This window comes from Capsicum annuum, chromosome 3, assembly GCF_002878395.1.
Source record: "Capsicum annuum cultivar UCD-10X-F1 chromosome 3, UCD10Xv1.1, whole genome shotgun sequence".
Lineage (NCBI taxonomy): Eukaryota > Viridiplantae > Streptophyta > Magnoliopsida > Solanales > Solanaceae > Capsicum > Capsicum annuum.
In genome coordinates this window covers 29,029,949-29,102,037 of record NC_061113.1, presented here as the reverse complement: position 1 = coordinate 29,102,037, position 72,089 = coordinate 29,029,949, and the positions used below count along the sequence as shown (strand labels likewise).

General features: G+C 34.4%; 1 protein-coding gene across 1 annotated transcript; it reads right to left on the bottom strand.

The window, feature by feature from the left end:
• Nucleotides 1–25,388: 25,388 nt before the first annotated feature.
• Nucleotides 25,389–31,877, bottom strand: LOC107864024 (ABC transporter C family member 8). Its single transcript, XM_016710275.2, has 12 exons — nt 31,571–31,877; nt 29,168–31,104; nt 28,763–29,083; nt 28,591–28,677; nt 27,883–28,497; nt 27,608–27,772; nt 27,227–27,521; nt 26,904–27,118; nt 26,419–26,724; nt 26,262–26,325; nt 25,929–26,168; nt 25,389–25,843 (listed from the first exon to the last, which is right to left on the bottom strand). Exons 1-12 carry the CDS (start codon nt 31,596–31,598, stop codon nt 25,704–25,706), a joined length of 4,413 nt encoding a protein of 1,470 aa, XP_016565761.1. The 5' UTR covers nt 31,599–31,877; the 3' UTR covers nt 25,389–25,703.
• Nucleotides 31,878–72,089: the final 40,212 nt, after the last annotated feature.

Below are 72,089 nucleotides of genomic sequence, written 5' to 3'. Positions count from 1 at the left end.
TATTTGTACTTGTTACTGTTTAAGATATGTATTATGTATTTTTTGATTACCTATATGTATATGTATATAGTTGTCTTTTTTGTCATAGAGATTTGTGTCCTATATGTGTATATATACATATGGGTCAGATATGTATTTCTACAAATACATATGTAGATATATATGTATTTTTTGTACTGTAAATATATATATAGATATGTATGTTTATAAATTTTATATATTTTTTAATATGTATATGAGATATAGATATTTTTGTTTTGGTTGTATAGGTTTCGCGTGATAATATATTCATAGCAAGAAACACCAATGAGGCATGCTAGGAAAATCAGGATAATAGGTGACATAGAAGTCCTTGAAATTTGATAACTTTATTTATTCTGACAAAACACCAATGAGGTACCAATGAGTCATGTTAGGAGAATTAAGATAACTTTATTTATATTTTTTCAATCAAAGTTGCAAAAATTAAAAAGGTAATTGTGAAATATTTTAATAGATGAAATATAATTGTGATTGAAGAATCACATCACAACAAATATTTAAATATATCATTTACAATATTTCCTACATAAACACCTATTGTGACCCTTAAACCCACAAGCACTACATGAATTGATGGTTTTCTTTTCGAACACATCCCTTCCTATTTTTTAATACAAATACAAAATATATAGTTTTAAAAATATAAAAATGTATCAATGAAAATAAAATAAAAATAAAAATACAAACAAAAAAAGATCACAAAATAAAAATATAATATGCAGTCAATAATAAAATACAAATCTAAAACAATCCTTTCAAATACGAGTGTGAATTATATAAAATATAAATGATAGTGTGAACTATAAAATACAAATACAAATGTCAAGTGCAAACTATAAAATACAAGTGCAAATTATAAAATACATACAAATATAAGTGTGAATTATAAAATATGAATACAATTATATCAAAGAATATAAAATATAAATAATGGTGCAAATACAAATACAATAAATAATTATGGTATTTTCATTATCAACCATAACTTATGTTCGACGTAGCCATATTTTTTAAAAATTCAAAAAAAAATATAAAATAGAATTCAAAGAAAATAAGAAAGAATGGATCAAACGTGTAAGGCTACTTCAAGTCTTTCCTAGACTGTTTTGAATTCGTTGCCGGATATGGTGCAGGATTTGGCTAGTACTATGTGGATTAGGATGACAAAGAGTTAGCAAGATATCCAAAGCTTTCTGCACATTGGTACTCTAATTTCTTGAAGGGAAGAGGCTTCAAACATGGTGCAATTCTTCAGACTGAGGATAAACTACTTTATTCTTCCCAATAAATACTTTTTGTTTGTGAGTGTTGGGTTATACTGTTTTCTCAATCTCAGTGAGGGATTTTGCAAATTCTCTATTGCAACTTTTGCTAATTAGATTTATCATCTAGAATATTTATTTCCATCCTTATACGAGTACGCATGTGATTATTAACCACAATTTATTTGCGCTATCATAAACATATATATATAAATGAATTATTTAAGTGATCATTTTATATAAATTTGTTCATATAGAAAAAGATGAAACATGAAAAATACTTGAAACTGACATTCATTTTTAAAAAATGTGTTTAAACTCTAAACTAATGAAATCTCTTTTCCCAAAAGTAAAACTTGAAAATATTATATATAAAATAATAACATCGGCCTAAACAAGCTTCCAAAATTATTGTAAATCACACAAAATAGATTCTTTTTCTTCATTATTCACTCGTCGTCTCCAAACTAATCTACCTAAATAAATAAAAATATGCAAGAATCCTAAATTGCAATTCTATTATCTTCTTTCTAGATCTTAGGAAAGTGAAAATTATCTGAAGTATATAAATCAAAAATAGAATTAATTTAGTATGATAATGAGTAATACTTTTAAAACTCGAAAATAGAATGTACCACATCATCGTTTTCAATATTATATCATGCTCATCTCTACAAGTAGGTATATAACTCGGACTATTTCGTAAAAATCCCACATTTCAAGCATGAGAATTCAAATAATAAAAAGAAAAAATTCCAACAAGTCCTCATCCGTGATACTGTTTCACATAATTTTAGGTTTATAGAGAACTTATTATGAAAATAAAAGAATTATATCAATTGAGGCTTGGAAATCCTGCAACCATGAATACATCCACTTGTACTGAGCTTTAGATAATACTGCAAGTTTAGGCGACTATATCTATCTTTCACATTATTCCACTATTTTAGTGGACTTTTCACGATTAATATTTAATTTTAAAATCCTTCAAGAAAATTTTGAAGAAGAAAAATTATGATGTTCACCTACTTTGATTTGATGTTCCATTTCTTTGTATAATAGTATTCCCAAGATCTGTAGCATTGAGATAAATTCTGCATCAATGATTCATGTAAATAACTTCAAACATTAATTTGAAAATTAGATATGATGGAAGATAGTGTCACAATTCAAACTCCGCCTTGAGTTACATTCACACTAACCCTCCGATGAAAAAACTATCTAACCGGAATAATCAACACTAACACTTAACAATTTTAATACGAGCAAAATCAATTTCCATTTAAAACATAGAATATCTCTAAAAATTAATCAAACGCAGAAACTAAAATATCAAATCTAAAAGGCTTCTAGAAATCAGAGGTCATCATGCCAAAACATCTAACTAACAATCCATGTGTAACGCTCCGAATTAGGTATCCGGAACACTACACGGTGCTTATGACCCCGAAGAATCACAAGCTAACCCATGACTGATATCAGTAACTGAGCGCCGAATAATATATTGTAAATATGCGGAATATAAGCTGTAAGGTCATAAGGTTCAAAACTGAACTAATACTAAATATAATACAATGTCTGTAATGGGTATAAGAATATCCAAAACTGAAATAAACTGTCTAAACACATGCCGTAGTCTGAAAGCCTCTAAACTGTCTGAAAACTGTGGAGTTGATGGGACATGTCCCCAACTAACTTTGAACTACTGAAATAATAAAGTAATAAAATAATCATGCTATCCTCGAATGATGAGGACTTACTGCTAGTCTGGCTGCTGAATGTCTGATCTACTAAGGATGCTCGAGAGCTCGTGCTTCTAAACCTATGGTATAAAACACCATAGTACAAATGTATCAGTACGTTAAATGTACTGGTATGCAAGTGAGGTAGGCTAAATGCAAGGTTCATATGCATGAACAATAATAACTGACTGTATAACATGAACATGAAAATATATGCATGAATAAGTAACTGTAACTGAGATCATGATAATGCTGACTCATGAATTCTGATAACGTGGATTTACTGATATCTGAGTACTGATACTGAAATACTGAATGACTGAGTCTACTGAATACTGAGGAACTAATGTCATATTACTAATAAAGGAATAACTATTTCTGATAGTTCTGATTATGAAGAACTAGTCTGATTGACTGTATCTGACCGTCCTGAAACTGATACTGATAACATGGGTTTCGTATAATTAATATACTGTTAACTGAGTTCATGATAACATGATTATTGAGTCTGAATACTGATAACATGAGTAACTGTATCTGATAGTCCTGATACTGATGGAATTAGCTGGGTTTCACACTGTACTGATTTGACTGTATCTGACAATCCTGAATTTCTGTAGAACTGAACTGAGTTCTATTAATGAAACTGGATCTGAAACTGAGACTGTGGGAGGTAATCATCTAAGTGACATGCCCCAAAATTAAACTGGTGGGGTTCAACCTGTAACTCCAGCTGGAAGGGTGTCAGTACCGTGCCATGGGTAAAGACAAACTGTAAGTATTCCCTCTCTGACAGGGAGCTCTTCCGTCAATCCCTCCTAGTAGGAAACTCAAATGAGATGTATAAATCCCTAAACGTGTAGGGTGCATCTCAACCTACGCTGGCTACACAGTTTTGGAACACAAGGATTGTTTCTAAGGATCACATACTCCGCTGAATAACAAGTAAGTTCCCATCCTTGGGTTCACTCGGTGCTGAATCCTATTCTCAACTGAATAGATACTGAACTGAAATGATACTAATGGTATTGTTTAGCGGAGCTAAACTGAGTTCACTGAGTTTCGTTGACTAACGGAATGCTACTAATATCTGAGGACTGACGGAGAGTACTAAAGTTACTAAGATTTCTGGGAATACTGAGGTTACCGAGATTACTGAGTACTGATGTTACTGAGACCACTGAGGTCACTGAGATTACTGAGTAGGACTAGACTGATACTAAATTTACTGAGTTTTCCTGAGTCATAAGTCTGACTGAATTCTAAGGATCATGGCTTGACTGAGAGTATCGTGAAAACATGACACTGGCTCTAGGCACATAGCTAAATTATCGGGTACAGGTACCCCAAGGACTCGATAGCATGAAACTAATAGGACATGATACTTCTTGAACACATGACTAATATCAATAATTTATAATACATTAATTTGGGGATTTCATGAAGCACATGGTTATCATAGTCTTGTACATGAATGGAATTGCATATAAACATGTCATACTTTCATCAACCTAATCTCATGGACATTCCCTCAACCATTCATAATACACACAATATCATAGAAGTCATTCTTAGTCATAGGGTAAAACATAAACTTATCACTTGGGTCACAATTAAGCTATAATGCATAATTTCTATTCTCTTAGGCATTTTATCAAATACCTAGGATGCATGACTTAGGGCATAGGAATGACCATCAAATTAATACAACAAAAATCCATATTTCAACTCAATTTCATATTTTTCAGACCACATACTAGCATAGGTTCATGAACAACACATAAAGATTCCAACTTGGGAATTATACAACCATAATCACATGAACATAATCAACCCACAACAAAATATTCACAATACAAGATTTAAAACTTGATTCTTGGGCTTCATGGATGAAAGGAATCCATGAATGAACATTGTGCATACCTTAGTTCTTGATTCTACGAAGATTGATGGAGAGATTCTTAAATTTGAATCTTGGATTCGAATCCCCAATTAAAACCCTAGCTTATTCTTGAGAGAAACAATATATTTTGGGTGAATTACGGATTAATCACGTGTTATTAGGTATATATAGGCATGAGAAATTGACTCTTTTTAACCCTTGGACACGTATTTTAATTTTGTGAAAATTTCCCGATCTAGACCTCTGGCGTGACGCAATGCTATCGCGTTGTCACTGGAATTTGACAACTCTTTATTTGAGACTTTGTGCGACGCACCATAATCGCGGAGGCTCACTGGATTTGAGGATTGCCATTTTGGCTGGCTTCGCGATGCGTTGATGGCTTAGGTGGCACACTGTCTAACTAAATTGGCTCTAAATCTTCACCTGGGTTCGGATTTGGGAAAATTTGGTATCGATGGAAAGATTATTCAATTTACCACATGATTAAAAGTGAAAATCTTGAAAATACCATATGTATAAAAGTGGATTCATCTTTGAAATAATTTTTTAATAATTTTGGGATGATTTTAAGCTAGGTAAAAGTATGGGGTATTACAATATCTCCCATTTGGGAACATTCTTCCTCGAATGAGACTAATTTGGATGGGAGAAATGATAAGCTGAAGTACATACTGAACATGAACAGCTAAAACATGACTACTTGACTAACATTACTGAGATTCATACTGAGCATGCATATCTGATGCATGATTTTATGACTCAGCTGATACATGAATGCATGATTGAGAGTACTGATAAACTGATCACGCATATCTAATACGCGATACATGACTGAACTGACTCATGAACATGCGAATGAACATGTAAGGGTAACAATACCAAGTTTGAAATAAAAATTGAGTATGGAACTGAATACCATATTTGTAACTGAAACCTAAACATGAAACTGGATAAGCTTAAGAAAAGCTATTACCTTGGGCTGATTCTAAGCTTAATTACTAAATATGCATAAGCGGAAACATGATAATGTAACTTGTTCTGGAACGTGATACATGAGCTGAATATCGGGATTTGAACTAAATACCTTGAATATGTGGCATACGATCGAGATTGGAGCTAGAGGGTCAACCTATGGGTATCCACTACTCCAAACTGGATTTATTACAAGAAGAGAGAAGCATGTTTATGTCATGAAAGTTTCAGGGAATTATAGTGTATCTCCCCATTGGGACACTAGGTCCCTAGAAGAATACTGACTTGACTGCGATACTGAGGAAAACTAGGATGATGCACAAGGCACCAACGAACTGAATTGTGACTAAATATCTGGGATATGAAACTAAGGCATGATACATCAACCAAGTTTAAAACGCAACTACCTAATTGGTCCATCTTAAAATGATCACATTCATGAGATTCCAAATAGTGCGATTATGTGGAAAGATAGGGAAGCTACACCATCTGAACTTGTCCATTCTGACTGCTAAACTAAAGTACTGGCTTTGCAGACTAACTCATACTGAAAAATTATACTTGATCAGAGCATTTCTATGAGACTCTTTCTATAGAGTTCTAATGACTGTAGAGAGAAAGAAAATCTTGGCCTGGTCTGAGTAGGACATCTGAATGAGAGATCGTTACATGGCTAGGGTTCTTGTATTAGGAAGCCTATGAAACATCATCTAAGATAAAGTGATCAAACGTTATGCACTTTAACTGAGACTGCTAAAAAGGTTAATATAGTGTTGAGCACGAATGCATAAATATACTAATTTATCTAATTAACTAAATGACTTATAGATGAACGCTGGCATATAAAACTGAACTGTACTTAGTCTAAATGATTAGCCTGAGGCTATAGAGTATTATGCATAGGAGGTAAGGACTGACTGAGTGGCATGAGGTGATTGGGCATAGATTTATGAAAACTGTATTACTTGAAATTTTGAGACCAAGCATATGACATGATTCAAAAACATTCCGTAACTGAGGTACTAAAATATTAATGACTGAGTAACTGATAGCTATATGCTATGGTCGAGTAATCCTGAAAGTGAACTGAGTTTCTGATCTGGTTGAACTAGGACTGGGATTGAGATTGTAGCTAAGACGGTAATTGAGACTGTAACCATAACTAAGATTGTAACTGGGAATGAATGTTGTATTTATAATAACTGAGGTTTTGACTGGTATGGGAGCACTGAATTCTGATGGCTAAATAACTAATTGCTAAAATTCATGGTTCTGTAGGACTATTTGATTCCTTTACTGGATACTGACTACTAAATGACACTGTAACTGAGGCCTGTGGAATGAAACATTAACACTACAGATTAACCAAGGTATCTAAACTGAGAGTATACATGACATATCTAAGTTTGACTGAACCCTAAGAGTGAAGTCATGAATAATGTGGGCTAAGCATACTGTAAAGAATGACATAAGTGCATGAGTCATGAGCGGCATAACCTGAGTCTGATATTTCTATACTCATGGAACTTTATTCATAACACATAGTAAGCCGAAACTCCTCATACTAGGAACTTAAATCACACACTATTTTTATGGAAAGCGCAAGAATATAAGCTAGGTGCATGGAATTGTGACATGAAACATGCATAAGTATCAGGAGGGTTGAAGTACAAAACTTTTCATTGCGGTAGGAATAGGTCAGTAATCACCTTCTCTTATTGATTTCCTACACGTACTGGTATTACTATTAGAACATGAAGGCCTAGATTTCTGAGTTATCATAAACAAATAGTTACTTTATGCCTGTCGAGTTATGTTAGACCGACTCACTAGGGTAGAGTCTGGAAAAGGTCCTATGAACATTTGGCCCAACCTTAAAGTTGATTGCTATGCAAGGAGTTACAAAAGGAAAAAAGCTCTTAAATCTGAAAAAGCGAGAATATGTAAATGAAGGATCTGTAACATACCAGTGGCTGTATCAGGAGGACTTTCCTAATCCCATCGAGAATGAAGTGCATAAGTCTATTTGGGCATTGCCCACTGATAGCGCTGGAATTGGCACCCTACTGATGGGCGATCGAACTGAGCTGAAGGACGACCGTGTTGACTTTGAGGACTGGGTTTAGGACAGGCTCAGACCTTATGACCTGACTCACCACATTCGAAACATACATTACTGCTGACTATACACACACTCTTATGTTACTTACCATACTCTTTGCAAAATGGATGAGTAAATATCCTACTCTCACTACCCTAGGCCTTAGAGCCTGGTGCCTCATCTCTATGGTTATTTCTGAACTTTGGTGTTGGTTCTCTAGCTGAAGATAGAACTGGGGATGGAAAATTTTGTATATGCTAAGAACGGTTAGCACCCTGTAACCCTAGCTGAGAAAAACTATAACTACCAGTTTTAGCCCTCTTATTTTCCATCTCCTTCTTCTTAAGTTTCTGCTCTTCAATCTACTAAGCATGGATCATAAGCCTTGATATGTTCATCTGCTGAATCAACACCACAGTGCTGTACTTCTTAAACACTCTATTTGATATCCCAGATATGAAGTTACTTATTTTAGATCTATTGTCTGCTACTACATTGGGAGCATAACTGGTTAGCTGAGTAAACTTAAGGGAATACACTTTTACGCTTATGCTACCTTGTCAGAGATTGATAAACTCTAATACTTTGGCTTATTTCTACTCTAGGGAAAAAAATCTATCTAAGAACGTTGTAGCAAACTCTTCCCACTCTATGGGATCTACATCTATACCTCTGTCTACCTTTCACTGCTTGAACCACATATGGGCTACATATTGTAGCTAATAAGCAGATAACTCTGCACTCTCACTGGAAGTCACTACCATGACATCTATGACTTTTTGAACCTGATCGAGGAATTCTTATAGATCTTCTTTCAACTTAGAACTTGAGAATAAGGGAGGATTCATTCGAGTGAAGTCCCAAATCTTGGATACAGCTGAATTGGCCACTAGGTTGGTTGGAACAGCAGCTAGCCATTCATTTTGAGCTACAACTGAATTGGATAGAGTAGTGAATGCAATCTTGAATTCTGCATGAGAGACATGCTCATCTAGAGGATCTTCTTGAATGGGCTGAGGTGTTGTCTGATTTCTCGTTCTTCTTTCGTTAGTCCCTTTGGGAAGCATGTTCTGTAAACAAAAGAGAGAATGGATTAGACCGAGAGAAAATTTTGAGCTTATACTCACTGGCACGACATGAATACTGAAAGAAGGGACACTATTCCTAAAATATCTCATAGCCTCTTGCACATAAGTGTGGTGCACAATACACCCATGTACAAGACTCTACTAGATGCATCTTTTCAGACTTCCTAGGATACTGTTGAACCTTATGCTCTAATACCAAGTTTTTAACGCCTTGAATCAAGTACTCGAAATGCTACACGATGCTCATAACTCTGAAGGACCACAAGCTAACCCATGTCTGATATCTGTAACTGAGCACTGAATAATACATTATAAATATGCGAAATATAAGTTATAAGGCCATAAAGTTCAAAATTGAACTAATACTGAATATAATACAATGTCGTAATGGGGTATAAAAATACCTAAAGCTGAAATAAACTGTCTGAACATATACTATAGTCTGAAAGTCTTTAAACTATCTAAAAATTGTGGAGTTGATGGGACATGTCCCCAACTAACTCTAAAATATTAAAATAATAAAGTAATAAAATTATCATGCTATCCTCGAATGATGAGGACTCACTGCTAGTCTGGCTACTGAATATCTGATCTACTAAGGATGCTTGGTAACTCGTGATTCTAAACCTATGGTATAAAACACCATAGCGCAAATACGTTAGTACGTTGAATGTGCTGGTATGCAAGTGAGGTAGGCTAAATGCAAGGGTTCATATGTATGAACAATAATAACTGACTGTAAAACATGAACATGAGAATACATGCATGAATATGTAATTGTAACTGAGATTGTAATAACGTTGACTCCTAAATTCTGATAATGTAGATTTACTGATTTTGAGTACTAACACTGGGATATTGAATGACTGAGTCTACTGAATACTAAGGAACTAATGTCATATTACTAATAACGGAATGACTATTTCTGACAGTTCTGATTATGAAGAACTGGTCTGATTGACTGTATCTGAAAGTCCTGAAACTGAATACTGATAACATGGGTTTTATCTAATTAATACATGATTAACTTAGTTCATGATAACATGATTAATGAGTCTACATAATGATAACATGAGTGACTGTATCTGACAATCCAGATACTGATGAAACTAGCTGGGTTCCGCACTGTACCAATTTAACTATATCTGACAGTCCTAGATTTTTACAGAACTGAACTGAGTTCTATTAATGAAATTGGATCTAAAACTAAGACTGTAAGAGGTAATCATCTAACCAACATGCTGTGAAATTGAACTGGTGCGGTACAACCTATAACTCTAGCTGGAAGGGTGTCAGTACTGTGCCACAAGTAAAGACAAGTTGTGAGTATACCCTCTCTGACAGGGATCTATTATGTCAACCCCTCCTAGTAGGAAACTCAAATGAGATTTATAAATCCCTAAACGCATAGGGTGCATCTCAACCAACGCTGGCTACGTAGTTTTGGAACATAAGGATTGCTTCTAAGGATCACACCCTCCACTGAATAATAGGTGAGTCCCCATCCTTGGGTTCACTCGGTGCTGAATCCTACTCCCAACTGAATAGACACTGAACTGATTAACTAAACTGAACTGATACTAATGGTATTGTTTAGTAGAGCTAAACTGAGTTCAGTGAGTTCCGTTGACTAACGGAATGCTACTAATATCTGAGGACTGACGGATAGTACTAAAGTTACTGAGATTTCTGGGAATACTGAGGTTACCGAGATTACTGAGTACTGATGTTACTGAGACCACTGAGGTCACTGAGATTACTGAGTAGGACTAGACTGATACTAAATTTACTGAGTTTTCCTGAGTCATAAGTCTGACTGAATTCTAAGGATCATGGCTTGACTGAGAGTATCATGAAAATATGACACTGGCTCTAGGCACACAGCTAAATTTTTAGGTACAAGTACCCCCAGGATTCGATAGCAGGAAACTGACAGTACATAACACTTCTTGAACGCATGACCAGTATCAACAATTCATAATACATTAATTTGGGGATTTCATGAAGCACATGGTTATCATTGTCTTGTACATAAATGGAATTGCATATAAACATATCATACTTTCATCAACCTAATCTCATGGACATTCTCTCAACCATTCATAATTCACACAATATCATGAAAGTCATTCTTAGTCATAGGGTAAAGCATACACTTATCACTTTGGTCACAATTAAGCTATAATGCATAATTTCTATTCTCTTAGGTGTTTTATCAAATGCCTAGGATGCATAACTTAGGGCGTAGGCATGACCATCAAATTAATACAACAAAACTCCATATTTCAACTCAATTTCACATGTCTCAGACCACATACTAGAATAGGTTCATGAACAACACATAAAGATTCCAACTTGGGAATCATACAACCATAATCACATGAACATAATCAACCCACAACAAAATATTCACAATACAAGATTTAAAACTTGATTCTTGGGCTTCATGGATGAAAGGAATCCATGAATGAACATTGTGCATACCTTAGTTCTTGATTCTACGAATATTGACGGAGAGATTCTTGAATTTGAGTCTTGGATTCGAATCCCCAATTGAAAATCCTAGCTTCTTCTTGAGTGAAACTTGAGAGAAACAATATATTTTGGGTGAATTATGATTGAATCATGTGTTATTAGGTATATATAGGGGTGACAAATTGACCCTTTTAACCCTTGGATGCGTATTTTAATTCTGTGAAAATTTCTGACCTGGACCCTTGGCGCAACGCGGCACTATCGCACCATGTAACTAGAATTTGACAACTCTGAATTTGAGCCTTGGTGTGATGCGCCATAATCATGAAGGCTCATTGGATTTTGACGATTGCCATTTTGGCTAGCTCCGGGATGCGTTGATGGCTTAGGCGGCACACTGTCTTACTAAAATGGCTCTAACTCTTCGCTCGGGTGTCGGATTTGGGCGAATTTGGTATTGATGAAAAGTTTATTCAATTTACCACATGATAAAAAGTGAAAATCTTGAAAATACCATATATATAAAAGTGGATTCATCTTTAAAACAAGTCTTTAACATTTCTGGGATGATTTTAAGCTAGGTAGAAGTACAGGGTATTACACCATGGATATAATCTAGAAAACTAATAAGAAAATTAAAAGCCTCTATGTCTAAAATAAATGAACAATATCAAAATATAGAAGAGATCCATGATTGCTCGAAAGATGATTCCCACCCTTGGATCAGAGGTCCCGTCACAATCTATAGATGAGATATCATTATAATCATCAGAATGTGCTCTGCACTCAATAAAATAAAGGAAACATAGTAGTATTACTCAAAATTGATATAATCATAGGTCAACTCAATTTAACCAATGTGAAGAAACCATGTCAACTAATAAGTAATCATTCAACCAGTCCTATCACAATTTCCATGATAACCAATCAAGTCAAATAATTAAGATATCATATTTAAGCAAATGGTATCAATTCAATCCAACTATATGAATCCCAACAACTCAATTTATCACTTTCTCATAAAAAATTAGCATGGTTCAACAACAAATAATAGCCCAATTGAAGTACAGTATCAACAACCCAGGCTCCAATTATAATGCCAAGTAAACTGGACCTCTCAAGGATCCAAATGTACTAAACAACAATAATAACATAATTCACTCATGGAACTGTCAAACTCTCTAAATTATCATGTACACATATGCTATGAGCCTTATATATGTCCACTAGTCATGACCTGCAGGGAACGAGTTCAGTCCTTACCTAATAAGTCAGACAACTAGTGCCTGCCACCCTTATCACTGATTAAGACATTTCATCAAACACTTGACATTCATAAACTTGTACATGAATGGGGATTATATATTATTATACTAGTATGGCACTTTTCCTTCACATAGGCATTTAATCAAACACATAGGGAGCATGTTGTGGTTATACAATCATCAACATATCTAATAATCATGGATACATTAATCAACTTGTAAATTGAAGGGGGTTTATCATGGTTATTATGCAAATCTTCATATACTAGGGTCAATTATTGGAATATGTATTTTAAAACATGAATCAAAACCCCCATAACATCATGAACACAAATTTTAATTCAATTTAAATCATGAACATTCATCAATATACAAATCTTGGAATTTGAAAAGAGATTCTTAAGCTTTATGGGTGAAAGGGACCCATGAATCAACACATGACATACCTTGATTGTGAGTTTCTTAAAGTTCCTGGACTTGAAGAATTCGAATTTCTTGGTTTCTTGAATAAGGATTTGGATCTTGTTCTTGGGGATTATATTTTAGAGGAAATCCTAATTTGATGTTGTGAATGAATAAAGAACTTATGAGCCTTGGTCTGATATAATTAAGGGTTAAAACGTGTTGAAAAAGACCCAAATACCCTATAAAAATGACTTAAAATTCACTGAACGGGACCTACAATGGCTTGTCCGACCGTCCGTCGCTGGCTCGATGGTCCATCATTTCGATCGTCATACGTGGACCAAAAAAAAGACTTACTGCCTTATAGCAACGGCTTGGGCTATGGTTCATCGCAAGTTCGACGGTCCGTCAACCTGTCCGTCACACCTTATCCAAAAGTTTGAATCACTGCCTTGGCTATGAAGGTCTAGGCGACGGTCCGTCGCTAGATCGACGGTCCGTCAACCTGGCTATCGCACCTGGGTGATTCTAATAGCTCTGAGTAAAACGTCCATAACTTTTTACTCCGATACCGAATTCGGATGAAATTGGTATTGTTTGAAAGCTAATTCAATTTCCCACATGATTAAAAGTGAAAATCTTAAAAATTCCACATGTACAAAAATGGATTCATATTTTAAAGTAAGTTTCTAACATTCTTGGGATGATTTCAAGCTAGGTAGAAGTACAGGGTATTACAATATCTCCCCTTTGAGAACATTCATCCCCAAATGAGATTGAGTGAGAGGGGAGAAAATAAACTAACATACATACTGAATATGAATGACTGAAACATGATCTCATGACTGGCATGACTGGTAACTGAATATATCATACCAAACATGCATATCTAATGCATGTGTAACTGATTCATGAATGCATGACTAGTGTCATGATGATCTGAGTTTTTCTCAAAATAAGAATGCATATCTGATGCATAATTACATGACTAAGTTGATATATGAATGCATGACTGAATATGCAAGAGTACTTAGTACTAATTTTGTAATACAGATCTAAGAATGAACTGAATACCAAGTTTGTAATGGTAATTTGAACATAAAACTAAGTAAGTTCAAGAAAACTATTACATAAACTAAAAAGTACTAATGAACCCATAATTATGCTAGAAATATGCATGAACGGGAACCTAAGAACATGACTAAAACTAAAACATGATATATAAACTGAATTTTATGAACAAAACTGAGCCCCTAAATACATGGCTATCGATTGAGATTGGAACTTGGGAGTAAACTTATAAGTACGCGCTACTCCAATCTAGATCCATTTCGAGAAAAGAGAGTGGGATGTTTAAGTCATGAAAGTTTAGGGGATTATAGCGTATCTCCCCCTTGGGACACTAGGTCCCTCTAGGAATACTGACTTAGCTGAGCTACTGAGGGAAACTGAGACGATGAAAAAGACACCTAGGAACTAATTCTTAACTGATTATCTGAGATTTAAAACTGAGGCCTAATACATGAACTGAGCTGACCTTGCATCTACATGATTGGTTTATCTTAGAATAGTTTCATTCATGAGATTTTAGCTAGAGAGAATAAATGGAAAGATAGGAAACCAAATTGTACGAACTTGTCTGTCTGAGACTAACACATGCTGAAAACCTATAGTAAACTGGAGCCTTTCCTTAACACTCTTTCTATAGAGCTGTAATGGCTTTAGGGAATAAGGAAATCTTGGCGTGGTCTGAACAAGACAACTGAATAGAAAAAATCATTACCTGGCTAAAATTTGGTAAGATAGGTTAAGACCTACGAACACTATTTAAGATGAAATGACTAAGATTCTTGCACTGCAATTGAGACTACTGAAAAGATTCACATGGGTATTGAGCACGAATGCACAAACATACTGACTTATCTAATTAACTGAATAACTGATAGCTGAATACTGGGCATGTGAGAATGGTCTTTAATTAGTCCAAATAACTGGACTGAGGATGTAAAATATTATGCATAGGAGGTAATGATTAACTGGATAACATAAGGTAACTGAGCATAAATGAGCAAAACTGTATCACCTTGAGAATACGAGGCTAGGCGTCTAGTATGATTTGGATATATTTTGTAGACTGACATACTAAAATACTACTAACTGAGTAACTGATAGCTATACCATTGGTCAAGCAAGTCTGGAACTGAACTGAGTTTCTGATCTGATTACTGAACTGAAGCTGGCAGTATAACTAAGACTATAGTAGAGACTGTGACTAAGGCTGTAATTGAGACTCATACAGGTACCGAATGCTAGTAATTAAGGCTGATATTGATACTAAAGTACTGAATTCTAATGGCTAAGGAACTTATAATAGATAGCCATGGTCCTGTAGGAATATCTGATTCCTTTATAGAATATCTTCCTTAAGGAAAAGAGGAAGAGCAAGAACAACTTTGAATTTCAAGAGCTCACCCCAAGTTTGTGATCTATGGCAGCTCTGCATGATACACACGTCAGCAATGAGAACTCTTACTATAATTTATAGTGTGCAGAAGTATAGTATGTACCAAACATAAGGTACTCAGTATGAATCAATCGACAGACCTCCAAAGATAATGCAAGTATAAATAATATGTCAAGCAAGACTATAAATTATAGATAACTAAATCAAAACAAAATGCAATAAGGATAAAAGAGAGGTAAAGGTAAACTACTATGTTCAAGTAGTAACTAGGGATAAAAGATTTATATATTAAGCGGCTGAAAAATATACTGTAGCAGTAGTAGCACAAAGAAAGAGATAAATAATAGTAATATAAATAAAAGGAAATATATACATATATATATTTATGTAATAGTATTATGAAGAAAAGTCATATATAATAAGAATAGATAAACCTAAGAATGCTAAATTGAGGGAGCTGGTCTAACAACCTAAATATCACAAGGAACACGATATCAAGAAGGGAGTTAACTCTAGCATAATTAGTTCTCTAATCAAAATGTGGATAATCATAAAGTAATCTAACAATACTAAATCTTACCATAATAAGGAGTAAATGAACTAGGAAGCTTACCTACAACCTCGGGTACCAATCCATAACCAACCTTTCATAAAACATATAATAATAATAATCAACAATCATGTGATAGTGAGATCAGACAACTAATAACCTAACTGAGCCCCTATAAACCCAAAAGGTACAATCAATCACTCAAAAAATAAAATCATAACCTATACATATTCATCCCCCCATAAGATTGATAGGTACATGCACCAAACAATCATACTGGTGATACTAATGTATTTGAATAAATGAAAGTCATGAAACTAACAAGATGATGCAAGATAAACCAAGTACCATATACAATACAAATATATACACCTCCCTCAACTCAGTAGCTCTTAAAGGCAAAACCTACGATGACCATCCTTCTCTGTTATTATGGTTCTTCAAACAAAGGGGTCTATAAGGGACTCAGGATATTTATATACACTGTCTAATCTCAAACTAGGACTTCCATAATCCATAACCAATCCACTTTATCCAGTATCAGAGGTAAATATGTGTAAAAAAATGCTCGAAATCGATCCAATACTAAAATAAGTAAAAATACATAAATTCTAGTATCTGAGATTAAATTTAGGACTAAGGTGGTAAAATAGTATAGAAAAGGGCGGAATCTCCCTCGACTAAAGTGAATGAGTAGTGGTAAAAAGAGTGGACCAAGGATGGACCAAAATCAACCTTGGTCTAAGTTTCTAAAAAAGCATGTTTAATTTAAAATCTTATAAGTCAGTAATAAAGGTGGTGCGACTACCATTTAAAGAAAAAAATTTGAAGTCAACATATGGGAATGAATCTCTCTTTGGAAAATAGAAGTAAAATCAAGGTCTAGATTTGAATCACACCACTAAATAAGAATAAATACATCTAATTGTATGCATGTCCTCACTAGTATCCTAATATACAACCATAAGCATCTAGGTGTCCATAAAATAAAACCATGTCCTTTCAATAGATAGAGTACAAACCTAGTGTCTAACTAGTTTAATAACCATGACGTTGAGCCTAATAATATAAAAATTAACAAGATATCAACATCAGGATTCGAGAAATTACAGTAAATAAAGGCATAAAGCTACTTGAAGAATCTAATCAATTAAATCATCTAATTCACTAAGTAAAATGTTAACTCTTATACTAAAGGTGCATTCATGTCAATCTATGGTTAAACAAGTCGATAATCACAGTAATAGGATCTTACAACCATAACGGGTATGCTAAGATAGGGATTGGGGTAACATTTTTATTCTAAATCCCCTACAAAGTTCAAGTCATGATACAACTAGGCATAAAACTATCCTATAATCCCCTACTTAATATGTGATCTATACAATACACAATCTAATAGAGAAGTGTAGACTGTAGCCTACCTTGTATCCGAACCGCATTCTCAATCATCCATAAATTGCCTATCTTTTTCCCACAGTCTCAAAAATGGCATTGCGCTATCAAAATCATAATATACAATTAATACGAATAAACGATACCCATATTACATTAATAAATTTTAGGCCAAAAGTTGAATCTAAAATGGCCCATCGGACCCACGTATGAAATCCCAAAGTTGGACTCATCATTAGGTCCCTCATGACTCAAGGAACAAGTATCAAAAATTTGGGCATAATTCAATCTCGATAACCCACTCAAATCAGCCCCTACATAATGGAAAAATAAGAGATTTAATAGAGAAATCAAAAGGAGATATGTTTGGAATTTATGAGATTCAGACAAGATAAAGGCAATCTTGATGTTCCCGTAATATCCCTTACCTTAAAAAATGTTTCACAACTAATTTTGGAGCTCAAAGGGTATCCAAGAAGGGTTGGAATTGGAGAAATAAAGTCTGAGGTCAAGGAAGAAGAAAGCCTAAAAAGACTTAGCTCTATTGCCTACGCGCCCATTTTAGTCACCATGGTGCCATTGCCTAGCAGGCAAATGGTGTTGCCCAAGATCCCATGATGTTTCCATCAAAGACATGACTAAGGAGACGCCCTTAGTCCCCAAAGAGACCTCACCTAGGCGCTAAGGTGGTCACTAGGATGATGCACAAGAAAATCAGCAATGCCAAATTTTTGTTTGGGTGCTCCAGGTCCATTAAGAACCTCGTGAACACAAATCAATTATGCTACCCCATTGAAAACAACATTCTGGACTCAATAAAATCAAATAAAGTTCCATCAAAGGCCATTTCAACAAAATGTTAGCCCCAAACCTAATGTGCCATTTTAGCCAACTATTGATCAATGGCCCAAAATGAGTTTGGAAGCCTCAAGACCCAGACAAAGGGTCCCCCCATCCTTAAATCCATATTTCGAAGCTAATAGTGCTGCCAAAAATTTTCATCCAAGGCTATTTAGTAGAATTTTTTGTCCAAGACCAATTTTCCAACTTCAAATGCTCCAAAGCATGGAAATGGGCTAAAAATCTGAATTAACTGTCCAGAAATCGAACCAACAGTCCCGACAAGTTATAAATGATCTTTAGCCGCTATAAAAAGACTTAAAACACGAAATATAAGTAGATTGGAGAAAATAAACTAGAGATTCATTATAAAAAAGAATGTGTTAGAAGATGGATAGAGTTAGACTCTATAACACGATAAAGATCATAAAATAAGGAATAGTACCTAATAACGTCTCATAGCCTCTTCCCCATAAGTATGTGCACTTCATACTCATAAATAAAACTCTACCTGATGCGGCTTGTTAGAAACCCTAGGACACCTTAAACCATAGGCTTTGTTACCAATTTTTTTACACCCTAAGACTACACCCTGGATGTAACACAGTGCTTAAGACTATGAGTAGCCCAAAGCTAACCTATGGCATCTAGCACATGACTAAACCATATTTTAATATCATAAAAGATTGTGCAGAAGCTAAATATATAAATCAACATGATTAGGAATATCAAAATTAAAATCTATTAATACCAACTGAACACAATCTTAACATGGAGATAAGCTAAAATATCTGGTAAGCCTAGACAAGCCTCTAAAAAATTGAGGAGCCATTGGGACAAACCCACAGCTAACTAAGAGTCATGAACTAGTAAACATAAGTGTAAACTATAGAGAAGGCATAGAAAAACATAGTCCTCTGAACATGAGGACTAACCAACTAGAGTAGTGATGTCAGGCTAAAAACCATGTTATTTCACTATCATTTGCCTCATATTTGTTCTTTTTTAGTGTCATCTTGAGCTTAAATAATGTGAATTACACTTGCTTTCATGTTTTGTATAGATAGGAGTTTCGTGAGGTATTTGGATCTTAAATGAAAAGACAAAGAGAACAAAGGAACCAAGGGAGGATCAACATTGCAATGCGTCACAAAATGAGCAAAAAGGGACAAAGAAAAAGGTACATTTGCCAGCAGTGCCATAGAATTTTGAAGGGTATAGGATAGCTCATGACACCCCCAAAGGGGTAGTTAAAGAAATAATACCCCTTAAGAATTTTAGTTGTTCTTCGCACTACAACTCTGCTTTTGGGTTGTGGTGCAAGTTGGGACTTCTCCTAACCTATTTGGGATTGGATTTTGATATTCTAAGGGTTCCTAAAATCTATATAAAGCCCCCCTCCCCCATATTTTTCATTAGATAGAATTGATTTAGAGAAGGGTAAACATCAAGAACAAGTCTAGCATTATTTTCGATTTATACCTTGTAAATTTATGAAATCTATTCTTCTTAAGAGATTCGTGAGTAGTTAAACCTCTTGATTTCTAGGGTTTTAGTTGAACATGAATGTTGTGTCTTGAATATCATATTATCTTTTTTGATTTTCATATAATGAGTTATTTATTTCTTCTTGGTTTTAATTATTTGTTCTATTTAGCATGAGTGACACAATTACTGAGAGGCTCTGTGGATAGTGGTGGGGTTTCCTGGTTTCTATTCTTGCAACCATTAGCTCTACACAGGGGCATTTTTTGTAGCGTGATAAACATGAGTCATAAGAAGGATGAATTTTATAGCACGATAAAGATCATGAATTAAGGGATAGTTCCTAATAACTTCTTATTGGGTCTTCATCATAAGTGTGGCATGTTTTAGAACAAGACTCTATTTGAAGTAGCTTGTAAGACACCTAAGACACCTTAAACCTTAGGATTTAATACCAAGTTTATCATGCTCTGAGACTACACCCTGGACTTAACAATGCTTAAGACTACGAGTAGCCCAAAGCTAACCCATGACATCTCGCATAGGACTAAAACCATATTTTAAAATCATAAAGGCATGAGCTAGAGCTGAATGTATTAGGAAATATAATTAAGAATATCATATTTGAAATTTTTTAATACCATCTGAACATATTCTAAACATGGTGATAAATTAAAATGTCTTCTTAGTTTAGACAAGCCTCTAAAAATATCAGAAGCCATTAGGAAACCTCCCCTCTCCCCCAGATGACTCAGAGTAATGAAATATTGAACTAAACATGAGTTTGAACTATTGAGAAGGCATGGAGAAACATAGTTCTCGAATATGAGGATTCACTTACTGAATTGGAGTAGGCACTGGTGATCGCAACTAATCATGAAGCTGATGAAAAGTACCAAAACTTACATTATGATAGGATGCAACACAAGAAGTATGTGATCAATACTATGGAATGTACTAAGTATATAAGTAATACATGAAAACATGTAAAAATAAGGTACATCATGAGGGGGTAAAGAGTATGCACGAAAAGTATTCAATGAATCACTAGCATTCATTTATAAGGCTGAAATCATAAAACATGAAAGTAAAATCTAAGAAATCATGACTAAACAAATTTAGTGAGCCATGTACACTTGAGTTAGTAAAACTACTTTAATGTGGAATTTTCTCTTAATTGACATAAACGATGTGAGCAACATAGAGTCCAACATATATCTCATTAGAAGGCCACAATATACCTTCTTGGGTTATAACTCCATGATTGATGTTTTCACTAAACTGGGCCCATTTGAGGCACATATAAGAACTACAGTGGCATGCAATTTTGGGACTTGGGTGCTTCAGAACCCGTTTCCATTCAGTACTCAATACTACTCCCAAACCAATATTATTTCCTCATACTATAGAAAATTCATCATGAAAGTAAGCATAAAACTAGTTTTAAAGTAAACTGATGATTTTAGTCCTGGCATGTTGAAAGGTAGTCATACTTCTTCTACATTTTTCATGAAAACATGTAGAATGGTTCAAGTCATGCTAAAATTATGTAATTCTTACTAAATCATGAGATTTTATGTCAAGCCTAGCAACTCATAAATCATGGATTTGAATCATGTGGAAGGAATTCTAAGTAAAACATAAAATTCACAATTTCTTGTAAGGATAGAGATTATAAGCCATGAGGAAGCATAATATTTCAAAAATAATGAAATTTAGATATAACCCAAATAATTACATTCATAAACCGTTAAGAACTTGAAGCTTTAGATCAAAGGGATGAAAGGAAAATCCTTATTGAACATCCGCATACTTGAAATTTAAGGATTTCTTGAAGTAGAACCTTGAATTGGAGCTCTAGAGTAAAATTTAGGAAAACCCTTGCTTTTGGAGTCGTTGAAATCTGGGAGGAGATTGAAGGATCAATTTTTTTTAATAAGTGTTGAGGGAAATAGGTTTTACCTCTGTTATAGGGGTATTTGCATCCAAAAATAAAAAATTACTCTTACAAAAATGGAAGAAAAAGAGAAATTTTATTGCTGGGGGACCACGGGCGTGTCACGCAACCAACACACCAATATAGGCAGTGTGGCACTGAGCCAACACACCATAATGGTAATGTGGCACATTGCCAATGAGCCCTTAACTGTTTTGGAGCCTTGGCTCGTGCCATGGCTCCGTGGCACAGTCCCATCGTGCCCCCTCCCTAACGTGACAAGAAAGTGATTTTTTAATGTCAAAACTCGTATAATAGGCCCCAAAACACTTCCTAATCGATTCGTAGATTTTCTAACCATCAAACAACCTCAATAAACGTCTTGAAATTCGTGAAAGCTACAACAATCATGCTAGAATGTGTAGGGTTTAATAATAATATTGTATATGAGTATATTATACACCTCTTATAATTTTGCATAGTGATGTATATTGGGTAGATATATACAATTGTATGATATATACATAACTATACATAATTATACATATACTATTGTATAAACAACGATATATAAATTTGTATACTGTTGTACACCAAAATGGATTTCATCTTCTTCCTCAAATCCAAGCACCAAATTCATCCAAAAACACTTCAAAACTCAACAATCATCCAAATTTTAGATTTAGACTTCTCAATACGTAATCGGTCTTTTGTAACCATACCCACTCGAAATAGAGATTATTTACAAAAAAATTGGAACCTTGAATTGCAGAAAAACTCGAAATAGTGCTAAATTTTTTCATCAATTGTTGATGTATATGAAGTTTTCAAGGTGCATGGTACATAATTCACGTTGAATAACAATGTGTATGGAGCTTTTTTGGAAGAGAATTGAATGTAAAAATCGTGAATAAAAAGCTGAGAAATTGAATTGAGTAAGCATAGTTCCCTATATAACAGAAAAAAAAAAAAAGTTACTTTACACCTATGGACAAATCTAGGTTTTGGGCTGTAAAATGTAATGTATGTTTGGGCTAAGAAATTGTAAATTTTATTTGCTATGCATTTTTTTTTTAATTTTCCCTATATTAAACATTAATTATACATACCAAGAAAATATAATTTTAATTTTATATTCTAAATAGAAAACTCAAATTTATTCATAATATTAATTATATTCTCAGTACTTGCAAAGAATATACTAATATTTCGTCTAGACTAATACTTATTAATTTGAATAATTAAATTCTTTAATTTAATCATCAAATAATGAAATAACAAATCCATTAATAGAGATCGGGACACTCGTTAGTGTGGGACCTCACAGGTTCAAAATTAAGCCAAAAGTAAATTGATTATTTCAATATACTAACCAAGTTGACATCTAGCAACACTCCTTAACGATTGGATAACATGAAGTATACAATTTACTCTCTAGAACCTGTAAAAGAATAATATAATAATACTTTTTCATGTCCTTATAGCTCTGAATTACCTTAGCATATGGCCTAACTGTCAAATCTCAATAGGTGATCAACTATGTGTGTATGTCAAATTATAATCGACTATTGGATAACCCAAAAAAACTCTTTTCTTCTTTTATTTAATTGTTCTGACCAAAGTCTTGATTACTCGTTTATAATACATGATAACATAGAGCTTAAACTCACTATGAAGAGTTCAGATTACATCTTTCATCAATCATTAATTTTACAAGAATTTAGTTATACTCAATATCCTTTCAATCATTCTCGTATGGACATGAGTGTCTGGTATTAAAGTGCAACAAATAACTTGTTGATTACTATGATGATCTCTATTCAAAAGAAATACATACATCATATTCTTCAAGATAATATCTTAGTGACAATTTATGGTAATTCTAATCATTAAGAATTATCCAGTGAGTCTATTCCATGATCATATGTCTGTGTGTGTGTGATTTAGTTAACGAGATCAAGTATTTTTAATCTTATAAAGACCACCACATAAATATCTATCTAACTGGATCACTAATGTCCTAATTAATAATCCTACGATCAAGAACAATTTTAAATCAAGTTATAAGAAGGGAAAAAATAGTGCTTCCACCTCAAACTATACATAAAAAGTTTAGGTCACACCTAAACTATACCAATGACCTATTACACACCTAAATTATAAAAAAAGTGAAACTTTTTACACCCTAGATCTGACGTGAAAAAACCATAATTATTGAAATAAAAAATAACGTGTCTAAGTTAAAAAATGACCAAAAAAAATATTCCCCACCCAGCCCCAGCATATCCATCTTCTCCTTTTTCTCCAAATTAAAAAATTCTCAAACTGAAAATTTCGATTCCAATTCCAAGTTGCTAATGAGTTTCGAACGATTAACAATGGCTGAAATTTCTCCTCCTTCTTGTTCCCCAATTCAATTCAACCATCGAATTTAATTATCGACCTCAAATCTAAGTGTTTGATCACTCAAACACTTAACCCTCAAATAAAACTCAACTGAACAATACTCACATTGTCCATCACCATCACAAGCATCACAATCACGTGAAAACCTCATACTCATAACACGTCCACTCGTTAATGGTATTAAACCTAAAGGATGTGAAAACTTGTCATTTTAGACAGAAGAATTCACTTTGATTTCTACGAGGTCGATTGCTATGGTTGGGACTTCGGCTATCATTATACGACAAAGTGCGTTAGCTATGCTGGAATTTGTGTCTCGGAGCTCGAATTTCATGAAGTCGGGTTTAACTTTGCAGATTTTGATACGGGGGAAACGATGGTAAGAGACACTGCCCATTGTTGTTGTTGTTTGAGGATTGAGGTTGGTGTTGGTGTTTTGACGGTTTTAGTTTTGGGGGAAATTATAGTACTATTGAGGTAGTGAGGTTTTGTATAATATGGGTAGTGTGTAGAGTTTAGGTGTGCGCGGCAGTGTATCAAGCAATCGCCGCCGGAGCTGCATCGCCGGCGATGAAATTGACGCAATTTCAGTGCCGCACCTTGTCTTCTAAACAAGGTAAATATCAACTTAGAAAAAAAAAAAAAAGATAAAACTTTTCTGCACATATAATTGGATTCCACTGTGCAGAAAAGTGTATCTATAATTGGACAATGAAGAGAGAGAGAAAAAATTGAGCTCATAAAAATGGAGGTTTTGGACAACAAAGGATTTTGAGAATTCTTCTTTTACATATACAAGGAGAAAAAACTTACCAGCATTAATTATTCATATATTTAATTAAATAATAATTAAAGAAAAAAGGTGAAAAGACGATTTTGTCTATTACGAAGTGTTTTAATGAAGGATAAAAAATTCGATTCACTTTTTGAAAGGCGTTCACACTTTTAATATATTATTATTATATTATTATTATTATAGATATAGATTATAGATAGATAATATTTATAAAAATATGTTCAAATCATCAAATATGAGATTGGATCTAGGCATATATCACTGTATCCAAAACATTTTCATCACATCAACTCCAAGGAGACCAGATAAACTGCAGGCATGTCCAATCTTGCCAATAAACTCAAAGAGAAACACAAACATTCTCAACTAGCTAATGCCAGCATTAACCAGGATTGTTGTGAAGTGGTAAGTACTATTTATCCTTAATCAAAGATCTCGGGTTTGAACCTTACTAGGTACAGACTCGCCTTTATTAGGGAATGCTTAGCCCCCATGTCGAACTTTAATCCATATTTAGTCGGACCCTAATGCGGGTATCGACACTGGATGAAAAACCATACCCAAAAAAAGTAGCTAATGGTAGGTATCCAGTTTCTGAAGAGAACTCTGAAGAGAACTCCTTCTACTGCTGGACCAATATTCTGCCACAAGTTTAGCAAAAGAAGAATTGGTTTGCATGAGTCTTGAGGGCTGATCATACTCCACAAGCTCGCCTACAACAATAATTACCAAATTTGCATTAGACATCTTTGTTACAGAAAGTGATGCTCCAAGTTTGCTACAAACAAATAAACATACCAAAAGAAAGGACCATGACCATGTCACTGTCTATGACAGTAGGAACTCTGTGGGCAACAGTTATTACTGTACAGTTGAAGAATTCTTCTCTTATAATTCTCTGCAGAATGGCATCAGTGGCCGAGTCGATAGAGGCAGTTGCTTCATCCAATACTAGGATTCTGTTCCTTCTCAGGAGGACCCTGCCTAAACAGAAGAGTTGCCGTTGCCCCATACTCCAGTTTTCGCCTTCATCACTGACTGTTGAACGCGAATTCAAATATAATGAGTACAGGATAGGTCACACAAGTCAAAAAGATAATAATTGTTACGTTTGTTGGAAGTTAAACTTACCTGAGGAGTCTAGCAGGTTTGGCAGTATACTAATTGTATCCTTAAGTTGGCATTTTTCTAGAGCCTATAAACCATAAATATTGTTCAAATCAATATATAAGAATTGGCCAGTCTTGTGAAGTGTTGGTAAATTGTATCGATGAGTTACAGACTTTACCTTCCATATCTCGTCATCAGAATAGAGACCTAAAGGATCCAAATTTGTTCGAACACTCCCCTTGAAAAGTGTTGGTTCCTGAGGGATGATGCTGAGTTTTGACCTTAAATCTTTGAGTCCTATAGAACAAATGTTAATGTCATCTATGATAACTTGCCCACTGTAAGGTTCCACCAGGCGAAACAGGGTGCTTATAAGTGTCGTTTTGCCACTTCCTGTCCTTCCCACAACTCCTACTCTAGTCCCCTCGAGGACGGAGCAAGTTATCCCTTTGAGAACTAATGGAGCATTTGGACGATATTTAATCTGCAATCGAACAAGAAATATAGAGGTTAGACACAATATGACAATATTTACAAAGTGTAATGAAATATTCAGGAATTGCATCCTAAGCACAGAGGCATCAGATGAAAACTCTTGCTTAAGGGGTTAATAATTGGATATATGTTAAATATATGTAAGATTACAAGTTGCAATTACCCCACCTTAAGATCCAAGAAATCTATTCTACCCTTGGTAGGCCATGTCGATGGTGGCCTATTATCTTCCACAATTGCTGGAGGCTCAGGAGGTATATGCATGAACTGTTTGATCCTTTCAGCTGAAATAACATAGTTAGCTAAGTTGCTATACCATCGGCTTAAGAAAACTTGAGTACTGGTAAGTGCCAATGCATAAGAAAGAGAGAGTCCGACAAGCCCTGTACGAAAACAAGAAAGAAGCTATTAGCAACTAGAACTTGGAGAAAACTCAGAACACCTCCACAGAAAGATGTTAATATCAACTGGCGCGAATAACAGATAACTACCTGTAGAGATATGGCCCTTTGGGATTGAAACTAGGAGAAAAGCAGCAATGAATAGAGTGATGTTTTGAAGTGCTTCGGTTCTCAAAACTAACCACTCCATTGCTCCATTGGAGAAAAGAAAGACTTTTGCATCTGCATCGACTAGTGTAAGGTAGTTTTTAAAGAACCTGTCTACCACGCCAAATGCTCTTATTGTGGCAACTCCAAGTGATGTCTCAGTAGCATAATTCATAACAGGAGCCTTTGTTGTCCCATTGATTCTCATTAGCTCCTGGGCAGAGGGTTGATAATGTTCCTTCAGATACAGAAGAAGTATTAGTACACATTAACAACATATCTTATCTTTACGATTAGAAGTATCTAGAGGAAATGAAACATCACCTGAACAAATTTTGAGCCTACTGTAGCAATGATGCCCACAAGGAGAACCTGCCATGTCACTGAGGCCATAATTCCAATTGTTGCAAGCAATTCCATTCCAGCAGCCATCACAAATGCATAAGAGAATGGGATGTCGTAATCTAATACACTCAAATCTGATGAAGCCTGAGGATTCGGTTAGTAGACAACAATCAGTGAATGTCACATTCTATAAGTTGTTCAAAGGAAACGACAATGTTTTCTGTTGTTACAAGTGCAAAAGAACGAAATGTTACCCGGGTCAAAATCCGTCCAACTGGGGTAGAGTCGAAGAACTGCATGGGTGCATTGAAAATAGAATTTGTGAAACCAGAAAAGAAGGCTTTAGATGCTTTTAATCCCAGGAGAGCTGCAAATATAGATCTGAGGTACACAAAAAGTGTGCTAAGTAATGACACTGAAGTATAAATACCAATAACCATGATATGGCTAATTTTTGAACTTTTAATTGCAACTGCCAGCCAATAACTTGCAGCAGCCTGTAAAGCAACAAAGGCAGCCTGAGCAAGTATGTTGCAACAAAGGAAGAGTGGTCCTTCAGAAATTACAACATAGTCTAGGAAGATCTTCCATACAGCACTTTCAGTTTCTTTTTCTTCCTCTTGTGTCAATTGTATTCCTGGCTTTGATGTAACTTCTTTTTGGCTGTCTTCTCGTACAATATAAGGCTTGTCAGTCTCTTCTAGCTCATTCCCCTGTCCTGAATAAGGTTCATGTTCAACTTTATAGGTCAGAGGATCAAGTCCAGCTACAGCATCTCTATGAGCATTCACAAGTTGTTCAAAGGCCATCCCAGTAATCAATAGCTCATTATAACTTCCTGATTGGGTAATTTGTCCACCTTGCATTACCTGGTAAAACAATTAGCAGATATCTATAAATAATTGACGTCCGATAAGTGAATTAGATCCGGAAAAAGATTCTAACTAGTCCACATTAGTTACCAGAATTTGGTCAACCTCAGAGAGGAACTCCACTTGATGAGTAACAAGAATAACTGTTTTATTCTTCAGAGCAGTCATAACACAATCCTGCAATTATGTCCGAACAATAAAATGCTGTTGTTTCTTTGGTCAGTAAATGTTCATATGCATGATAGCAAGTTGTCACAGTTACATTAAAAAGAGTTGCTGCTGTGTGTGCATCTACGGCGCTAAAAGGATCATCAAGAACATAGATATCAGCATCACTATATACAGCTCGAGCAAGTTGAATCCTCTGCTTCTGTCCCCCACTCATATTCAGCCCTCGCTGACCTATCTCTGTGAGGTCACCATAGTCAAAACTATCAATATCTTTGTCTAGAGCAGATACCTTTACTGCTTCATGATACTTGTTTTCGTCCATTGACCTCCCAAACAGTATATTATCACGGACTGTTCCACTCTGGATCCAAGCCGTTTGAGCGACATAAGCGATGGATCCATATACATGTACCTAGAAACAATTGAAAGGAGAGTTGAAGTCAATTATAGGAGATACGTACAAAAATCATGATATGAAGACTGCTTTTTGACTCACTGTTCCTGCAGTTTTTGGTATTTCTCCAAGTATGGCATATAGAAAAGATGATTTCCCAGCCCCAACTGGCCCACAAACTGCAATCTTTTGTCCTCTTCTTGCTTGAAAATTTAAATTACTAAGCAATGCATTAGGTGACTGGGGATCCCAGGTGAAATGACCACCTACTATACAAACACTATGATCTGAGTCCCCCAGAGGGAATGTCACTACATCTGGTTTGATTTCATCTTCAAGTAGGAAACTGTTTATCCTATCAAAAGAAACTTTGACTTGAATCACGGCTGACAGCGCTTCTGGTAGCATTCTAACAGGTTCTGACATGGACCTTAACGCTGCCAACACAGTGAAAATCGTAGCAGCGTTAAATGGGGCACTTCTGAAAAAGACAAGTCCTAAGAAGATTCCACATGAGACGACTGTTGGGGACATCCAATACAATAAAGTGCTATAAACTTTCTTAAACTGAGTTTCAGCCAACCACTTGAATTCATCCTCCCTATGTGAGTCAATTGAGTTCTTGAAGTTTTCTTCCCAGGACTGTAACTTGATTATCTTCATACTATTGAGAATCTCAGACATGAACCTGAGTCGTTTATCTTGGGCAATCATAAATTCAGTCTGACATTTCTGAAGTATCTTTGCAAATGGCACATTCAGCAACCCACAGATAATTAGGGGTACTAACCCTGGAATTGCCCCCAGCCCTACAACTCCAAAAAGTACACCAACAGCTAAACATATTTGCAGGCCAGAGCTCCATCCTGTGTGAAACCACATCAGAGACTCTCCCATCCGATAAGCATCCACAGCAATGTAGTTCACTATCTCTCCAGTTGAGTGCCTACGCCTTCCTAGACTTGATAGCTTGAGCTGTTTTTGATAAACTGCCACCATTAGAGCCGATCTTATTCTCATACCAACCCTTCTCGAGTAGAAATAGAAGTGTCGAGAAGAAATAGAATCAACAAGCTTGTCAACAACCAAACATCCCATTAAGAGAACACCTTCAACAAAGGTTCTTGTCTCGCTACTTGAATAAGCCACGAATGCATATAGCATTAATGGAGAAATTACAACAGCCATAATCCTGAGAAATACTAATGCTCCTGCAAGAACCATTTGTTTCCAGTAAACTCTTGCAATGGCCTTAATGAGTAAGCCCTCTGAATTGTTACGATGGTCCTCTCTTTGGAGAGATTTCCATTCAGGGGACAGTTGTTCGTAGGCTAAGACTGCTTCATCTTCAGATCCTAGACAAGGAATGTCTTCAAGAGCTAATGTTTTTGAGTTTCCTAGGCCAAGCAAACCATTAATCCAAGAAAATGACAATTTGCCAAAAAGACTGGCTTGTCCTATACTAATTTGTTTGTCATCGCGTCGATCAGCTAGTAGAGGTTCCAACAAACTCTGGTTGGAAGAGGATTGAGAAATGATGTGATGAAAGATACTTAAGGCATAAAAGAAAATCAAGAAAGTGACTAGCCATGTCACCAGGTCCAGTAAAGGGATGCTGTGTGTTTTCATGGAAACTTCAATATTGAGAGTGGAACTCAATAAAAAGAAAATGACCCACCAAGAACAAATCAGGATTTGGATCCATTTGGATACTTGAATAAGCAATGATACAGTTAAAGTGATCCAAATTAACCCGCAAACAGAGCACTGTAACCAACTTAGATGACTAACACCGCCATCTTTACTATTAATAAATTTCCATAAACCGAGACCAAAATACACAATGCTTACAAGAGCACAACAAACAGAAATTCCTATAGCCATCCAATTCCTCCTGTAACCACTAACAAGTCTGATTTTTTTCACAAGTAAGACCAGAAGGAAAAGACAAACTAACGAGAGATTCGAGGTGTCTACTATTGCTCTGTGGATGCACAATGAGCCCCAACTGAATTCTCCACACATCCACATGATTTTTCCTGCAGTATCATTGTATTCAAATTTATGATAAGTCACCATATTATGAATCTCTTGTAACTCAAGAAGATAAAGAAAGCATTAATACGAAAGGAACTTGCAGGAAAATGGGCAGATCCAACATTTAAACTGAACTGCTCGTACTTATAAAATTATGGTTCTGAATAAAAACAATCTTTTGCATCGAAAATATTGGTTCAGTTGAATCCATATATTATAAGCTCCATTTGCGACTGGTGGAGAAGGCGTTAACACATTCAGAGAGACGGATTTCTACTGATGGTCAAGAAAGTAACAAGATTCTACAGCACGAACATTTACCATCGTAACAGAAACTCGACTTATGTTTCAGTTCTGGTAAACAAGAAACCAGCTAACCATTTTCTTCATTCAAGAATCAAAAGAGGTACAATGAAAAAGAAATATTAAAAATCAAAGATAATAATCTAAGAATGTAACAATGTATACCAAGCTGAACAGCATGTGCAGAAGCCATTGTTGGATAGATAGACGCCTCCAATCAAAAGATGCAGCTTATTAACATGTACACCTACTGCTTCCTATATATAGAGTTGGACAACTTTTAAAAGATTACATATTGTTTGATAACTAAAAGATTACATATTTAAATTAGGATTTCTATTACATGTGATAGCACCACACAGTTTTCTTCCTATTTTAATAGGTACTTTTGTTCATTTTTGTCTCAGTACTATCAAGAACAAACTAAGCAAGCAACCAATTAAATTTGGCATTTTTTTGGTCTCAGTACTAACAAGTAAGTAAGAACAAATTAAGCAAGCAACCAATTAAATTTGGCATTTTTTGCAAGCTAGAGACGACAACAATAATATACTCAGTGTTATCTCACAAGTGGGGTTTGGGGAGAATATAGTGTATGCAGACTTTATGTACGATAATTATTTATCTCAAAATAATTTATTATGTATTTATAAAATAAAATAAAAAAAGAGAGAGAAATTGCATCCATACTTTGGGTTTGACATTTGGCCATATACTTGGCACAAACATGTTTAAGGTGGCTTATTTGCATGACACTATTTGGACAAGTGTTCATACACTTGTCAACTTTTTTGAGCATTTTAGTTTCTATAAATAGGCAACAACCTTTGCCATTATGGTGCACCAATCTTTTCACTTTAGCTTTAACTTCTTTGCCCATTTTCTTAGTTCTTTCCTTCCATCCTATTTTATTAGATGTTTTATTAAAAGGGTTCTTTTAATTATATCACCATCTATATTAACTTGTTGGTATTTGCATTAATAATTTTGCTGATTCCTATATTCTCTAATTAATTAATTAATTAATTAGGAAAGTGCTTGTTTAATCCTGAAGAAACATTTCACTCTATCGAAATAGTTTTTTAGGACAGTGCCTAGCATGACTCAAGTATAATTTATAAATTACTTAAATTAATATCGTTATTATTATTATTATTATATCGTTACTATTATTGTTATACTGTTGTTGTTGTTGTTGTTGTTGTTGTTGTTATTGTTATTGTTATTGTTATTATTATTGTGTTAACAGTTTAAATATTATTGTTATTATTATACTGGATGTTGTTGTTGTTGTTGTTGTTGTTGTTGTTGTTATTGTTATTATTATTGTGTTAACAGTTTAAATATTATTGTTATTATTATACTGGATTTTCCCAATAATCTAAGAAATTATGGAAGATAATTCTACTCCTGATACTTCTGTTCCGGTTGTTCTACCATATGCAAAACCGTTTCCTGATGTTTCAAATATTGAAATATTTTCTACTGAAAACTTTAAAAGATGGCAAGAACGACTATTTTCACTACTTTATGTTCATGGTGTTGCATATGCTTTGTCACAAACTCAACCTGACGCAAACGTTAACAATAAAATTTTAGAGTTATGGCAATACGCTAATAAGGTGTGTCGCCATACTATTTTACAGACAATTTCTAATGAACTATTTTATGTGTATTGCAGTTTCAAAGAAGCAAAAATCATCTGGGAAGCTTTAATTAAGAAATTTATGGCTGAAGATGCTACTAAACAAAAGTTTGTGGTTGGAAAATTTTACAATTGGCAAATGAGTGATGGGAAAGAAATAAAAATTCAAATAAATGAATATCAAAAATTGTTAGAAGATTTGAAGACTAAGGACATCGTTTTACCAAAAAAATTTGTTGCTGGAGTATTGATTGAAAAATTACCCGAATCATGGAATGACTATAAAAATAACCTAAAACATAAGCAGACAAATTTTACTATTGAAAAAATTATAACTCATATTCTAATTGAAGACACCAACAGAAAGGAGTCATTCAAAGCTAAGCAGGCTGCGCTCAAAGCAAATTTAGTACAGGGTCAACACAAAAACAGAAGGTATGCTAATAAGTCTAAAGGTTACAAGCCTAATAATCTCAATCTTAAGAAAATAAAAGGCACTTGTTTTACTTGTGGAAAACCAGGTCATTATGATGCTCAATGTAGGCACAGAATGAGAAATAACAAAGAAATGAGAAATCCTCCCAAAGCTAATTTAGCTGAAGGAGATGAAATTTTTACAGTTGTTATCTCTCAAGTAAATATGGTAGCACATATAAAATAATAGGCGGTAGACTCTAGGGCTACTTGACACATTTGTGCTAATCGAGAAGCATTTGCCTCCTATACATCAATAGGGGATAATAGTGAAGTGGTCTACCTTAGTGACTCACGAACTGCTAAAGTCTCAGTCAAGGATAAAGTGCTCCTAAAACTCACTTCGAGAAAAACTTTAGCCCTTATGGATGTGCAACATGTTCCTACAATGCGAGCAAACCTGATTTATGTGGCTTTACTAGATAAAGCTGGCATGAAAGTGTCTATAGAATTAAATAAGATTATTTTGACAAAAAATAATGTATTTGTGGGAAAAGGCTATTGTAACCATGGACCTTATGTACTTAATATTATCAATATTAATGCATCAGCTTCTGCTGATATGATTGAGTCTATTTCTTTATGGCATGCTAGATTAGTGCATGTTAATATTAAATATATAAAGAATATGCAATCACTTGGTTTAATATCTGGTTTAGATTCAAGTAATTTCGATAAATGTGAAATATGTGCTGAAGCTAAAATAACAAAAAATTCATGCTTTTCAGTTAATAGAAAAACTGATCAGTTATCTTTAATTCATACTGATTTGGGTGATTTAAAACAAACTGACTAGAGGTGGTAAAAGATATTATATGACTTTATTGATGATTTTTCTAGATTTGCTTGTATTTGCTTAGAAATAAAGATGATGCATTAGATGCTTTTGTGTCTTATAAATCAGAAGTTGAAAACTAGCTTAGTAGAAAAATCAAGAGAATTAGATCTAATAGAGGTGGAGAATATGTGTCATTAAATGCTTTTTGTGAAAAAGAAGGTATTATTCATGAAGTAACTCCGCCTTATTCTCCTGAGTCTAGTGGTGTAGCTAAAAGAAAAAATAGGACATTGAATGAAATGATGAATTCTATGTTAATTAGCTCTAATGCACCTAACAATTTGTGGGGTAAAGCTATTTTATCTACATGTCATTTAAAAAATAGAATTCCTCATAAAAGAACTGGCAAAACCCCTTATGAATTGTGGAAAGGTTATAAACCTAATTTAAAATATTTAAAAGTGTGGGGTTATCTTGCTAAAGTTCTTCTTCCTGAACCTAAAAAGAGGAAAATAGGTTCTAAATCTGCAGATTGCATGCTTTTGGATATGCTGAACATAGTGCTGCATATAGATTTCTTGTATTGAAAAGTGATGTACTTAATAGTAATACTATAATTGAGATAAAAAATGTTGAATTCTTTGAACATATTTTTCCATTATGTGATAAAATCTCTCATGCATCTGTTGAAAGAGAAAATGAATCAACCTCTAATATTGAGAAACTGAGAAGGAGTAAAAGGCCTAGAATATTTTTCTTATGGAAATGATTTCTAAACTTTTCTTGTTAATAATGAACCATCAACTTATTTTAAAGTTGTATCTTCTTCTGATGCTAAATTTTGGAAAGAGACAGTAAAAAATGAACTTGATTCAATTATGAAAAATAATACATGGGTTTTAACTGATTTACCTCCTGGTGCAAAATCGATTGGTTGTAAATGGATTTTCAAAAAGAAACTTAATCCAGATGGATCGATTGATAAATATAAAGCCCGGTTAGTAGCTAAAAGATTTTCTCAAAAACAAAATATTGATTATTTTGATACATTTGCACCAGTAACAAGAATTGCTTCTATTCGAGTATTACTTGCTTTGGCATCAATTCATAAGCTTTTTATCCATCAAATGGATGTAAAAACAGCTTTCTTAAATGGTAATTTAGAAGAAGAAATTTATATGGTTCAACCTGAAGGATGTGTAATTTCTGGACAAGAAAATAAAGTTTGTAAATTAATTAAATCTATTTATGGCCTTAAACAAACTCATAAACAGTGGCATGAGAAATTTGATCAAGTTTTAATAAAAGATGAATTTTCTTCTGTTGAAGTGGATAAATGTGTTTATACTAAGTAGTAGACAATGATTATGTGATAATTTGCTTATATGTTGATGAAATGATTATATTTGGTACATGTTTAAATATTGTGGAACGTACTAAATTATTTTTATCTACTAACTTTGATATGAGCGATCTGGGTGAAGTGAATATGATATTGGGAATTAAAGTTATAAGGAGTGAAGATGGAATAATGTTGTCACAATAAAATTATATGGAAAGACTTCTTAAGAAGTTTGAATGTTGGGAGATAACTCCTGTAGCCACTCCTTATGATGCTAATTTTAAATTAAAAAGGAATAATGGTGACCCAGTAGCTTTGTCTAAATATGCACAGATAATTGGGAGTCTGATGCATTTGATGAATTTTACTAGGCCTGATATAGCCTATGCTGTGAATAGACTGAGTAGATATACTCATAATCCCAATAATGAGCATTGGTCTGCATTAATGAGACTGACAAAATATTTGAGAGGAACCATGAATCAAGGTATCTTGTATAGTGAATTTCCTTCAACTTTAGAAGGGTATTGTGATGCAAATTGGATCTCTGATTCAGATGAGACAAAATACACTAGTGGTTATATGTTCACCCTTGGTGGTGGTGCAGTATCATAGAAATCAGCTAAGCAAACGATCATTGCTAGATCAACTATGGAATCAGAGTTTGTAGCTTTTGAATTAGCTGGTACTGAGGCTGAATGGATAAGAAATTTTTTAGAAAATATCCCTTTTAAAAAGGATGATCTGTCGCCTCATATCCCTTTAAAAAGGATGATCTGGTGCCTTCTGTATATATACACTATGATTGTCAAGCCGTAATTGCTGTTGCAAAGAATAAGTCTTACAATTGTAAGAGTAGACATATGAAATTAAGGCATGATGTTATTAAGCAATTACTGAGAGATGGAATAATTTCCATAAATTATGTGAAGTCAGAATTGAATTCGGATGATTCACTGATTAAACCTATGGGAAGAAAATTAATTCTTCAAACATCAAAAGATATAGGGTTAAGGCCAATATGATTGTCAATAAAGATGGTAAACCAACCTATGTAATTGGAGATCCCATAAAGTAGTTTCATATGGATAATAACAAATCGATATTTACTCTGCGCACGTATTGAGAGAGTTTGGACTGCTGCTAAAATGGAGGGATGAGTAATAAACTCTTAATGAATTCATAGTCCTTATGGATGGTGTATTTAAAGTAGTGTACATTTGATGAATTCACCTATATGAGAAGTGGAATGAGGACATTCCTATGAGACTTTTGACCTTAGTTTCTAGAGCTCTCATGAATACCAGGAACTCGAATGGCCTATTGGCGCAAAACCGCATTTAACAATAAAATTACGGTCAATATGTGATTAATAAAATCTCTGACTTACAACCAGAATTATTCGATTCATAGAAATATTATATTTCACTGATAATTCTGTAAGTTAAATTTTATTGGTCTAAGTTTGGTTCATACTCAAGAAGACACCAAACCTACTGTATTTTGTCCATGCAAATCCAACAAGTTAAAAAGTTTTTTTTGCTATAAATTATTTTGAAATAATGTGGGGATTGAAGGATAATTATTTATCTCAAAATAATTTATTATGTATTTATAAAATAAAATAAAAAAGAGACAGAAATTGCATCCATGCTTTGGGTTTGACATTTGGCCATATACTTGGCACAAACATGTTTAAGGTGGCTTATTTGCATGACACTATTTGGACAAGTGTTCATACACTTGTCAACTTTTTTGAGCATTTTAGTTTCTATAAGTAGGCAACAACCTTTGTCATTATGGTGCACCAATCTTTTCACTTTAGCTTTAACTTCTTTGCCCATTTTCTTAGTTCTTTCCTTCCATCCTATTTTATTATATGTTTTATTAAAAGGGTTCTTTTAATTATATCACCATCTATATTAACTTGTTGGTATTTGCATTAATAATTTTGCTAATTCCTATATTCTCTAATTAATTAATTAATTAATTAGGAAAGTGCTTGTTTAATCCTGAAGAAACATTTCACTCTATCGAAATAGTTTTTTAGGACAGTGCCTAGCACGACTCAAGTATAATTTATAAATTACTTAAATTAATATCGTTATTATTATTAAGGAAAAGGCTCAAAAATACCCCTCCCTCTAACGGAATTTGAAAAAGGATCAAAAATACCCCTGAACTATCTGAAATAGCTAAAAAATACCCCTTTGTTAAATATTTGGCTCAAAATACCCCTTCGCTTAACGAAATTCCACCAAGCATGACATCTAGATAAAAAAAAAACTGCATGACTATGCCACATTACCATCCACATGTAAAATATTAGTATTTTTTAATTATATGACATTCCTTTCTTCTTTATTTTTATTTTTATTTAAAAACATCAGTGAAACAGATAAAACTTACACGGCTTTTTAGTTTTTAATCAAAATAGAAAAATGGTGGTTACATAATATTTATTTTTAAAAAAATGTATTAAATGTAACATCGCTATTATCAAATTCCTTTGATCATCTAAAAAATAAGTTTTTTCCTGTTAATAGGTTCAAAAGTGTGAAACCCAACAAAAGAGTCTTATTAAACTAATAAACCCATTAATTATTAGGCCAGTGTAAAAGTTAAAATTAAGATTTACTCGTAAAAGTAACACATATCAAACTAAACTTCAAATTAGTTACTCAAAAGATGTTTTGGGCTTTTACTCAAAATGTTTATGTTAAAGTGATTTCATAAATACCTCCTCTAATCTAAAATTAATGAATCTTTGAATGTGGCACACATCTTCAAAAATTTAATGAATGACATAATTAAAGAATAATTTATCAACATTAAGTATCATTTTACTTCTTTTCAAACTTGTTCTAAAAATAATAAGATTATTCATCAAAATTGAATTTAGAAAAATGAATTCATTTGGAATGATTAAACAAGTGTTAAAAGGAATTCATTTATGTTGAAAAAGAATTTGCATGTAGTAAATTCAACTCAATTATTAGTACATCAATATTTGCTAGCTTAAAAGTTAAAATTCTAGCTCCTCCTCCGAGTCAACATCAGATCAAGATCAAGCTGTCCCTCATCCCAACGACAATAACAAGATGAAATTTAGAACTTTTAAAACACTAATGAAAAGGTGAAACCTAGAACTTTTAAAACACTAATGAAGTAATTAGGAAAAGATTGGTTTTTTGGTTTTTCTGTTTCACTGCTTTGCAAAAAAATAAAAATAAAAATAAAAATAAAAATAAAAATAAAAATAAAGAAGAAAGAAATGTCATATAATTAAAAAATACTAACACTTTACATCTGGATGGTAATGTGGCATAGTCACGTGGTTTTTTTTATCTAGGTGGCATGTTTGGTGGAATTTCGTTAAAGGGAGGGGTATTTTTGAGCCAAATATTTAACAGAGGGATATTTTTGAGCCATTTCAGATAGTTCAAGGGTATTTTTGATCCTTTTTTGAATTTCGTTAGAGGGAAGGGTATTTTTGAGTCAAATATTTAACGGAGAGGTATTTTTGAGCCAAAAATCTAATGAAGGACATTTTTTAGCTATTTCAGATAGTTCAGGGGTATTTTTGAGCCTTTTTCATTATTAGTATTATATCGTTATTATTATATCGTTACTATTATTATTATATTGTTGTTGTTATTATTATTATTATTATTTCATTATTATTATTATTATACTGTTATTATTATTATTATTATTATTATTGTGTTAACAGTTTAAATATTATTGTTATTATTATACTGTATTTTTCCAACACTTTACCCATACCTCATATAGATAAAAAGGCTATCTGACCTCGACTCAAACAAAGCATTTTAAAGCAGTATACTAAAAAAAGACTACATAATTGAAAGTGGTATCAACAATGAAAGAAAGCGAAATGGACAGCAGTAGACAACATACAAAATAAAGAATGGTAATGAGTAATGACAATGCAATGATGCAATAACCAAAAGTAAAAAAAAACACAAGTGATAACTCTAATCTAAGAATAAAAGGTTGCGAGAATAGTCTTAACACTACTGGTAACTAAGTAGGTACAAGTATGACTCACAAGCCTATACTGTAGGGAAGTGAGAGAAAGTTTAACATAACTATGAACTATTAACTAATCTTCTACCTAATTTGTGACTTTCGGGCCAGAAAAAGGATAGGCCAAAACACCCTTTAATTATCAAACTAATTAAGAAGAACAAGTGGATTCCATAATATTAATTTAGTTAAAAGGAGTCAAATTCTTCGAATAATAGTTTGCAAACACTATTCAATTGTCTAAAAACTGCACACTGTTAGATTTTAAATAATATGTTATGGATGCCCATGTGAATGCATCAAGGCATTCTTGTAAAACAAAATACACAAAGGCAATCTTGTAAGATAAGTTTTTCACTATATTGTCTTGGTGACAAAGTTTGTTATCTTGTAAGATAAGTTTTCCACTATATTGGCTTGGTGGAGAAGTTCTGCAAGTTAGCTATATATAGCCTTCCATTGTACATTGTAAGAGATAAGAAGAGTAATAAGAAAAGAACCACTACTATCTTCATTTTCTCTCTATTAGTATTTCACCATTAAGTTTAATAGTTTACTTTAATTATTCAACAAGTAATCAGCACGAGTCTGCAAAAATTTTTCAACAATAATTAAAAGTTAGTATTTAGTTTTCTTAAATAATGTCTAATATTTCCAAACGTGAATTTAGTGCCCTAGATATATCGGACAAACTTATATGTCATGGGCACTAGATGCCGAAATACATTTAAATGCAATGGGTCTGGCAGACACCATAAAAAATGATAATAGGGCATCAAATCAAGATAAGGCCAAGGCCATGATATTTCTTCGTCATCATCTTGATGAAGGTTTAAAAATAGAATACCTCACGATTAAAGATCCCCTCATATTATGAAACAATTTAAAAGAAAGATACGACAACTGAATATGGTCATTCTTCCACAAGCTCGTCATGAATAGACCTATCTAAGGATGCAAGATTTTAAAAATATAACTGATTATAATTTTATGATGTTTGCTTTAATTATTCACAGACCACGACATGTTAGAGAAAACATTCTCTACTTTTCCCGCCTCGAGTATGCTCCTGCAACAGCAGTACCGAGAAATGGGTTTTAAAAAATATTCTAAATTGATTTCTCATCTTCTTGTTGCTGAACAACATAATGGCCTTTTAATGAGAAATCATAAAAGTCGAACTGCTGGTACTGCTACATTTCCAGAAGTGAATACTGTAAATTTTTGCCCAATTAGGCGTGAAAGAAGCCCTGACCCCAATCGTGGTCGTGGTCGAGGTCGAGGTCGAGGTCGAGGTCGTAGTCATGGTCATGGAAGGTATTTTAATCAGGTTGATTGCCTTGCAATAAATAATAACCCTCAGAACCAGCAATGCAAAAATAAGAGGGAGCTCTTGAAGCAGCACCAAGGACGAACTCTAAAAGTAGAGTCATTATCAATATGGAGAAAAGGGACACTGGTCGCGTACCTATCGTACGCCAAAGCATCTGGTAAAATCTATCAAGCTTCCCTTAAAAGGGCAGAAAATGATGTTGAAACAAACTTCCTCCTTGAAGATAACGTTGAGCCCATTGACTTGGAAGTTTTATATTTCTTTGCAATTCCTGAAGAACATGTAAATCACCCTGTAGGTGATAATCATGAAATAGTCTGATTATTTTAATTTTCTGTTAAAGTTGTATTAGTTTACTTTTTTGTCATTTACTAATCTTGTATATAAATAAAACTTATATAATATGTTATGTCTTAGTAATGTTATAATGTCTATTTTGTTTATATTTTTCATTTTGAAGAATATGGATACTCCTTAAATTTTATTTGAATCACTAATCGATTGTGATGATATTTGTGTAATTCATAGAGAGACAACACACACAATATTTAAAGATGAAAAATACTTTTTCCACTTACTTAGAAGAAGAGAAAATGTTACGATGATTTCTGGTAATTCAAAATTAATTGAAGGCTCCGGAAGAGCTACTATATTTCTGCCTAAGGGGACAAAATTAGTTATAGAAGATGCATTGTTCTCTTCTAAATCCCCAAGAAACTTATTGAGTTTTAAAGATATCCGCCAAAATAGATATCATGATGAGACAATAAATGAAATGAAGGTTGAATATCTTGGCATTACCAAGAATGTCAAATGTTGGAGAAATTACCAACTTTGTCTTTCGGCTTATACTATGCCGAAATTAGTACAGTTGAAGTACACTCTATTGTAAATCAGAAGTTTACTGATATAAATACTTTTGTACTTTGGCATGATCGAATAGGCCATCCTGGCTCAATAATGATGAGACGAATTATTAAAAATTCAAAAGGGCATCCATTAAAAAACTTGAAGATTCTTACAATGGATGAATTTTCATGTGCTACTTGTTATCAAGGCAAACTGATAACTATACCATCGCCACTGAAAGTTAGCGTCGAATCCCCCAGTTTCTAGAATGTATACATGGGGATATATGTGGGCCTATTCACCTACCTAGTGGGACATTTAGATATTTTATGGTCCTAATCGACACATCTTCAAGATGGTCTCATGTGTGCCTCTTGTCATCTCGCAACCTGGCATTTGTGAAATTATTGGTACAAATAATATGATTAAGGGCGTAATTCCCTGATTATCCTATTAAGGCTATTCACCTCGATAATGCTGGAGAATTTACATCCCAAGCTTCTGATGATTATTGTATGTCAGTTGGGATAAGAGTTGAACATCCTGTTGCTCATGTTCATACTAAAAATGGCCTTGCTGAGTCATTTATTAAGCACCTACAATTGATAGCAAGACTACTACTTATGAAAACAAAATTGCCAACTACTGTTTGGGGTCATGCTATCTTACATGCATCATTATTTGTTTGTCTCAGGACAACTCATTATAATAAGTACTCCCCGTTACAATTGATCCTGGGTCATGAGCTGAATATTTCCCATCTACGAATTTTTGGATGTGTTGTATATGTGCAAGTAGCACCATCTCAGCGTACTAAGATGGCCCCCTAAAGAAGGTTAGGAATATATGTTGGGTTTGAGTCACCCTCTATAATTCGCTACCTTGAACCATTGATGAGAGATTTATTTATTGCTCGATTTGTAGATTATTGATTTGTGCAACACCCCGAATCTGGTACCCAAAATTCCACACGATGCTGATGACCTCGAAGGACCACAAGCTAACCTATGACTGATATCTGTAACTGAACACTACATAATATATTGTATAAATGCAGAATAAAAAACTGAAAGGCCATAAGGTTCAAAACTCAAGAATACTAATAATACTAAATGTGGTATAACAATACCAAAACAACTTAAATAACTGAAAATACTGAAGTCTAATCTGAAAGCCTCAAAACTGTTTGAGTAAGGAGTTTTTGGGACATGTCCCCAACTAACACCGACTACAAAGTAAACTAAGTACTGAAATACTGAAATGATAAAGCATCCTCGAATAATGAGGACTCACTGCTAATCTACTGCTGCTGACTGAAACTTGAGTTGTTAAGCGTGATCGGGAACCTAAGCGTCCGAACCTATGGTATTAAACACCATAGTGCAAAAGAAAAGTATACGTCAGTATGTGAGAATGTACTGGTACGCAAGTGAGGTAAACTGAATGCATGTGGTTCATATGCATGAACTATAGCTGACTGATAACATAAACATGAACATGACTGCGTGAGGATACATGCATGAAAACATAACTGCAACTGAAATATGGGAACTCTAAATACTAAATATACTGATAACATGGATTATTAATAATCGACATAACTGATACTGGGTGGCTGTTGCTGACAGTCTTGATTCTGATGGAACTAGCAAAGTCTTGTACTGAGCTTAGTGATTGTATCTGATAGTCTTAAAATCTATAGAACTATATGAGTTCTATTACTGAGACTGAGACTGAGACTATGGGAAGTAGTCATCTAACCGATATGCCCCTAATAAGCTGTTATAGTTGAGTTGGGGTCCAATCTATAACCCCAAATGAAAGGGTGTCAATATCGCATCACTGGTAAAGACAAGCTGTGAGTGACCCTCATATGGCAGTGTCCCCAAAGGAGAACGGTGGAACCCTCATCTGGCAGTGTTAATCCACCTCATCAACCCTTAACTGTCAGTGTTGATATCTCAATCCATGCTGGCTACATAGTCTTGGAATACAAGGATTGCTTCTAAGGGGTCACACCCTCTACTGTCAGTATGTGCTCTCATCCTTGGGTTCACTCGATGCTAAATCCTACTCCCAACTGAATGGACACTGAATTGATTGTACCGATATAAATTGGACTAAGTTCACTGAGTTCTGTGTACTAACGGATTATTACTGAATTCTGTTAACTGACTGAGTTCATGAGATTATTTGAGTTTTCCTGAGTCATGTAACTGACTGAATTCTACTGATCATGGCGTGACTGGGATTATCATGAAACTGACACTGGCTCTAGGCACACAGCCAAATTGTTGGGTATAAATACCCCATGACTAGATAGTATAGTAGTAAATCATGGCATAAGTTCGAAAGCACAACAATGGCTATATAGATATATCCATAATTCGTTGACCAAGGCATTTCATCAAACACTTGACATGCATTAACTTGTACATGAATGGGGATTTCATATTAACATAATATAATGGCACTTTTTCCTTCACCTAGGCATTTTATCAAACACACGGGGAGTATACTTTGGTTATACTATCATCAATGCATCTAATTATCATGGTTGCATAAATCAACTTGCAATTTGAAGGGTTTTTCATGAATATTATGCAAAATAGTACATACTATGATCAATCATTGGAACATGTATTTTAAAACATGAATCAAAACCCAATAACAACATGAACATGAATTTAAATTTAACTAAATCATGAACATTCAAAATACAAAATCTTTGGATTTTGAAAGGATATTCTTGAGCTTTATGGGTGAAAGAGACCCATGAATCAACACTTGACATACCTTGATTTTAAGTTTCTTGAAGTTCTTGGAGAGATTATTGGAATTGGATTTGATTTCTTGAAAGCTATGGTTTTATTTCTTAGGAGAGAATGTTCTAGATTTGAGAAAAAAGTGAGTAAATAATAACTTAAAACGTTTTTAGGGATTAAATCCCTCACCTGGACGTGTTAAAACCTTGGAAAAAGACCAATTTATCCCTGGACGAAATATATATTTTTCATAAAAATTTTCCGATTTGGCAAGCTGGCGCGACACAGCGCTATCGTGTTGTGTCACTAGAAATTGCCAACTGGGAACTGGGTTGACGACGCGATGTGATGGAATTGCGTTGCTACATTGTTTATGAACTGGAAGTGCACCGCGATACGGTGGAATAGCATTGGTACACTAAAAATTGACAACTCTGAAATTGAACTCTGAAATTGAGTCTTGGCGCGACGTGCCATAATCGCGGAGGCTCACTGGATTTTGACGATTGTCATTTTGGCATGCTTTGCGATGCATTGGTGGCTCAGGTGGCACACTATCTTACTAAAATGACTCTAACTCTTCGCCCGGGTGTCGGATTTGGGCGAATTTGGTTTCGATGAAAGGCTTATTCGATTTTCCACAAAAAAAATTCAAAATCTTGAAAGTTCCATATGTATAAAAGTGGATTCATATTTTAAAGCAAGTCTTTAACATTCTTGGGATGATTTTAGGGTCGGCAGAAGTACGGGGTATTACAATATCTCCCCCTTAGGAATATTCATCCTTGAATGAGACTGATTGAGATGAGAGAAATGATAAGCTGAAGTACATACTGAACATGAACAACTGAAAACATACTACATGACTGACATTACTGAGATTCATACTGAGCATGCATATCTGATGCATGATTTTATGACTGAGTTGATACATGAATACATGACTAAGAGTACTGATAAGTTGATCATGCATATTTGATGCTTGAATAAATAACTGAACTGACTCATGAACTTGCGACTAAACGTGTAAGGGTAAAGATACCAAGTTTGAAATGAAAACTGAGCATGGAACTGAATACCACATTTGTAACTGAAATCTGAACATAAAACTGGATAAGCTTAAGAAAAGCTATTACCTTGGGCTGAGTCTAAGTTTATGGAAAAGAGGTGAGGATACTTGGTCCGCGTGTCTGCTTCTGTTTTCTAAGTAGCTCCCTTAACGGACTAATTCTGCCAAAGAACTTTGACTAAAGGGACCTTTTTGTTCCTCAGTCAATGAGTCTGATAGTCAAGAATTTTGATTGGAATCTCTTCATAAGAGATGCTACTCTGAATATCGACGCCCTCTACGGGGACTACAACTGTTGGGTCACCTATGCACTTCTTTAGCAAGGAAACATGAAAGACTGGGTGAACTGAAGCTAGATTTGAAGGCAATTCAAGATCATAAGCTACTTTGTCAAGGGACTGAGAATTTTAAAGGGACCGACATATAGGGGACTGAACTTTCCCTTCTTGTCGAATCTCTTCACTCCCTTCATAGGAGAGATCTTTAGATAAACATGATCACCAATCTCAAACTCAAGATCCTTCCTACTCATATCTGCATAAGACTTCTATTAGCTCTGAGCAGTCTAAAGTCTCTCTCTGATCAAATGGACTTTTTATAAGGCATCGAACACTAAATCAGGCCCTATAACTAAGGCCTCACTAACTTCAAACTAACCAACTAGAGATCTGTATCTCCTACCATAGAGAGCTTCAAATGGAGCTATCTGAATACTGGAATGATAGTTGTTGTTGTATGCAAACTCAATCAAAGGCAAATATTATCCCAACTCCCCTTGAAATTAATTGCACACGCTCGCAGCATATCTTCTAAAGTATGGATGGTCCTTTCTGATTGAACATCTGTCTGAGGATGGAAAGTTGTACTAAGGTGAACTCGGGTACCAAGACCCTTTTGGAATGCTTTCCAAAAATAAGAGGTGGACTGGGTACCTCTATCTGAGACAATAGACAACGAAACACTGTGTAATCTGACCAAAACTCTGATACAGAGTTTCGCCTAATCCTCGGTAGAATAAGAGGTATGGTCTGGAAGAAAATGAGTTGATTTGGTTATCCTATCTATAATGACCTAAACTAAATCACGCTGATGACGAGTACGAGGCAAACCCATTACAAAGTCTATGTTCACTTCTTCCCACTTCCAAGTGGGAATATTGAACTTCTGCATGGACCCACTTAGCTTCTGATACTCAATATTAAATTGCTGACATGTTGAGCACTTAGCCATAAACTCTGTAATATCTTGTTTCATCCCACTCCACCAATAGATCTCCCATAAATTGTGGTACATGTTAGTGGCCCCTGGATAAATCGAGTAGCGCGCACTATGCGCTTTTGCCAGAATTTGTTACCTCAAGTCATCTACACCTGGCACACAGAGATGACCCTAAAAATACGACACACCATCTCCCCTTGGGAAAAAAAACTCAACCTTCTGATCCTTTAATGATTTTTTTAACTTGACTAGACTGGGATCTCTATCCTTCTTTTCTTTCACCTTAGAAACTAGAGATAATTGTGAACTACTCTGAACCCATATGTTACCCTCTGCTAAATCTACTAGGCGGACACCTAGTCGGGCAAGCTGATGAACTTTCTGAGCTAGCTTCTTCTTACTGTCCTCAACATGAGCAGCACTACCCATAGATAGTCTACTGAGATCATCGGTCACTACGTTAGCCTTCCCCAGATGGTAAAGAACACTCATGTCATAATCTTTCAAAAGCTCTAACCACCTTCTCTGATGAAGGTTAAGTTCTTTCTGAGAGAATACGTACTGAAGGTTTTTATGATCTATGAACACATCTACATGTGCACCGTACAAGTAATGCCTCCAAATCTTTAAGGAAAATACTATAGCTGCTAACTCAAGATCATGAGTCGGATAATTCTTCTCATGGGGCTTAAGTTGTCTGGAGGCGTAGGCTGTGACTTTACCATGCTGCATGAGGACACAACCCAAACCTACTCTGGATGCATCACTGTACACTACGAATCCATCTGGACCGTCTGGAAGAGCCAAAACTTGAGCTGAGGTGAGTCGAGTCTTCAACGCCTGAAAACTCTTCTTACAAGGATCTGGCCATTTAAACTTAACTTTCTTTTGAGTCAATCTGGACATAGAGGATACAATAGAAGAAAATCCCTCAATAAACCATCTATAATAGCCAACCAAACCCAAGAAACTCCTGATACTTGATGGAGAGACAGAGCGAGTCCAGTTTCTTACTGCTTTGGTCTTTTGGGGATCAACTCTAATGCCATCACCGGAAATAATATGACCAAGGAATGCTACTGACCTTAGCCAAAATTCTCACTTACTAAATTTGATGAAAAACTGATGATTTATAATAGTCTGCAATATTATTCTGATATGGTCTGCATGATCGTACTTACTGTGGGAATAGAAAAAAATGTCATCTATGAAAACTATAAAGAACATGTCTAAGTACTGCTTGAACACACGGTTCATCAAGGTCATGAAAGCAGCTGGGGCATTGGTAAGACCAAAGAATATGACCAAGAATTCAAAGTGACCATACCAGGTTCAAAAACCCATTTTTGAAATGTCACATTCTCTCTGAGCTGATGATAGCCTGATATGAGGTCTATCTTAGAGAAATAGATGGCACCCTAAAGTTGGTCAAATAAGTCATCAATTCTGCGAAGTGGATACTTGTTCTTGACCATGACTTTATTGAGTTGAGGTAGTCTATGCACATCCCGAGAGAACCATCTTTCTTGTGCACGAATAAGACTGGTACACCCACGAGGACACACTAGGTCTGATGAATCCATTATCTAGGAGTTCCTTCAACTGTTCTTTCAATTCTTTGAGTTTTGCTGGTGCCATTCTATATGGCGGAATAGATATAGGCTGAGTATCTGGAAAAAGATCAATGCCGAAGTCTATTTCCCTTTCGAGAGGAATTCCTAGAAGATCTTTGGGAAAGACATCTGAATATTCGTTCACTACTGGGACTGATTCAAAACTGGAAGTTTCAGAGCTAGTGTCTTTAACTTGAAATGGATGATAGACACATTCCTTAGATATTATTTTCCTTGCCTAAAGGTAGGAAACAAGATGACCCTTGAAGGCTGAAGTACTACCCCTCCACTCTAGGACAAGTTCATTCGGTAACTAAAATCGGACAACTCTATTTCTACAGTCGACTATGGCATAGCAGGAATAAAGCCAATCCATGCTAAAAATAACATCGAAATCAGTCATCTCTAATTCGACTAAGTCTGCTGAAGTGACTTTTTAAAATATCATAACCAAACAGTTCTTGTATACCCATTACGCTCTGATGGTTTTACCCACTGGGGTAGAAACTGAGAAGGGCACTTCTAGAATTTCAGGACTGACACCAAAATCAACATTGTATAAGGGGTAACAAAAGACAAAGAAGCTCCTGGATCTAGCAAAGCATAAACATGTACATGAAAGATCTATAACATACCAGTGACCATATCAGGAGGATTTTCCTAATCTTGTCGGGACTGAAGAGCATATAATCTGTTTGGATGTTGCCCACTAGTGGTGCTGGAAGTAGCACCCTGCTGGTTTGAGCGATCGGACTGAGCTGAGGAATGGTTATGCTAACCCTGAAAACCTGAATGGGGATAATCTCTAACTCTATGGCCTAGCTTACCATATCTAAAACACACATCACTGCCAGCTCTGCAAATACCCTTGTGGTTTTTACCACAAGTCTAACATAGAGGATTAGTTCGAGCACTGCTAACATTGCCCTAAGATTTAAGGCCTGGTGCCCTATCTTTGTTACCCTCTCTAAACTTAGGAACTGGAGCACTAACTGAGAAAGGAGCTAGAACAGATAACTTTAGGCGAAACTAAGAACGATTACCACGCTTCGACTTAGGCTGGTTGAAATTGAAGCTACCTGTTCTAGCTTTCTTATTTTACCTCTCTCTTTCCTTAATCTTAGACTCCTCTATCTGTTGAGCATGTATCATAAGCCTGGCTATGTCCATCTCACTAATCAACATGGCGATCCTGCACTCTTTGACCACACTATCATTCACCCCAAAGACAAACTTACTCATCTTAGCCCTGTTGTCTGCCATTACATAAGGAGCGCATCTAGATAGTTGAGTAAACTTTAGAGAATACTCTTTCATTGTCATGTTACCCTGCCTAAGGTTGATAAACTCTAACACCTTAGCTTCTCTCAGCTCTAGGAGAAAGAATCTATCTAAGAAGGCAGTGGCAAACTCCTCCCACTCAACAGGCCCTGCATCTATAGCCCTTTCTACTTTCCATTATTTGAACTATGTGTGAGCCACATCCTGTAATTGATATATAGATAGCCCATCACTCTCACTAGTGGTAACCCCCATGAAATTTGTAACCTTCTAAACTTGATAAAGGAATTTCTGAGGGTCCTCGTCTATCTTAGACCCAAAAAAAGATGGAGAATTCATCTGGGTAAAGTCTCAAATCGTAGTTGCAACAGTATTGGCCACTGGGTTGGCCGGAATAGCAGTTGGCCATTTATTCTGAGCAGCAACTGAATTAGCAAGAGCAGTGAATGCAGCTCTAAACTCTGTATGAGAGACGTGTTCATCGAAGGGATATACTTGGACAGGCTAAGGGGCTGACAAATTCTCATTTCTTTTTTTGGAAGGCATGTTTTATAAATGGAAAGAGAGAAACGGATTAGACTGAGAGTTGAATTTGAGATCATGCTCACTAGCACGGCATGAATACTAAAAGAAGGAAAACTATTCCTAAAATATCTTATAGCCTCCTGTGCATAAATGTGGCATACAATACACACATGCACAAGTCTCTACTAGATGCGGCTTTCAGACTTCCTAGGACACTGTTGAACTTTAGACTCTGATACCAAGTTTGTAACACCCCAAATCTGGTACTCAGAACACCACACAGTGCTCATGACCCTGAAGGACCACAAGCTAATCCATGACTGATATCTGTAACTGAGCACTGCATAATATACTGTATAAATGCAGAATAAAAGGCTGAAAGGCCATAAGGTTCAAAACTGAAGAAGAAGAATAATAATACTGAATGTGTTATAACAATACCCAAACAACTAAAATAACTAAAAGTACTGAAGTCTAAATATCTAGACTGAAAGCCTCTAAACTGTCTGAGTAAGGAGTTGATGGGACATGTCCCCAACTAACGACGACTGCTAAAGTAAACTAAGTACTGCAATACTGAATTGATAAATCATCCTCGAATGATGAGCACTCACTGCTAATCTACTGCTACTGAATGAAACCTGAGCTGCTAAGCGCGATTAGGAACCTGAGCGTCCGAACCTATGGTATAAAACACCATAGTGCAAAAGAAAAGTATGTGTCAGTATGTGAGAATGTACTGGTATGAAAGTAAGGTAAAATGAATGCATGGGGTTCATATGCATGAACAATAGCTGACTGATAACATGAACATGAACATGACTGCGTGAAGATACATGCATGAAGACATAACTACAACTAAAACATGGGGATTCTGAATACTGAATATACTGATAACATAGATTACTAATAACTGATATAACTGATATTGGGTAACTGTTGCTAACAGTCTTGATTCTGATGGAACTAGCTGAGTCCCGTACTTAGTTTAGTGATTGTATCTGACAGTCCTAAAATCTGTAGAACTATCTGAGTTCCATTACTGAGACTGAGACTGAGACTGTGGGAACTAGTCATCTAATCGGCATGCCCCTAATAAGTTGTTATAGCTGAGTTGGGGTCCAATCTGTAATCCTAATTAAAAGGGTGTCAATACCAAACCACTGGTAAAGACAAGCTGTGAGTGAACCTCATCTTGTAGTATCCCCAAAGGAGAACGTTGGAACCCTCCTCTAGCAGTGTTAATCCACCTCATCAACCCTCAACTTTCAGTGTTGATGTCTAAACCCATGCTGGCTACATAGTCCTGGAATGCAAGGATTGCTTCTAAGGGTCACACCCTCTACTGTCAGCGTGTGCCCTCGTCCTTGGGTTCGCTCGGTGCTAAATCCTACTCCTAACTGAATATACACTAAAATGATTGTAGTAATATGAACTGGAATGAGTTCACTGAGTTCCATGGACTAATAGATTATTACTGAATTTTGTTAACTGACTGAGTGCATGAGATTATTTAAGTTTTCCTAAGTCATGTAACTGACTGAATTCTACTGATCATGGCATGACTGGGATTATCATAAAACTGACACTGGCTCTAGGCACACAGCTAAATTGTCAGGTATAAATACCCTCAGTACTTGATAGTATAATAGTAAATCATGGCATAAGTTCGAAAGCACAACAATGGCTATATAGATATATCCATAATTCATTGACCAAGACATTTCATCAAATACTTGACATGCATTAACTTATACATGAATGGGGATTTCATATTAACATACTATAATGACACTTTTTCCTTCACCTAGGCATGTTATCAAACACATGGGGAGCATACTTCGGTTATACCATCATCAATGCATCTAATTATCATGGTTACATAAATCAACTTGCAATTTAAAGAGTTTCTCATGAATATTATGCAAAATAGTACATACTAGGATCAATCATTGGAACATGTAATTTAAAATATGAATTAAAACTCAACAACAACATGAACATGAATTTCAATTCAATTAAATCATGAATATTCATAAATACAAAATCTTTGGATTTTGAAAAGAGATTCTTGAGCTTTATGGGTGAAAGGGACCCATGAATCAACACTTGACATACCTTGATTGTAAGTTTCTTGAAGTTCTTGGAGAGATTCTTGAAATTGTCTTTAATTTTTTGAAAGCTAGGGTTTTGTTTCTTAGGAGAGAATGTTCTTGATTTGGGGAAAAAGTGAGTAAATAATAATTTTAAATATTTTTAAGGATTAAATCCCACACCTGGACGTGTTAAAACCCTGGAAAAAGACCAATTTATCCCTGGACAAAATATATATTTTTCATCAAAATTTTTCGATTTGGTAGGCTGGCGCGACGCGGCGCTGTCGTACTGTGTCACTAAAAATTGCCAACTAGGAACTGGGCTGACTGCGATGCGACAGAATTGAGTTGCTACATTGTCTATGAACTGGAAGTGCACCGCGATGCGGTGGAATAGCGTTGGTACACTGGAAATTGACAACTCCAAAATTGAGGCTTGGCGCAACGCGCCATAATCATGGAAGCTCACTAGATTTTGACGATTGCCATTTTGGCATGCTCCACGATATGTTGGTGGCTCAGGTGGCACACTATCTTACTAAAATGACTCTAACTCTTCGCCCGGGTGTCGGATTTGGGCGAATTTGGAATCGATGGAAAACTTATTCAATTTACCACACAACAAAAAGTCAAAATCTTGAAATTTCCACATGTATAAAAGTGGATTCATCTTTTAAAGCAAGTCTTTAACATTCTTAGGATGATTTTAAGCTAGGTAGAAGTACGGGGTATTACAATTTGATGAAACAAATTTTCCACAATTAGGGGGAGAAAAACATGAACTTAAAAGAGAAATTGTATGGAAAGTTTTATCATTATCTCATTTTGATCCACATACCCCCACATGTGAAAGTGATATCCGAAAGATCATTTACTTACAAAAATTAGCAAATCAAATGTCTGTTGCATTTATTGATTCGAAAAGGATAACCAAGTTACATATCCATGCAGCGAATGTGCCTATCCAAATTGGAGTTCCAAAAGAACCACCTTCTAATGTAATAGCTTCTGAATCCCAAACACGCCTGAAGCGTGGTAGGCCTTTGGATTCAAAGAATAAAAATCCTAGAAAAAAGAGCACAAAAAATGATAAAGATAATAATATTATAAAATATTCTCCTAAAGAGACTCAAAATATGGTTAATCTTGATATTCCTGAAGAAATTAGCGATTCCAAGACTCAAGTAAATGAAAAACTTTCAATAAGTTCTACTAGTGATGGGATAAATTTAGATCGACCGAAAATTATGGTGGATAATGTTTTTGCATAAAATGTCGCACTAAATATCATGCAAGACAATGAAAACCTTGAACCTCTATCTGTCAAAGAATGTCGACGAAGAAAAGATTGGCCAAAATGGCAAGAGGCAATTCAATCTGAATTGAACTCACTTGTTAAACGGGAGGTTTTTGGACTTGTTGTCCAAACCCCAGATGGTGTAAAACTAGTCGGTTATAAATAGGTCTTCGTACGTAAAAGAAATGAGAAAAATAAAATTGTAAGATACAAGGCACGCCTTATTGCACAAGGATTCTCTCAAAGACCCGATATGAACTATAAAGAAACATATTCACCTGTTATGGATGCAATAACATTTTTATACCTCATCAGTATAGATGTACGTGAAAATCTTGAAATTCTTCTAATGGATATGGTTACAGCTTATCTTTATGGTTCACTTGATAATTATGTTTACATAAGAATTTCAGAAGGATTAAAAATGCCTGAAGCATATAGTTCAAAGTCTTATGAATTATATTCAATCAGATTACAAAGATTGTTGTACGGACTAAAACAATCAGAGTGTATGTGGTATAATCGCCTAAGTAAGTATTTGAAAAGCAAAGGTTAAATAAATGATGTCATTTGTTCTTGTATTTTTACTAAGAAAACGACATCAGGATTTGTTATACTCGTTGTTTATGTGGATGATATAAATCTCATTGGGACTCCAGAAAAGGTCCGAAAGGCAATTTAATAGCTAAAGAAAGAATTCAAAATGAAAGATCTTGGAAAGACAAAACTTTATCTTGGTCTGCAAATTAAACATTTAGCATATGGGGTCTTCATTCATCAAACTCCCAATACCAAAAAGGTTTTGAAAAGATTTTACATGGACAAAGCATATCCATTAGGTACTCTAATAGTTGTTCGATCACACAGAGTGAGTAAAGATCCATTCCGACCTCTGGAAGAGGGTGAAGAGATTATTGGTCCCGAAGTACCATATCTCAGTGCTATTGGTGCACTTATGTACCTCACTAATGCAACAAGGCTGGATATAGCATTTTATGTTAATTTTCTAGCAAGGTATAGTTCTTCCCCTACGTGAAGACACTGGAACGGAGTTAAGTATATATTGGGGTACCTAAAAGGGACTATTTATATGGGTCTGTTTTATACTAACAAATCTAATCCAGATCTTGTTGGTTATGCAGATGCAGGTTATTTATCTGACCCACATAAGGCCCTGTCTCAAACAGGCTATGTGTTTACATACAGAGGTACTACAATATCATGGCGATCGACAAAGCATTCCATTGTTGCTACTTCTTCTAATCATGCTGAGATAATAGCAATTCATGAAGCTAGTAGAGAATGCATATGGTTGAGATCAGTAGTACATTCCATCAAAGAGAGATGTGGCCTGAAGCTCAATATCAAGGTACCCACAGTCATATTTGAAGATAATGCCGCATGCATAGCTCAATTAAAAGGAGGTTTTATAAAGGGAGATAGAACGAAGCATATTTCACCAAAATTATTCTTCACGCACGATCTCCAGATGAATGGTGATATTGATGTGCAACAAATCTGCTCCAGTGACAATCAAGCAGATTTGTTCACCAAATCATTACCAACTTCAACCTTCGAGAAGATGGTACATAAGATTGAAATTCGAAGACTGAATAAGTTGAATCGAGGTCTTCATCAGGGGGAGTAAAATTATGCATTGTATTCTTTCTTTTCTTAACCAAAGTTTTTATCCCACTGAATTTTTCCTGGTAAGATTTTTAATGAGGCAGCATTCAAATGTGTATTTACTAGTTCATCCTTTACATGAACATCCAAGGGGGAGTGTTAGATATTAAATAATATGTTATGGATGCCCATGTGAATGCATCAAGGCATTCTTATAAAACAAGATACACAAAGGCAATCTTGTAAGATAAGTTTTCCACTATATTGGCTTGGCGAAGAAGTTTGCTATCTTGTAAGATAAGTTTTTCAAGATAATTCTTTCCTATTTATTTCCCATTTTATTTCTATTTCATTGAACGTACCTGAGTAGTATCTACAATGTTGTTTTAATTTTTCTTCTTCATATCGGTATTTAAGTACTCCTCCATAACTACATTCACTAGCATTTGCTTCTACTATATATATAAATTTTCTATTTTCATCTGGAAATTGTAGTTTTGGTAATTTTTTACAAAGTAATTTTATTTTCTGAACTTGTTTTTTATCTTCTTCATTATAGTTATATTCTACATCCTTTTTTAATTTTTTCTATATTAGTTTTAAAGTTTCTGCTAATTTTGAAATATATTCTGTTACTTAGTTTACTAATCCTAAAAATGATTGTAATTTCTTTTTTGTATCTAATTCTTCTTTCGAATTTATTATTTTTTGTACTATATGTTGTTGCATTTTTACTCCACTCTTATCTATTTGTATTCCTAAAAATTCTATCTGATTTTTCATAATTTCAGCTTTCTTTTCACTTAGACTTATTCCCGATTTTTCTATTATATCTGTAAATTATTCTAATAATTTTAAATGTTCTTCTTTAGTTTTTGTATATAATAATATAACATCTATGTATACTATACAATTAGATAATTGTTTAAAATAAGTATCCATAAAATGTTGATATCTACCTGGTGCATTTTTATATCCAAATGGTAATACGTTCCATTCATAAAATCCTTGTGGTACCGTGAATGCAGTTAATTCTTTAGATTCTTCTTCTAGCTTTAGATGGTAAAATCCTGATTTACAATCAAATTTACTAAAATAATTATATCCCTGTATTTGTCTTATTTTTAATAACTTATTTGGTATTGGATAATTATGTCATAGTCTTTGCATTTAAATTTCTATAGTCAATAACCATTCTACTTTTTCCTCTTTTTTGTTCGCTATGTTTATTTACTATAAATGCTGGACTATTATGTTTACTATTACTTTTTTGTATATATTATTTTTCTAATAATTCATCTATATGCATTTTAAATTCTTTTAAATCGTCAAAATTATATGTTAATGGTTTCTGGGTTATTATGCTATTTTTATCTATTAATTCAATTTTTATAGTAGTTTTATGTTTTTCCCATCTTTTTAATGGATCTTCACTATATAATTGTTCTAATTTTTTCTTAATTATTTCTATCTTATTTATTGAAAATATAGTTATTTCTATTTTATTTATCAAAAATACAACTAGTTCTATTGTATGTTCAGTATTTTTTATATTTTTTAACTTTTGTGTAATTTTTTCGCTTTTTTTTATCCAATCAATTTTCTTTCTTATTTTATTATTAACTCTTTTTGCTCTTACTTTCTGTTTACATGGTGTTGTAAACCACCAGTCTGTTCTAGTTATCATATGTGGGTATAATTTATCTAAAAACAGCATTTCTAAAAGTATATCTTTTGATGTTAGTTCATAATTATAAATTTCTTCTACTGTTAATATCTTGTCCCATACTTGTATTTTTACATTTCTAGATTTATAAGTAATTAAGCTTCCTTCATTATTAAATTCTTTAACTACTATTGGTATTTTTAATTTATCCCATTTGCTTTCTGGTAAGCAATTATATCTACATAAATTAGCTTATGCTCCTGTATCTATCATAGACATGTAATATCTACTGTAATATCCTTCTACTACTATTTTCATTAATACATATATTTTCATTTTATGTTAAGGCTCTTCTTAAGAATAATTTCTCTCTGTTATATGTTAAGGTTAATTGTGTATGTTCTATATTATATGTTTTTACTTGTTCTAGCCATTTTATTCCTAATATTATGTCTACTTTTTGCATTTCTTCCTTTACTTCATATTCTATTTTTATTTTTCTAATTCCTATTATTATTTCTTTTTCTGCTATATTTTTACTATTTATTAAACTTCTTGGTATGGGCATATATCATTATCAGTTTTTATTTCTTCATTTTTTACTAGATATTTTGCTATATAATTTTCTTCTTTTCCTGTATTTAAGAGTATTAAATAGTCTTTTTGATTTACCTTTCTTGTTATGTAATATTGGTTTAAATTATTTGTTGAATTTATTTCATAACTTGTTCTTTTTGATAGCTTGACGATTCTGATTTTTCATCAGCTATTCTTTTCGTTGTACTTATTCTATCATTTACTATTTCTAAATTTTCTTCTATATTTATGTCTCTATAGCTATAATCATTATAATCTATTGTTTTTACAATTTGTTCGAATGGACTTTCTATTTGTATTTTGTTAATCTTATTTTTTCCTGTTATTTTATGTTTTGTTGTTAATACATATAAATTTTTGCATCTTGCTATAAATATTTTACTTCCTGGGGTTAATTCTATTCCTGATATTTTCCAATATAACACTAATGATTTATCTATATTTTTATCTGTTACTGCTACTGAATAATTTGCACTTATTATAAATTTAAATTTTTGGTATATTAAATTTCCTTTTATGGCAGTTATTATGCTTTTTTCTACAGATTTTATAATTCTATCATCTGCTAAATATAATTTTATTGGTGTATCTATTCCTTCTCTAAAACATGCTTTTATTAATATCTCTGTACCTCCAAGGTGTACATATTTTATTGGGTCTCTACTTTTTATATCATTTATCTCTTTATTAATTATTCTTTTTGTTACTAGTGGTATACTAGTTTTACCTTTTGCATATCTACAGTCTATTACACGTTCCTTTTGATATACTACATAATATTCTTCTTTTTTCTTAGTAAATAGATTTCTTATTGTTGGTATTTTAAATATTTTTTCTACACTTAAGTCTAATTCTTTCCTTTTATTTCATCAAATATGTTACTGTCAAATATTATTTTTTGTTCTGTTCCTTCATCATTTAAATATTCTTCCTTTGTTATTATTTTTATATCTTCTTCAGTCATTTGATTCATCTATTTCACTATCTATTTCATTATCTGTTTCATTTTCTGAAATTTCATATATACTATCCTCACTTTCTAATTCATAATCGATATAATCTATCTGCAATTCTGTATTATCTATTTTTATTTCTGATATTTATTTATTTTTTGAATTTTTAGGTAATTTACAATCTCTAGCTAAATGTCCTAATTTTCTACAATTATAACAAGTACATTCTTTTATAGATTTCTTTTTTCTATATGGTCTTTTGTATTTATAATTTTTAACATAATATCTTTTTCTTGGTTTCTTGTATTTATATTTTATTTTTTTATATTTCTTATATTTCTTATGTCTTTTTCTTTTCTTATAATATCTTTCTTCACATCCGAATTGGGGTGCTATTTTATTTTTGCAACATGCTAAATTTTTTATCAATGTTTTTTCCATTTTTAATTCTTCTATATATTTTTCACATAAGTTTCTATACCATTGTTGTAAAAATTTTATTCTTGCTCCTAAAGTATCTACTATTTTTCCTTCTTCCCAACTCTTTATTATCTTTGAACTAAATGGTTTGGGTAATTTATTAAAATATAATTTTCTTATTTCTTTACTTTCTTCTATATTATATGCTCCTTTATAATAATATTCTTTAAATGCGCAAGTATATTCATCTATATAACACATATTATATATTGTTAATTTTAACATTAAATTCCTATTTGTATCTTTTTCTTCATTTTGTTCTTCTTCTATTGTTGTCATACTATCAAATTCATCTTTTATAGCTGTTTCATATTTTTTTAATAATTCTATAGGTGTTAGTTTAGTTGTTGTTGATGATGTTCCTTCTGTAGGTTTGTTAGTTCTTAATATCTTTTTGCTATTTTCAGTTAAATTTGAAAACCATAATTTCACTGTTCCTATTAGTGTTCTTTCTATATATTCTGGTGCATCTGTTATGTTTATATTATTATCTAATAATTGTTTTGTCATATATCCTATCCATAATTGTATTATTTTTTTTGTATCTATTTACACAGTCTAAGTCTAAAAAGTTATAATTTTTATTAACTATTTATTTTGGTGTCCATTTGTCATATTCATTCTTTAGATTACAACAACAACAACAACAATAAACCCAGTATATTCCCACCTAGTGGGGTCTGGGGGGGGGGGGTAAGATGTACGCAGTCCATACCTCTACCTCTGATGAAGTAGAAAGGTTGTTTCCGATAGACCCCCGGCTCAAGACACGAGATACCACACAAACACATAGTAAAGCACAGAAGCAGATTACATAATATAAATACGGCACCCATAAGTAATATAAAACAGAGGAAAGCATAGGAAAGCACACAGATTCGTAATAAAACATGGAACACGGAAGACGGAATCATAACAGGAATAAAACCCCCACCAAGTAAATCCCTACACTAGCGACCCAAACTGGCCCTAATCCTCTGCCGAAATTCGTGCCCTCCAGACCTTCCTATCTAGGGTCATGTCCTCGGTGAGCTGTAACTGTTCCATGTCCCGCCAATTCACCTCGCCCCCGTACTTCTTCGGCCTACCCCTACCCCGCCTAAAATCATCCAACGCTAGCCTCTCACACCTATGGACCGGAGCATCCATGCCCCTCCTCTTCACGTGTCCGAACCATCTCAATCGTGCTTCCCACATCTTGCACTCCATTGAAGTCACACCAACCTTCTCTCGGATAGTCTCATTCCGAACTCTATCCCCTCTAGTGAGTCCACACATCCAGCGCAACATCCGCATTTCTGCCACCTTCATTTTTTGGATGTGGGAGTTCTTAACTGGCCAACACTCCGCTCCATACAACAAGGCCGGACGGACTACCACCCTGTAGAATTTGCCTTTAAGCTTGGGCGGCACCTTCTTATCACACATCACCCCCGACGCGAGTTTCCACTTCATCCATCCCGCCCCAATACGGTGTAAGACATCCTCGTCAATCTCACCGTTACTCTGGATCACGGACCCAAGATACTTGAACTTATACCTCTTACATACCTCCTGTGCTTCCAGCTTCACTACTACCTCATTCTCCCGCCTCACGTCATTAAACTTGCATTCCACATACTCTGTCTTGCTTCTGCTCACCCTGAACCCTTTAGACTCAAGAGTTTGCCTCCACACCTCCAATTTGTCATTCACACCCCCTCGAGTCTCATCTATCAGAGCTACATCGTCTGCAAAAAGCATACACCACGGCACCTCCCCTTGAATGCGCCGTGTCAACACATCCATCACCAACGCAAACAAAAAGGGACTAAGAGTAGATCCATGATGCAATCCTGTCAGGACAGTGAAATGCTCTGAGTCTCCTCCCGCCGTCCTCACCTGAGTTTTCGCTCCATCATACATATCCTTAATTACTCTGGTATATGCCAGCGGTACTCCACTCACCTCCAAGCATCTCCAAAGCACCTCCCTAGGGACTTTGTCGTATGCCTTCTCCAGATCGATAAACACCATGTGCAGATCCTTCTTCCGCTCCCTATACTGCTCCACCAACCTCCGCACCAGGTGGATTGCCTCCGTCGTCGAGCGGCCGGGCATAAATCCGAACTGGTTTTCCGAAATAGACACTATCCGTCTCAGCCTCACCTCGACCACTCTCTCCCAGATCTTCATAGAGTGACTCAATAACTTAATCCCCCTATAGTTATTGCAACTCTAAATGTCCCCCTTATTCTTATAGAGAGGGACCATGGTACTCCACCTCTACGCCTCGGGCATCTTTGCCGTCCTGAAGATTTCATTAAACAATCCAGTCAACCACCTTACACCAGTCTCTCCAACGAACTTTCAAAACTCTACCGATATCTCATCCCGCCCCGTCGCCCTACCCCTTCGCATCCTGCGGACAGCCTGTCTAACCTCTTCTACCTTAAAACGTCTACAATAGCTAAAATCCCGACACTCCTCTGAGTGCTCCAGTTCCCCTAACACAATAGCTCTATCCCCTTCGTCATTCAAGAGCCTATGAAAATACGACTGCCATCTCTTCTTAATGTGGCCGTCCTCCACCAACACTCTACCGTCCTCCCCCTTAATGCACCTCACCTGATTATATCTTTTAAACTTATTCTTATAATATGTAGGTTTTCTTATTTCTGATGTTCTAGGTATTATATTTTCATCTTCTTTTTTATCAAAAGTATTTATTTTTGTGTTGATATTTTCTAATTTTTGTTCATTAATTACTTCTTGTTTTTCATTGATTTCTAAATTTTTTGTATTTGTTAATATTTCTGTATATGTTTCACTATCTTCTGAATCATAATTATCTGTCTTTTCAACATCTATATTATTTATTTATAATTCCTTGTTTTTTATTTCTTTATTGTTTATTTCTAATTTTTCTTTAAATTGATTTATCTCGTTTAGTAATTTTTGTTCTTTATCTTTTTCTTCCTTTTCTATTTGTCTTTGTTCATACAAATCTTTTTAACATTTGTAGTTCTTTTTCTAATTCAACAATCCTACTATTTTTAGTTTCTTCTATTTTTCGTATTTCTTCTGTAGTTTGTTGTTTTATTTTTTCTATTTCCTTTTTCCTATCTATTTCTTCATTTTCTCTTTCTAGTCTTACCATAGCTGTCAATTTATCTTCTAATTTTAATTATTTTTTTCTAACATTAAATATAAATGTTCACCTATTTTCTTATATCTTCTTCCTAGATTAGAAAATACTATTTTTATTTTTAATCCTTCGTGATTTTCATATATTTTTTCATCTATTATAAATTCTTCTTTGTTCATTTTATTGTGAATAGTTCATGTTGATATATATATATATATATATATATATATATATATATATATATATATATATTCTAAATTATCTATTTGTGATTCTAATTTTGATATTTCATCTTTTTGTGTATTTATTGAGTTTTCACTAACTCCGACAAATATATTATAATGTAGTCTTTCTATTCTTATTTTTAATTCTTTACGTTTTTCAGAAATAATTTATTTTAGTTCTTTGTATTTTTGTACTTTATTCATTTAAACCATATTTATAATATCTTGGTGGATATCTAAATCTAATTTTATCATAATTAAGTGGTGTGTGTCTCATTCTTCTAGATCTTAAATGGATTATTAATTTTGCTTCAATACTAGATATTAAGGTAATTAGGTAGGCTAATCTTTGTGGATTTTCTTTTATTTTATTTAGACTTATATATTCTAAATAATTACTAATTAAAATTCTTTAATTTTTCTAAAAGCTTCTCTGTTTTTAAATGGTCTTCTCATAATCAATTCAATCCAATCTAAATTCAAACATAAATTCAAACATATATACTACTGCTGTATTTTTTAAATAACTGGGTTTTGATAACATTAGTAGGGGGTGAGGATAACTAACTTGATACCAGCAGTAGTATCAAGTACTCGAGGTTAATAGAATATATTCTTTTAGGATAAAATGATGCACATTAGAAAATAGTAGTACCTCAAATTTTTTGAACAACGAACTCACCCAATAGTTTGAAGATCACACTTCATTTGTTTTTTCTAATGAAGAAGAAATGTTTTTCAATTTCAAATTTTGTGCCTTTATCTGAAGAAAAATTCAAGTATTTATAACCATAAAAATAATCTTCATTCGGATATAGCCAACATCTAAATGGGTGTTATCCTTGTTATTCAAGTATTTATAGCAATGAAGATAATCTTCATCCTTTTTATTTGCTTCTTTTTCTTCTTTAGAGTAAATAATACAAATTTTGACCAATATTTTAAGATGTGTTTCTTAATTAAATTGAAAAAGAAAAATTATAATTATAGTACTTTTCATATAATTTTTATATATCTAAATTTTAATTTTTAAAAAATATTAATCTAATCTAATTTAGCTTTCGAAGTTAATCAAATTGACTCTGAAAAATGAAGGGAGCAAATAAAAAAAAAATGGTGGGAGAATTTTTCAGCAAATTTTAGAAGCAAAATAAAATAGATAAACATCTTCATACATACATTCATATTTCATGTTGAGAATACTGGATCCAAAGGAAGCAGAGGGGCCAAAGCGAGTTCTTCCGTCGAGACCAAACTAGAAAGAGCAAATAATCCGTTAGATCCAAAATTTTAAACAAGGAATCAATAACTATTTGTTTCATCCACGCAAACATGTCATTTGTAATTTTATGGCTTTTTTTTTTTTGTCGAAATTTGCAAGAGAAAATAGCATTTAATAAGCCAAAAAAATGGCTATAGGCATAAATTTCTAAAATAGCTCGTTGTTTTTTGAAATGTTGTGTCGTTTCAAATAGTATCAATTAGGCTGATTTGTTGTCCGTCTCTGACAATTGCTTTAGTGATGTTTTCAGTGGTTTGGTTGGGAAATAGTTATTTCGGAATAATTAATTTTAGGATTAGTTATTTCAAAATTACACAGGATAACTTATCCCACCATGCATATGAGATAAGTTATTCCGGTATTGACTAATACTTCCAACCAAACATTAAATAAAATGATCTTTTATTTTATTCTGAGACTACTTATTCCTCACACCAAATGACCCCTCGAGTTAGGTTAGATCTCCTTTATAAATAGGGAACGTTATCCTTACATATTTTAATTCTATGTTATATATCTCAGACACCAAACTTAGTTTGCTGATTGCAGCACTAATAGGGGTGTGTTTGGTACGTTGGGAAATATTTTCTATGGAAAATAGTTTTTTAGAAAATGTTGTTTTGAAAAACAAGTGATTTCTTATTTATTTTCTTGTATTTGGTAAGTAAGCGATAAAATATTATTTCAAGAGTATTTTTTATGTTAACAAGCAAAATACTATGGAGGCGGGATGAGATGAAGGGGGAGATGATAAGGGGGTAGGGATTCGTTAAAATTCATGTAGAAATTGAATGATTAAGCTCCTCACCATTGGAGCAATTGGTTGAGCTGAGAAGGGAGAAGAAGAAAGGAATATTATTTCATCAAAAATAGTTAACCCCAAAATACAATGGTACAGTGCTTATTTAGTGTAGTTGTTTTGTTCCTCTTTAACAAATTTGCTTTACCTAATCTAAACGACTTATGCTAATTACACATTTTCCCCTAGTACATCAAGTTATTCCTATCTCATTACTCCCCTCAAGTTAGAGGGTGCAAAAACATTCAGCACTCCTAGCTTGCTAACCAAACTTTCATGTTTTGAGCTGGACAATCCTTTAATCAATATATCTGCCAGTTGATCCTTAGAGCTTACATATTTAGTCCTTATCATCCCATCTTGTATCTTATGTCTAATGAAGTGACAATCAATCTCTATGTGTTTTGTTCTTTCATGAAACACAAGGTTGACTGCTATTTGTAAGGCTGCTCTGCTATCGCTGAATACCAGTACTAGTTCTGTCGTATCAATCCCTAATTTCTTTAGTAAAGCTGTGATCCATATGACTTCTGAAACTGCACTAGCCATGCTTCTATACTTAGATTCTGCTAAACTACTGGATACTACACTTTGCTTCTTAGATTTTCATGATAATAAAGTATCACCATGTTTGATTAAGAATCCTGAAACTGACTCTCTAGTGTTTGGACATAATGCCCAATCTGCATTACATAACACACTTAATTGATTTGATCTGCTTTTACTGATAAGTATTCTAAGCCACTGTGCCCTTTTTATATATCTCATCACTCTAACTGCTGCTTCCTAATGTGATCTTTTAGGTTGCTGCAAGAATTGACTAAGTGTTTGGACTGAGTATACAATGTCTGGTCGGGTTAATGTTAAATACAACATCCTTTCTATCAGTCTTTTATACTGTTATTTGTTCTCAAGAGCTTCATTATCAGTCTCATTTGTCAAGGTGTCCATTTCTTGTGTTGTAAGTTTGAGCTTTGTTTCAAGTGGTGTCCATGTTGGTTTACCATTTCCAAGTCTCAAGTTTGATAAGATTTCTAGTGTATATTTTATTTGATTGACTAAATTCCCTTTGCTGAGCTACTGAACTCCATACCAAGGAAAAATTTCCATTCACCAATGTCCTTGATTTTGAACACTGCCTTCAATGAAGACTTGGTGTCTTCTATAAGAGTCAAGTTTCTACCAGTCACCAACATATCATCAACATACACAAGTATAACCACTATATCTGACCCTTGTCTTTTAATAAACAAGGAGTGATCAAGTGAGCTTTGAGTAAAACTGGATTTAAGCAATGCTTAACACAATTTGAGATTCCATTGTCTACTTTCTTGCTTGAGTCCATATAGGGATTTCACAAGTCTATATACTAAACCAGACTCCCCCTGACTAGGAAATCCCTCAGGCAATTTCATATAAACCTCATCATGTAAGTCCCCCTGTAAGAAAGCATTATAAATATCTAATTGATGTATAGACCAGTCACCTTGAGCAGCGAGAGAAAGAAATGTTCTAACTGTAGAAATTTTCACCACAAGTGAAAAAGTTTTATGAAAATCAAGACCTTCCTTCTGATTGTAACCTTTGGCCACTAGTCTGGCCTTGAACCTCTCAACCTCACCATTAGCCTTAAGCTTGACTTTTTACACCCACTTACAACCAATGGCAACCCCAGGTGTGATTGTCTTGTAAAGCTTGAATTTTAGATTGCATTGCTTCAATCCATCTACTATTAGAAGCAGCTTCTTGGTAAGATCTAGGCTCATGTATGGAAAAAAACACCAAGATAAGACTGATATGAGAAGGAAAGATTAGCTTAAGAAACATAGTCATGAAGGGGATAAGTAGCAGAATTGGTAAAGGTTCGGGTAAGATAATTTGATGGCCAAAGTGGTTGCTTGGTAATCCGGTTAGACCTTCTTTGAGGAGTGATGACAGGTAGAGAAGGTGTACTAGTTGAAAGAGTAGGTTCAGGTAAAGAAGCAGGTGCAACATGATTAGTAGATGAAGAATCCTCAATAAATACATCTTCATGAGGGATATTGCCAACCATATCAGAAGTAATATGAGAGGAATCAACCATTGTCTTAAAAGGAAAATGATTCTCATGAAATGCAACATCCCTATTCACAAAGAACTTTTTATTTGCAATATCATATAATATGTATCCATTAGTTACACTGGAATACCCTATAAACACTGCCTTCAATGCTCTAGGAGCAAATTTATCAACTTTAGGCAGTGTACTAGCGAAGCACAAACAACCAAGTGTTCTTAAGTGAGCAAGATTTGGTTTCTTCTTAAAAAACACTTCAGAAGGTGACTTACCTCCAAGTGTTTGTGATGGCAATCTGTTGATGATGTATACTGCTATAAGAATACAATGACCCTAAAACTTAAGGGGAATATGACCCTAAAATCTGAGTGCTCTGGCTAGCTCAAGTAAATGCCTGTGTTTTCTCTCAGCCACACCATTTTGCTGAGAGGTATGATCACAGGTTTTATAATGGATGATCCTTAATTTTTTGAATAACTCTTGCGTGTGACTACTCACTAATTCACCTCTGTTATAAATTCTCATAACCTTAACAGTAGCATTGAATTGAATATGAATCATGGCAAAAAACCATTTAAGGATTATCAATACATCATATTTAAATTTGAGCAAGAAAACCCATGTAATTCTGGAGAAGTCGTCAACAACGGTAACGAAGAATCTATTTCCATCAAAGTCTGTGTGCTATAAGAACCCTATACATCTAAATGCAATAAATCAAACGTAGCATCTGATTTAGTAGTACTACTAGAAAAAAAGAAATCTTACATGCCTAGCTAAAGGGCATATTTCACAGGTGCTCAAGGCTGATTTGCATTTATCCAATTTCTAGACAAACATATCTTTTATTGATCCTATTGAGGCATGTGCTAATCTCCTATGCCATAATAAAATGTCCTTTCTATGACTATGAGCACTCCATGCTTTAACATTGTCATCACTAACATCATGTGTCCTAGAGGCTTTAGTGTGATTCAAAATGTAGAGACCATCAAGTTCCTTACCAATCACCATCAATTTCCCACAGGAAAGGTCCTAGAACAGACAAACTACAGGGTAAAATGATACAAAACAACTAAGCTCTATAGTTACCTTGGAAACTGATAACAAATTATACTGAAAATATGGAACATACAATACATTCTCCAACTTTCCTGAATCAGCAACATGATATTACCAGTATGTGTTACCAAAGTGACCCCTCCATTTGGTAGATATACTTGAAGTATTTCGCTGCAATATGTCCCTTTAATTTGCAAAAGTCACATTGTAGTTCCCAGTTTGGCTTTTCTTTTTGGTAGAGGTGGTGAGAATTTTATTCGTGATTGTAGTGAGATTTATCACCCCTCCCAGCCATTAATACTACTAGTTCAGTGCCTTTACCAGTCATAGCAGAACTAGTAGCCATTGAACACTGACTTTCTCATTCCGTAAGCATAGCATAGGCTTTGTTAAGATCTAGGGCAATCACAGAGTGTTGGTACAATACTATCAAATTCATCCCACAAATTATGTAACTTTAAAAAATGGATAGGAATATTATCATTTCCTTGAACTGTAGCTGCTATAGCCTTATGCAATTGATAAATTCGAGATGCGTTTACCTTATCGAAGTGTTCACGCAGGTCATTACACTCGTAGCATAGACAATTCCAGTATGCAATTATGGTGTAATGGAACTCATGATCCATCCCTAGACTACTGCATTACAATGATTCCACTGGTTCCCTAATTCCTATACAAAATCCTCCCATTTCCAGGTGCCATCAACGATCCCAAGCTTGTTCTTCCCAAGCAATTGGATAAGCATTGACCTACTCCAAATTGAATAATTGTCGCATCTTGTCAGTTGCATCGGGATAAGAGGAGCTCCCGTACTATCAAAGGGATGTAAGAAAATTGCATGATTGTGGTCAAATTTCACCACCACTATTGTAGAAGCTTCAACCAAATGAAATGTCGAGGTTGGAAATCGAATAATTTTGTAGAAAAACACATAATACGTGGTTTTAAGGCTTTGATACCATGTTAAAATTCATGTAGAAATTGAATGATTATGCTCATCACCATTGGAGCAGTTGGTTTAGCTGAGAAGGGAGAAGAAGAAAGGAATATTATTTCATCAAAAATAGTTAACCCAAAAATACAATGGTACAATGCTTATATAGTGTAGTTGTTTTATTCATATTTAACAAATCTGCTTTACCTAATCTAACCGACTTATGCTAATTACACATTTTCCCATTGCATATCAAGTTCTTCCTATCTCATTACTCCCCTTAAGCTAGAAGGTGCAAAAATATTCAGCACTCCTAGCTTGCCAACCAAACTTTCATGTTATGATCTGGACAATCCTTTAGTAAATATATCTGTTAGTAGATCCTTAGAGCTTACATGTTTAGTCCTTATCATCCTATCTTATATCTTCTGCCTAATGAAGTGGCAGTAAATCTCTATGTGTTTTGTTCTTTCATGAAACACAGGGTTGGCTGCTATTTGTAAGGTTGCTTTGCTGTCGTTGAATACCACTACTGGTTCTGTCGTATCAATCCCCAATTTCTTTAGTAAAGCTGTGATCCATACGACTTCTGAAACTGCACTAGCCATGCTTTTGTACTCAGATCCTGCTCAACTCCTGGATACTACACGTTGCTTCTTGGATTTCCATGATAATAAAGTATCACCATGTTTGATTAAGAATCCTGAAATTGACCTTCTAGTGTTTGAACATGATGCCTAATCTGCATTACAGAACACACTTACTTGATTTGATCTTCTTCTACTGATAAGTATTCCAAGCCGTAGTGCTCTTTTTAAATATCTCATCACTCTAACTGCTGCTTTCCAGTGTGATCTTCTAGGTTTCTGCAAGAATTGACTAAGTGTTTGGACTGAGTATGCAATGTCTAGTCGGGTTAATGTCAAATACAACATCCTTCCTACCAATCTTTGATATTGTTCTTTGTGCTCAAGAGCTTCATCATCAGTCTTATTTGTCAAGCTGTCTAGTTCTTGTATTATAAGTTTGAGATTTATTTCAAGTAGGTTCCATGTTGGTTTAGCCTTTCCAAGTCCCAAGTCTGACAATATTTCTAGTGCATATTTTCTTTGATTACTAGAATTCCCTTTGCAGATCTACTAAACTCCATACCAAGGAAATATTTTAGTTCCCCAATGTCCTTGATTTCAAAAAATGCCTTCAATGAAGACTTGGTGTCTGCTACCATTCACCAATATGTCATTAACATACATTAGTATAACTGTTGACACGTAATTTTGTCCCTCCCAAAAAGCATTTTTTTTTCATTTTTTACCTTATCCTACCATGTACCCTCAACCATATAATCATACCTTACAAAAATACAAAAATAACAAACTCCCTAACAAATTAAATCCCTAATATTCCCTTATCCCAAAAAAACCTTATCCTAACCAACTCCCTATTCACCACCCCACACCCCCTACCCTACCCCACTACCCCACACTACCTTACAGATATACTTCACAAAGAGAAACAGAGGCCTCTCTCATCCATTAGACACATATAAAATACACAGTCCATAGATACTCCTCATTTTCTTTCATTGAGGAGAACACATATACACGTACCACTGATTCACGCATATATACCATACACACTCACCCCGCACGTGGACCTCACTAAAAAAATAGAGTGAACAGTGAAAAAATAGGGTCAAGAATAGAGCTGTAGAGGGAGACGATAGAGAAATCTAGAAATCAAAATAAAATAGGGAGATATAGAATCCAGGAAGAGAACGAAAAGAGAGAGAAAAAGAGAGAGAATTAAGCAAAAGAGAGAAAAAATGAGAAAGAGAATTGAGCGAGAGAGAAAGAGATCAGAGAGGAGAAGTTGTGAACAATTCTTTCCAATGAACTCTCATCAGAATACACCAAAGCTACCAGCTGCACCATCACTGGAATTGCCACCGAAAAACATCGCTGGTCACCAGAAATGTCCAAACAAACAATGGCTAAACCCCTCAAACAATAAAATCCACCCAAAATACCGACCCATTCTTGTCCGATAGATACTATAAATTGACCAAAATTCCAACTCTGATTAAGTCCTGTCACCCCTGAAGTGAGACGCTGCCGGAAAATAGCCCAGTTATCGTTAAAGGGATCAAAACCTTGGTTATGAGTGTGGTCATCACTGAACGTCAAGTGGTTAGGGTCGAATCTATGGTTTGTAAATTCGTGACTGAGGTTCCTTTCAAGGTCTGTCCGTTGGTTCATTAGTCTAAGAGGCACCTATGTCTGTTGAAATTGATTTAAGTTAATTGAAAATAAAGCGCCCAATTGAAGTCCAATTTTTAAATTTATCTCTTTCTATTGTTATCTTGTTATGATGTTTTGAATATTGATTTACGTGATTCGTTTTGGTTGATGCTATTATTTTGATAATGTGATTGAGGTATTTTAATTGTCTGAGCAGGATTGTTTGTTTTCGTATTGAGATTGGTTATTCGTGTGAAAAGGAATTTGGGGGTGAGAATGGATAAATTGATAAAATATTAATTGGTTTAGTTTAGTTAGTTGACGGATGTAGATGAATTCGATAGTAACATGAATAGATCGTCAAAAGAGTAGGTAAATAGTAGGCTTAGGTAGGCAAATTTAGAACTTATGGATTGTTGAATGATGAAATGTTTGTAGAATGGTTTTGAGTTAGGCATTGGAATCTATTGTATTTATTTGGTTGGGGGATGCCTCGAGGGATTTGTATTGATTTATCCGGGGAATTCCCCAAAGTACCATGTACTTTAAGATGACGCACGATTAAGACACGGAACGTCGGGTAGAGAAAGCAAGGGAGTGTAGTTTAGAATTAGCATAGAATAGAGTAGGTTTATATTTTCGTATTTTTCTATTTTTGGATTATAATAATCGGACTGGACACTTTAATTTTGGATTTGTTCTGTTTGTTGGTTTGATTGATTGTTTTGTGTGATTTTTTGTGGTTTATATATTCATAATGTCAAATTAGCCGATACGCTCCACCAAGCGACCGTGGTCAAACCGCGGGACTGAGGGGTGCCTAACACCTTCCCCTCGATCAATAGAATTTCTTAACTGGAATCTCTATTCATAGATCAGTTTTGAAAGAGTCAAAAAATCATTTTGAAAAGGATATCCCTAAGGTGACTTGGCACACTAGATTATGCCAAGCGCCGACTCTGAGTTTTGAATATAAAAGGTCCCTTTCGAAACAAATTTTCATCTTTTGTCACTTTAACAATAAAAACCCTTTCAAACTTAAAATCAAAATCTTTTCAGTTAAAAAAAGGGGTGTGACAGCTCTAGTGACTCTGATGGGGATCATTTCATAATTCGAGCTTATTTTTGAAGTTGTATCGGCTTAGTTTTGCAGTATGGGTGCATAGATGTTGTTTGTGTTGTTTTGTGTTATTGTTTTTTTCATTGTTGAGTGACTGCGTGCTCTTTGTTTACAGTTTTTATCTATGTGTTACCGCTTTATATCTGGCATCATATGCATAACCCGAGTCATTCTTTTTGC

Coding starts and splice junctions, on each gene's coding strand:
- LOC107864024 (XM_016710275.2), bottom strand. CDS start 31,598: ATGGCTTCTGCACATGCTGTTCAGCTTG. Junction 27,773..27,882: donor TTGGACGGATTTTGACCCGG/GTAACATTTCGT, acceptor CCGAATCCTCAG/GCTTCATCAGATTTGAGTGT. Junction 27,119..27,226: donor AAAGGGCCATATCTCTACAG/GTAGTTATCTGT, acceptor GTTTTCGTACAG/GGCTTGTCGGACTCTCTCTT.